At 34.0% G+C, this 71810-nt stretch overlaps 6 protein-coding genes across 6 annotated transcripts; 2 read left to right on the top strand and 4 right to left on the bottom strand.

Annotated features, from left to right (window-relative positions):
- Positions 1-32815: 32815 nt before the first annotated feature.
- LOC107648676 (uncharacterized) lies at positions 32816-37037 on the top strand. The gene is made up of 6 exons (XM_016352487.3): positions 32816-33739; positions 34401-34589; positions 34736-34975; positions 35079-35296; positions 35403-35657; positions 36613-37037. Exons 1-6 carry the CDS (start codon positions 33322-33324, stop codon positions 36868-36870), a joined length of 1578 nt encoding a protein of 525 aa, XP_016207973.1. The 5' UTR covers positions 32816-33321; the 3' UTR covers positions 36871-37037.
- Positions 37038-37319: 282 nt separating this feature from the next.
- LOC107648677 (mitochondrial import inner membrane translocase subunit TIM14-2) lies at positions 37320-38997 on the bottom strand. Its single transcript, XM_088491429.1, has 3 exons — positions 38909-38997; positions 38554-38707; positions 37320-37728 (listed from the first exon to the last, which is right to left on the bottom strand). Exons 1-3 carry the CDS (start codon positions 38991-38993, stop codon positions 37572-37574), a joined length of 396 nt encoding a protein of 131 aa, XP_088347555.1. The 5' UTR covers positions 38994-38997; the 3' UTR covers positions 37320-37571.
- Positions 38998-44424: 5427 nt separating this feature from the next.
- LOC148555067 (uncharacterized) lies at positions 44425-48250 on the bottom strand. The gene is made up of 7 exons (XM_088490592.1): positions 47983-48250; positions 45910-46157; positions 45603-45815; positions 45434-45526; positions 45253-45354; positions 44981-45147; positions 44425-44536 (listed from the first exon to the last, which is right to left on the bottom strand). The coding sequence occupies exons 1-7, from the start codon at positions 48248-48250 to the stop codon at positions 44425-44427; spliced, it is 1203 nt and encodes a 400-aa protein (XP_088346718.1).
- A 166-nt stretch (positions 48251-48416) lies between these two features.
- On the bottom strand, positions 48417-52006 carry LOC148555065 (uncharacterized). The gene is made up of 2 exons (XM_088490591.1): positions 51221-52006; positions 48417-49070 (listed from the first exon to the last, which is right to left on the bottom strand). The coding sequence occupies exons 1-2, from the start codon at positions 52004-52006 to the stop codon at positions 48417-48419; spliced, it is 1440 nt and encodes a 479-aa protein (XP_088346717.1).
- On the bottom strand, positions 49351-52006 carry LOC148555066 (uncharacterized). The gene is made up of 2 exons (XM_088492108.1): positions 49752-52006; positions 49351-49663 (listed from the first exon to the last, which is right to left on the bottom strand). The coding sequence occupies exons 1-2, from the start codon at positions 51173-51175 to the stop codon at positions 49351-49353; spliced, it is 1737 nt and encodes a 578-aa protein (XP_088348234.1). The 5' UTR covers positions 51176-52006.
- Positions 52007-53876: 1870 nt separating this feature from the next.
- Positions 53877-55132, top strand: LOC107646834 (light-inducible protein CPRF3-like). The gene is made up of 6 exons (XM_021105789.2): positions 53877-54022; positions 54139-54209; positions 54297-54511; positions 54656-54733; positions 54849-54971; positions 55082-55132. The coding sequence occupies exons 1-6, from the start codon at positions 53877-53879 to the stop codon at positions 55130-55132; spliced, it is 684 nt and encodes a 227-aa protein (XP_020961448.2).
- The last annotated feature ends 16678 nt before the right edge of the window (positions 55133-71810 follow it).

Below are 71810 nucleotides of genomic sequence, written 5' to 3'. Positions count from 1 at the left end.
AAAGTGAAACTGAATGAAGGGGGCAATTAGGTTTAGCTTTTATCATGTTTTAGTGTAGTTCTCTAGAGAGAGAAGCTCCCCCCTCTCTCTAGAATTAGGGTTAGTTAGTTTAATTTCTTGTAATTTTTACTTTTAATTCTTGTTTTTATTTACTTTTTCTTGTCATTTATTGTTATTGCACCTTTTTCTTCTTCATCTCTTTTGTTATTTCTTTTATTTTGTCATTTTCATGTTATGAACATTTTTTGTTAATTTTAATTTCAATTAATGCAATTTATGTTTTCATATCATTTATTGCTTTCTCTAGTTGTTATTGTTATTTTCTTGCTTTGGTAGCTTTAGAATTTATTTTAATGCAATTTAATATTATTTTATTCCTATGCACACCAAGTGTTTGATAAAATGCTTGGCTTAATTTTTACTTAGTTTTTCTCCACTCTTGGCTTGAATTTGATGACCTTGGTGATCCTTGAGTCATTGATATCCATTCTTGTTTGATATATTAGAGTAGTTAGTTGATTTGGTCTCCTTTGACTCTATGTGACCCCTTAGTGTTGACATAGGACTTAGGGATTGAAATTAACTATACCTATTTGACTTATCTTTGATGTAAGGTTGACTAAGTAGGATTAACTCTTCATAATCATCATATGTTGGTGGTCAATGTCTAGGATAGGTAGCCTTAGCCTTCATTTACTTGCCAAGAGATTTCTTGCATTTTAATCTTCCTTGCTTTGACTTTTAATTGCTTTTGACTTTTATTGCTTTGATATTTAATTTCTTGCATGTTTATTTTTCACACTTTTGGTTGAGAAATTGGATATTTAGGTGGAATTGAGTTGTGGATGTCCATTCCGCATTGTGTGAGAATAGTTAATTGGTTTGGTTTCCATTGATGCTAGTCCTTCACGAAGTAATTAGTGAGTTGACTAGGACTTATGGATTGAGATCAATTATGCTTTTGACTAACTCTCAAGGAGGATTGACTAGTTTGGATTGTTTCCACACAATTGCCATGTTTGTGGTCCACATCTAGGATAGGAAACCTAGATTACCGACTTCGTGCCAAGAGTCCTTTAATTTCCTTCCCTTTACTTCCTTGCATGATCATTTGCTTCCTTGATATTTACATTTCTTGCTCTCTTGCTTTCATTCCCAATTCCCCATGCTCTCTCTCTCATAGCCAATAATTGTACACTTCATTGCAACTCCTAGGGAAGACAACCCGGGAGTTAAATACTCTCGGTTATTTTGTATTAAATTTATTATTTGATTGATGTTCAATTGTTGGGTTTGGACTATACTTGCAACGGACAAATTCTACTTTTAGTGCAAAAATCCAAACCCGTGCAATTGGGCATCTATCAAATTTGGCACCGTTGCCGGGGAGTTGCAATGGTGTAAAGTTGTATATATGTGAATATTGTAAATAGTTTGCTTTTTGGTTGTCTTTTGTTAGGATTGGGATCCCGAAGGACATTGGAGATTCAAGCATTGGTGGGGAATTCAAGCACAAGCCACCATAGCAAGGGCTCTCCCAATTGTCTAACTTAAAGACATTAAATAAAAGTGTTTGGTAACATTGTTCTAAGTCTTCTCTTTTTGTATATATTTTGGTTTAATGCATGTTTGCTTGGTTGGTTAGATTTATTTTGATGTTTGTTAGGTAATTTTAGTGAAATAATGTGTTTTTGGGAGTTTTTTTTTATGATTTGGGACTTGAAAACCTGTTTTGGATGTCATGTTTGATGCCTTAGAGGCAGAATTTTTGTTGCAGGAACAGAGACCTGTGCTTACACACAGCCTTGTGCATCCGCACAGTTCCCCTGTTTTTTCAGTTCCCGTGCGTGCGCACAGCTACATGCGCACGCACACCCTTAAAACACCCCCTCTGTTCCCAGCACGCGCACAGCTTGTGCGTGGGAACACTACCCCCCCCCCCTCTCCTTCTGTGCGCCCGCACACCCTGCGTGCGCCCGCACACCACCCTTTCTTTAAAAAAAAAGCGTTATGTGCGTGCGCACCGCTCTATGCGCACGCACACGTCTTAACACCCCCTCTGCCAGCAACGTTCGCACGCCCTGTGCGTATGAACGCCTCCCATTCTTGCTGGTGTGCGTACGCACACACCGTTGTGTGTGCGCACGGGTCAAGTTCTGGGCGCTAATGAGGAAGGGTGCCCTGTAGCGCCAGCCCCATCCCCTCTCTTCTTTCCTACTTTCTTCTTTTACCACCCTAACTCAACCCAGCCAACCCTTCCTCCGGTGACCACCACCGTCGCCGGCCGACCACCACCGGAACCACCACCACCACCCCTCTCTCTCTCTATTCCTTCTTTTTTCTTCTTCTTCTTCCTTCTTATCTCTTCTTTCTTTCTTCTCTTCTTCGGTGCAACTCCGTCGCCGTGAGCCTCGCAGTGGCTAACACAAGTGCCACTATTGCCTATCCCTTTCTTGTCTATTCTTCATCTTTTCCATTTTCTTGTTTTAATCTTCCTTTTTATGCTTAGTTGCTTGCTTAATTTTTGTTTTTTTTATTTAAGTTTGGCTATTTAGCTTAACTTTTGCTTAATGCTTTATTTATTTGTTGCATTGCAAGTGTTTAAATTCTGACTTGTGGGTTGTTGATGCTTGAATTTTTGCTTGAATTGTTGAATATGTGCACTACACCCTATGTGTTTGACATATTGCCTAAATGAAGTTTTTGTTTAATTCATATGTTGTCATGACCATATGTGTTAGACTATATCCTTTTGTGGCATCTTGAATTGTGCACTTTTACTTTAGTGATTTGAGTTGAGCTACTTAGTCATCATGGTTCTTAAGTGAAAATAATCACATAACAAGGTATTTGTTCCTTGTAAATGCTTTGCATTTTTTTTAGTTTACTTGACTTGATTCTTATCAAGACTTGCCACTTTTTGTAACAAGCACCTTATACATGTGATTATTTCTTTATTCCTAAGGGTGAACAAGTAGTCTCTTTTCATCATTGAATTGGCTATTGTTGATTGTGCCATTTTTATTCACTTTACGCTTTCACTTGCACAATCTCACTATCCAATATATTTTATACTTAATTCACTTTAGTTGTGGTTACCTAGGTTGTTTGTGCCTTAAGTTTTGCTTATTTATTACTTGCAACCTAGGACCACTTAATTGAGGAGCATGCTATCTCTTTTGATTGTGTGGTTCTTGTTTTACCCGATCAATGTGTTGTGTTCTGAATTGTGCGCACATTTAGAATACATGCATTGTATTTTATCATACCACACATCTTACTTTTCCTCAATTGTTGTTTATTTGTATACAAAGCAACCGGAGCCCCCGGAGCCCACTAGCTGAAGGTGGAGCCTCATAGTCCTTCATCCCCCGGATCATGTGCATGCACGGAGGACCGTGCATTATTTAAGTGTAGGGGAGGATCGCCAACTTCAAGGGGGTAAAATTTCTTTTCTTAGACACTTTGCAATACTCTCTTTTTGTTCTTTTCCTTAATTTTTGCAAATTTTTGTTCTTGTTTGTATTTTGTTTGGTTTGTTTGTATATATCTCTTTAATGCTTATAGTAATATGATAGTAAATACTTGCATGTTGCATGTTAGATTGAATAAGTTTGGTAAAACAACAAAGAATTTTCAAGAAATCTCTTTTTGGGCATTCATTGATTAGATTTGAAAACATATTTTTGAACTTGCTTGAAGTGTCTTTTTATGGAATATAGAAAAGAGCTTGAACAAATACTAAGTGAGATCTGAGCTTAAACTGTGTGGTTGCATATTTTCAATCACATTTTTTGTTCTTGTGTGTTATAAACTTCTTTTATGATTGTAATCTTAGATTTGCATTAATCTTTATGTCCTATATTTGTTGTTGTGAATGCATTTAGTATGATTGAGGCCATTCTTGAATTTGAACTCACTTAACCCATATGGACAACCCTTACATCTACCTTTGTAAACTACTTTTGAGCCTTGATAATTCCCTTTTTGTTCTAATTTTAAGCACATCTTTTATCCTAAGCGAAAAACCATTATGACCATAAATTGTATCTTTGATTAGCTTGGGTTGAGAAGTGTGTGTTAGTCAAGTGTGGGGGAATTTGTGGAAAATATTGGTAGAAAGTTAGTTTGGGTTTTCATTAAGAAAATTTTGGAAAAATGGGTAATCACTCATGTATCTATCACTTAAGCCATATGCATCTCTTTTTAATTCTAAAAGAAAGATTTTTGTTCCACATACTTTGTTTATTGATAAAAAAAAAGAAAAAGAAAAGAAAATAAGAATGAAAATAAAGGATGCATATGTGGTTGAATTGGAAAAGGATGCATGAGTGAATGAGAAAAAGAGGATAAATGGGTAGTTTGGTTGTTTTGTTATGTATATAGGATGATATAGGATTAGGTGGGATACTTGAGCTAATCAAAGATCCAATTTAATAGCCCACTTAACCATATTAATCCTACCCCTACATAAGCCCTATTACAACCCTCAAAAGTCCTCATGATATTTGCATTCATTTATCAAGTATTAGTTGATCGTTCGACGACTTGCAAATCTTTGAAAACATGATTAAAGGAGGATTGAGTGATTAGGCCCTACACACTGAGCGATTAGAGTGTAAACACATCCGGTGAGGGTTTCAATTGCTCAATTCTATATTCTCAATCCTTACCTTATATCTTCTTGCAAGTTGTTGAACTTAATTTTGAAAATTTCAAATCAATCTTTGAACATTGATCATATTGCTATATTTTTCTTGTCTTGGCCCCAAGTTCCTACTTTGCATTGATGGAGATTCTTTTGTTTGTTTTTACCAAACTCAATAGGAACTATATATATATATATATATATAGCATTTAGTATAGTTACATGCATATCGGTAGTTGCATTGAATAAATCATTTACCCCTTCATTCATCCCCTTTGGTTGTGTTTAGCATGAGGACATGCTTAGTTTAAGTGTGGGGGAATTGATGAGTCCATATTTTACGATATATTTTGGTTTGATTTGAGTGGATTTCATCACATAAACCTACATCTATTTATCTAAATAGCATGCTTTTGAGATTTCTACCTAAATTGTGCTTGAAAGTGAAAATATACTCTTTTGCACTTAATTTAGTCAATTTTAATTCACTTTAATCCCATTTGGTGCCTCGATGTATTTGTTAAGTCATTTCAGGTTTCCAAGGCAAGTATGGGTTGAAGAAGTAAAGGAAAGAGCATGCAAAAGGGAAGAAACCATGAAGAAATGAACTTTGGAAGTTTCAGCACGCGTGTGTACGCACAAGTATGCGTGCGAACGCACAAGAAGGATTTGCGAGCGACGCGTACGTGTGACCCGAATTACGTCAGCTCATTAATTGCAAATCGCTGGGGGCGATTTTTGGGCCTCCAAAACCCAGTCCAACTCATTTCTGAAGCTATATGAGGCCAAAGTGAAGCTGAATGAAGGGGGCAATTAGGTTTAGCTTTTATCATGTTTTAGTGTAGTTTTCTAGAGAGAGAAGCTCCCCCCTCTCTCTAGAATTAGGGTTAGTTAGTTTAATTTCTTGTAATTTTTACTTTTAATTCTTGTTTTTATTTACTTTTCATTGTCATTTATTGTTATTGCACCTTTTTCTTCTTCATCTCTTTTGTTATTTCCTTTATTTTTTCATTTTCATGTTATGAACACTTTTTGTTAATTTTAATTTCAATTAATACAATTTATGTTTTCATGTCATTTATTCCTTTCTCTAGTTGTTATTGTTATTTTCTTGCTTTGGTAGCTTTAGAAATTATTTTAATGCAATTTAATATTATTTTATTCCTATACACACCAAGTATTTGATAAAATGCTTGGCTTAATTTTTACTTAGTTTTTCTCCACTCTTGACTTGAATTTGATGACTTTGGTGATCCTTGACTCATTGATGTCCATTCTTGTTTGATATATTAGAGTAGTTAGTTGATTTGGTCTCCCTTGACTCTATGTGACCCCTTAGTGTTGACATAGGACTTAGGAATTGAAATTAACTATGCCTATTTGACTTATCTTTGATGTAAGGTTGACTAAGTAGGATTAACTCTTCATAATCATCATATGTTTGTGGTCAATGTCTAGGATAGGTAGCCTTAGCCTTCAATTACTTGCCAAGAGGTTTCTTGCATTTTAATCTTGCTTGCTTTGACTTTTAATCGCTGTTGACTTTTATTGCTTTGATGTTTAATTTCTTGCATGTTTAGTTTTCACACTCTTGGTTGAGAAATTGGATGTTTAGGTGGAATTGAGTTGTGGATGTCCATTCCGCATTGTGTGAGAATAGTTAATTGTTTGGATTCCATTGACACTAGTCCTTCACTAAGTAATTAGTGAGTTGACTAGGACTTATGGATTGAGATCAATTATGCTTTTGACTAATTCTCAAGGAGGATTAACTAGTTTGGATTGTTTCCACACAATTGCCATATTTGTGGTCCACAACTAGGATAGAAAACCTAGATTACTGACTTCTTGCCAAGAGTCCTTTAATTGCCTTCCTTTTACTTCCTTGCAAGATCATTTGCTTCCTTGATATTTATATTTCTTGCTCTCTTGCTTTCATTTCCAATTTCCCATGCTCTCTCTCATAGCCAATAATTGTATACTTCATTGAAACTCCTATGCTATGTTTGGTTGGAAGGAAAGAAATAGAGAGGAAGGAAATAGAAAGAAAAGAAAGGAAAGGAAAGAAATTGAGTGGATTTTTATTTTCTTTAGATGTATTTGGATGAAAGGAAAATAAGAAGGAAAAAATATTATAAAAAGACAATTTTACCCCTATATTAAAAAATATATTGAAAAAGTGAAGGGATAGTATTGGAAGTAGAGAGAGAAACATTAGTTTTCTCTCCATTTTTTTTCCTCTCTAATTTTCCTTCTTAACCAAACAAAGAAAAATAATCATTTTCCTTCCTATTTTCTTTCCTCCCTTTTCTTTCCTTCCATTTTCCTCTCAAACAAACATAGTGCTAGAGAAGACGACCCGGGAGTTAAATACTCTCGATTATTTTGTATTGAATTTATTATCTGATTGATGTTTAATTGTTGTGTTTGGACTATACTTGCAACAGAAAAATTCTACTTTTAGTGCAAAAATCCAAACCCGTGCAATTGGGCATCTATCAGTAGGTAATTTGAGGGGCTTGTGGTTGGTTATGTTGAGGTGCTTGAGCTTGCCTTTGGTGAGGCATCCGATAACTTTGGCCTTGGTTCTGCTGTTGGTATGGAGGGTTTTGTTGATACTGGTTCTGTTGATAGTTGTTCCACCTTTAATTTCCACCATTGTCTCTGCCTCCTTGGTTGTAGTTGTCTCTCCATCCTTGGTTGGAATTTTCTCTCCACCCTTGGTTGTAATTGTCTCTCCATCCTTGGTTGGATTTGTCTTGCCAACCTTGATTGTAGTTACCACATTGGTTATAATCACCGCCTTGTTGATAGTATCCTTGATTCGGACGGTTGTAATAAACGTGAGTAGCCGCCAAGGTGTTGTCCTCTTGGAGTTGTGGACATTCATCAGTGTAGTGAGAATAGCAAGCGCATATTCCACACACTCTCTGAGGGACCAACTGTTGACAATGTTGTTGTGGAGGAGGCTGAGGTTGTTGTTGATTAAGCTGGAGCTGCTTCAGTATATTGGTCATCTCTCCTAGAGTCTTGATGAAAGCAGCGGTCTCACTACTAGAGGAAACTTCCGCAATAGCCTTGGGATGATTATTCCTTTGCCTTGAATTTCGGGTAGACTCAGCTAGATTGGTGATCAGTTGCCATGCTTCTGTCGTTGTCTTGTACTTCGTCAGAGAGCCATTACTCGCAGCATCTAAGATGGTCTTGTCTTGAGGCTTCATGCCTTGGTAGAAATAGCTAATTAACACCAGCTAGTCAATCTTGTGATGGGAACATGAGTCTAGGAGATTCCTGAAGCGTTCCCAATACTCGTAGAGAGTCTCTAATTCACCTTGGATGATGCAGGAAATTTCCTTCCTCAATCTATCTATAACCTCTGCTGGAAAGAACTTGTCCAGGAATTCCCTTCTGAGCAAATCGCAATTAGTAACAACAGCTTCCGATTGAGTGTAGAACCACTCCCTTGCCTTTCCCTCAAGAGAAAATGGGAAGGCATATAACCAAATAGTAGCCTCATCCGCACCATGCCGCCTAGTAGTTGAGCAAGCTGTCTGAAAATCTCTAAGGTGCTTGATAGGCTCTTGAGCAGGTAAGCCATGAAACTTAGGCAGTAAATTAATCAATGTGGTCCTCAGTTCAAAATCCGCAGCCAAATTCAGATGACGCGCTTGATATGGTTGCAGTGTAAAGTCCAGAGCTCCTGCTTCTTGGAGAGTAATCCTTCTGGGCTCCGCCATAGTATCTGCACTTAAATCAACAGAAGAGGCATCAATAGAATCAGTAGAAGAGGGACTAGTTTCTTCCTCAAATGCCACTTCAGACTCAACCTTAGATAAGACTGGTGAATTGGTAGAAATCCCTTCACCACCCTCAGAGGCTAACCGACGCCGAGCTTGCCTAATACGTGAAATAGTCTTTATGATCTCAGGATCAAATGCGGCTAAGCTCGAATCCGGTAATGAACGTGTTATTCAACGAAAGAACCATAGAGCTCATGGTAATAAAATATATTAAGAAAATTTAATAATAAAACTACTACTAATAAACAGAAAACACACCAATAAAAATAAAAATAAAATAAAGAAAATGCAATTTTGTAAATATAAAAATATTTACACCAACCAATAATTTAGCCCACTATTACAACTCCCTGGCAACAGTGCCAAAAATTGATGGGTGGAAAAATGCCGGTTAAGAATTTCTAATAAAAACAGCGTTGTCAGTATAGTCTTAACCGACGAAAATTCCACTATCAATTTAATTTGTGTCGCAATTAAAATTTAATAACTGGGAGTAGAATTCCCAGGTCGTTTCCCAAAGAGTTGACACAAGGTGCAATTTATTGGTCAGGAATTTTCTTAGAAACTTTTGAAGTTTGAGAACGGAAAAATAAATAACTAAAAATCAAAGCAATGAATGATAGCAAGAGGTGTTATGTATTTCAAATAAAAGGCCTTGGCTAAGAGAAGATTAATTGGAGTTTCTATCTTTGTTGACTTTCCCAAGTATAATAGTAAAAGGTCGTTGCTTCCACTCAGTTATCCTCTTGCAGTTGCGAAGGAAGGTTAAGTGTGTAACACTAACTCTGATTCACAAGTCCTAATCCCTTCCTAGGGAAGGATTAGAGTTAGTGAAAAGTGAGTTAGCCAGCAATCCCCAATTATAAATTAATACTTGAGTATTCCAACTCAAGAGTTTCCAATTAATCAACTCCCAAGCCAAGTGAGAGCTTTAAATCATAACATGAATGCCATTTTCCCATAACATGGAATAAGAATAAAAAGGAGACATGGTAATTAAAATAAATTAATAAAAGCAATTTTGGAGCTGATAATTACTTGAAAGAAATCAAACAAGTAATGGAATTAAATATAAAAAAAAGTTCATTGCATTAATAAATTTAAAATTAACAATATCTATATATGACCACGAGCAAATTAAATGGAAAACAAAAGAGTAGAGTAATAGAAAGACAAACTATAACGATGAAAACTTTAATCGAAGGTAGTAGCAGATCTCTCAATATCCAATCCAAAAGCCAAAAACTAAGAATACTAAGAACCCTAGGAGAAGTAGTGTTTTTCTCTAAAATTCAAAACTAAAAAACTAAAAACTAAGTGAAAGTGAATGTGTGTTCTGAGTCTCAGCTTGCCCTCTGGCTCTAGTCTGTTGGGCTGAAAACAGGGTTCAAAATAGCCCAGAAATCGCCCCTAGTATTTTCTGTAATTGCAGCACGTGACGCTCGTCATGCGTACGCGTCAGTCACGCGTATGCATCGCTGGTCTTCTGCGCTTGTCACGCATACGCGTCATCCATGCGTGCGCGTCGATCGTCGCTACTCAGCTCCTTAGTTTCTTGTGTTCCTTCCACTTTTGCATGCTTCCTTTCCATTCTCTAAGCCATTCCTGCCCTATAGAACTTGAAAACACTTAACACACAGATCACGGCATCAAATGGTAACAAAGGAGAATTAAAATTTGACAATTGAGAGGCCTAGGAAGCAAGTTTTCAATAATAACACAAAATTAGGAAGGAAATAAAAAAAATGCAATTTCAATGGATAAGTGTGAGATTAGTTTACACAAACCACTCAATTCAGTCCAAAATACATCATAAAATAATGGTGCATCAACTATTCCTAGTCAAATTGAAAATCATGAGAAAGAGTTTCAAGCAAATTCTGATATTAAATTTTTCAAAGTAATAACAGAATCCAAGACAGAATTAGAATATTTTCCAATACTTTTAACATTTAAAGATAAAGAACGAAACTTAATCTTGAAAAGTAGAAAAAACATGTATCAAAATAAAGAAAATACTTGCATTACTAATCCATAAAATCAAATAGAGCTACTAATCTTTAACGAAATGAGGTTTAGTTACTCATAGTAGAAAAGAAAATTACGTAAAACTAAAGAGTTTTTTGATCCGTAGACTCTTTGATCTCTAGATGTGAACCTTGTTCACTTATTTATAATCGAATTTCCTAACTATTTGAAATTCAAAAACTAATCTTATCTTCTATACATCCAAAGGATAAGATAACTACTTATTTAAATTGAAAACAATAATTCAAATCTATCCTAAACTAAATCCTAAAAACCAAATCTATCGTCCTAGAAGAAGTTAATGCCAACTAATAATTTAAATCTTGAATCTTGGGTTATTTTAGAGCTTTCTAGGAGTGAAGTTGGACTTGGCGCTCGACTCCAGATTTGGGTGTTGGGCTTGAAGAATTGGGCGCACAGCTAGGGTGCAGGGGCACTGGGTGCAAAGTCCTGGCATTGGGCTTCGTGGTTGGACGTCCAGCTTGGAAGTATGCCGCTGGGCGCCAGTACCTTAGAGCTGGCCTTGGAGATTGGACTCCCAGTTTGAAGTAGGGGTGTTGGGCGCCTGTAAGACCCGGAAAATTATAAAAGGATGAATTGGATAATTAATCATTAAATTAAAATAAGTAATTAATTAAATATAGGTCAAAGGGGTTGAAAAATTTAGAATTCATAATTTGAAAATTTAACGATGATACTTAGATTTAGCGGATTTTTTCGAGTGGGAAAATATAATTTTTTGCGAAAATATGCGTAAAAATCTGTACTAGTATTTTAGCCAACTGTACTAGCTTAAATTTGCCTGGTATGGTGACTGAGAAAATTAATTTATGAGTGAACAAGTTAAGAAGTTAACGTTTATAATTGGAGAAATGAAAATAATTAGAAATGAAAACACTAATCTTAAAGGTTTTACCCCAAAATTGGGCTAACGGGCTAAAACAAGTGAATCGGGCCCAAGTCCACATATATAACACTCCAAACAATAGCCATTTCAGCACATTGCATTGAAAGAGTGAGAGGAAAATGGATTGAGAGAGAGAGAAGTGAGAAACCTTAACTCACTATTCATTTCAATCGCTCATAATTTTTTATCCAGAGTTTCGATTGACGAGTTGTTTATAGTCACGTGATGCTCTCGTCGAGCCTTTTGATTCTATCGAAACAAAGTGTTAAGTAATTCAAAATTTCTCGCCCAGTTCTCCCTTCTCTTTGAATTCGCATATCTGGCTTTGGAAAATTAAGTTTTCATGGTTTTGGTGGTTTAGGTGTAATCTGACTTGGGTGATTGGTGAGTTTTACCTCAAGCAATGTTGGACAAGGTAAGAAATCACTAAATCTTTGTGGTTAGTTGAATTTGATAAACTCTAGTGTTGATTTCGGTACAATGTATGAATTTAGATTGAATATATGTTGATTGGTGTTGAGTTGGTGATTTGGAGTGCTTGATATTGGGCTTTGTTGGCTGAACTTGGAAGCTTGTGGAAAAAGGAATCTTTGATAATTTTTAGCTTGAGAGAAATTGGCTAAGGTACGATTTAAGTTTTATTTAAATACCATATAATGTGATATGAAGTCCTAGGCTAGATACCCCTAGGAATATGATTGAATTGCATGATTGGATGAAATTAACATGTTGTAATTGATGAGTTGATGGATTTGATTGGGAGTGATAATTGGTTGTTTATGAGTTATTGATTGAAAATGATGAAATTGATGAGTTGACATATTGATGAGTTGATGAATTGGAATGTGAGGATATGATGTGAAATTATGATTGGGTTGGTAGCTATGAAGCACAGACACTTCGTTGAGTTGTCATGTCCGTGTGTCGGACACATTTTGGACACGACACTCATCAACACTTGTCCAATACTCGTGTCTACCATGTCCAATCGTGTCTTAATAAAAAATTCTTCTCCTGACAAACTTGGACACACCTAAATGCCATCACGTGTCAGCGTGTCCAGCCTTATTCTTAACATGTGTTCTTGAATGAGTTTAGAAGTAATATATATTATTATTTATTAAAACAAAATTATTTTAAATACTTTTATATAGTTAAAAGAAGACATTAAAAATGGTTAAAACATTATTTTATATTTTCATATCAATAAAATATCAAAATTTTATTGTAATTTATCTAAAAAATACTTTATATTTTATATATATGCCTTGTTTCCGTGTCTTATAAGATTTTAAAATTTGTGTGTCTGCGTGTTTCGTGTCGTGTCTCGTGTCCGTGTCAGTGTCCGTGCATCACAGGTTGGTAGTTATTGAATGATGATGGAAATTGTTGGAATGAATGATTAGGTTTGTGATTGAGTTTGAGATTGTAGAATTTGTTGTCAGTGAAATGAGGCTTTGATGATTTTATAATTGGAAGTTAAATTTCTAGGTGATGAATGGTTAGGATGGTAGAGAATGATGATATGTATGTTGAGACTATGTAGGGATTGCTTTAGTATAGTTTTGGTTTGTTTTGGGATAAAGAGTTTATGAAGTTTGAGAAAATTGAAAGATTATATTTTTGGATAAAAATGGATCTTTGACTAACTTCGGCAAGCTGTAACATTGTCCTTGGAGTTGGGAATTCAACGAAACTATATTTTTATGAAAAATTATTCAATAATCTTTCCAATGGTTTAAGAATGGTTGAAAAAAATTTTGTACAAAAAATTGTAAAAGTTTAAAAATTGGGTTAAGAAACTGAATTCTGCAACATATCAGCTACTTGAAAACCTGGTATGCATGTGTACACGAAAACACTCATGCGTACGCGAAGTTCTCTCACGTACGTGACCATGTCGTTTTACACTCATGCGTACGTAAAAAGGGACTTGAGTACGCGACCACCCCTGTTTTTCTGAAAATTGAATTTTTAAGTTCTCAGCCATTCTTTGATACTTCTAAACCTCTATAAACCCTGTTATGAGTCTAGTGTTGGTGTAATAAAAGCTAGAAGAGTTAAGAATGAGAATGTATGGGTTGATTTAGTGAATTAATGAAAGATGTATTAAATGTAATGACAGATGAGTAAGATTGATTATAATGAGAATGATTAAGATGACGAGAAATGAGGATGGTTGATTATGATTAAACATGGTGAGAATGGTTATGATAATGAGAAAAGATGATGATTGATTTTGATTAAGGATGATGAGGATGATCATGATGATGAGGAAAGATGATGATTAATTTAATTGAGAAAGATGGGAATAATTATAATAATAAGAGATGATTATTATTGATTCCGACTATGACTATGAATGAAGTGAAATAATATTGAGAATGAGTTTGATAATAAATGATGGGGAGTAGGGAGCCTGAGTTTGGTAAATTGATGACGGATTGGAGAGGTTGAGAATTCCCTCTGGATTATATGTTATATACGAGAAATGAAGATTATGATGAGATTATGATTGAGAAGTGTGACAGGCACTATATCCCAAGAGTATGGCGAGCACTATATCCCAGAATGAATAGGTGAGTTGAGGTTGAAGATTCCCTCTCTTGTGTTATGATTATAGTTGAGATTGAGAATTGATATAATGAGAACGATGGCTTTGTCCCTCTCACGTATAGGCAAGTTGAGATTGAGGATTCTCTCTCTTGCTGCGAGAGACAAGTTGAGGTCGAGGATTCCCTCTCTTGTTGCGGTGGGCAAGTGAGGTTGAGGATTTTCTCTCTTGTTACATCGGAGAATTTAATGGAGAGGGTTGAGTATTCCCTTTTATTCAATTTTTGGCTGTGGTATGAACGAATGAAGTTGAAGATTTCCTATCGTTACATCATAGTCTCTCTCTAACTGGGAGGTTAAGGATTCCCTCCTGAAAGGTTGAGGATTCCCTTTGTGTTGAGAGACGATATCTGGGTTAGCTACCGGGTGTGTCGGGTTCTTGCTGTATAATCGACAGATGAGCTCATTAGCCATAGAGTAGACATGCATCATTTGCACTTGATTGTTTTATTTGGGTTTGCTATTACTTTTGGTTTGTTAATTTGTGCATATGAAATGACTTTGTGCTAATTACTTTACTTGACTATACTTGTGGTTTATTTATTTGTCTTGCTTGTGTTTGCATATTTGAGAGGTCCCTCATGCTAGTATCAGTTGACGTTGAGGGCTGTGCTTAAAAGTCCACCAGGTGGTGTTTTAGCCAGTGAATAAAAAAATAAAAAATATATATTTTTAAAAAATATAAAATTTTAAAAAACTCATTTTTTTTTTTGCATTTTTAAATTTAAAACTTAAATTTTTTATTTAAAGTAAAAAAATAAAATAAAGTCCAGTAATATGTAGGTAAACAAAAAATTTGAAAATTTATTATTTTTAAATTTTAAAGTAAAAAAAGATTTTTTTTTTTACTAAAACTAGAAAAATAGAAATTCTAAAAACATCTAATAAATAAAAATTAAAAAAGTTTTAATTTTTTAGATTAATTTATTCTTAGTTTGTGAAAAAAATCCACCAAGTGGTGTTTTATCCGGTGAATAAAAAAATTATTTTTAAAAAATATAAAATTTTAAAAAACTCAATTTTTTTATTTTTTCATGTTTTAAGTTTAAAAATTAAAATTTTTATTTAAAGTAAAAAAATAAACTCCAGCAATATCTAGTAAACAAAAATTTTTGAAAATTTATTATTTTTAAATTTTTAAAGTAAAAAAATATTTTTTTTACTAAAATAGAAACTCAAAAATTTTAAAAATATCCAATAAACAAAAAATTTGAAAAGTTTAAATTTTAAAAATTAGTTTATTCTAAATTTGTGAAAGAGTCAAGCAGGTGGTGTATTATCTGGAGAATAAAAAATATATATATTTTAAAAAAATATAGATTGTTAAAACCCTCAATTTTTTATTTTTGAATTTTTAAATTTAAAATTAAAATTTTGATATAAAGTATAAAAATAAAATAAAATCCAACAATATCTAGTATATAAAAATTTTTGAAAATTTATTACTTTTAAATTTTTAAAGAAAAAATAATATTTTTACTTAAACTAGAAAAAAATTCTAAGAATATCCAATAAACAAAAATTTTAAAAGTTTAAATTTTTAAAATTAGTTTATTCTAAATTTGTAGAAAAGTCTAGTACGTAGTGCATTATTCGGTGAATAAAAAAATAAAAAAATATTTTTTAAAAAATATAGAATGTTAAAAAACTCAATTTTTTAATTTTGAATTTTTCAATTTAAAAATTAAACTTTTGATTCAAAGTAGGAAAATAAAATAAAGACCAGCAATATCTAATAAATAAAAATTTTTGAAAATTTATTACTTTTAAATTTTTAAAGTAAAAAAATATTTTTTTACTAAAACTAAAAAAAATAAAAATTTCAAAAGTTTCCAATAAATAAAAAATTAAAAAATTTCAAATTTTAAAAATTAATTTATTCAAAATTTGTGAAAAAGTCCAGCACGTGAATAAAAATATAAAAAAAATATATTTTATAGAATGTTAAAAAACTCAATTTTTTATTTTGAATTTTTCATTTTAAAAATTATACTTTTGATTTAAAATAGAAAAATGAAATAAAGTCATAAATTGTATAGTAAACAAAAAATTTGAAAATTTATTATTTTTAAATTTTAAAGTAAAAAAAAATTTACTAAAACTAGAAAATAAAAATTTCAAAAACATCCAATAAAAAAAACTTAAAAAGTTTAAATTTTAAAATTAGTTTATTCTAAATTTGTAAAAAAGTCCAACAGGTGGTGTATTATCCGGTGAATAAAAAAATAAATAATATATTTTTAAAAAATATAAAATTTCAAAAAACTCAATTTTTTTTTTTGAATTTTTAAATTTAAAAATTATTTTTTATTTAAAGTAGAAAAATAAAATAAGTCCTACAATATATAGTAAACAGAAAATTTGAAAATTTATTATTTTTAAAGTAAAAAAACAATTTTTTTACTAAAACTTAAAAAATAAAAAATCTAAAAATATCCAATAAACAAAAGAATTAAAAATTTTAAATTTTTAAAATTAGTTTATTTTAAATTTCTGAAAAAGTCGAGTAGGTGGTGCATTATCCGATGAATAAAAAAATAAAAAAATAAAATATATATTTTTTAAAAAATTAAAATTTTAAAAAACTCAATTTTTTATTTTTTGCATTTTTAAATTTAATAATTAAATATTTTATTTAAACTATAAAATGATGAAATGATTGAAAAATAGAGATAAATATTGAATGAGATTATTTAAGCTCCCTAGGTAGATGCAGTAGAGTGATTCCACTTGCTCCGGGTGGAGATTTGATGTGTTGAGATAGAATCACTGAGTTGGAACTATCTGAGGGTTGTTGTGGTCAAAGTTAGTGAATTATGGAAATAAAGAGGAAGAGGAATTAGAGTAGAATCCTTTAAGATAGTTGCCTAATCATGGATTAGTGGGAACCTAGGATGAAAAGATTGTTATGTGGAAGTTTAAGATTGTTTAGAGAGTTCCTATTACCTTATATTGTATTTATTTGACATGTTTACCGTATTGGAAACCTATGGGTCGGGAGTTCTCATTCCGTATATATTCTTTATTTTTCAGATGCAGGTCCTGGTGTTTCGTAGTGAGGTGGAATTCGTCTGGAAGACGGAAAAAATTATTTTACCTCTGCTTTGTATTTTGTTTAGAATCTCTCCCCTTAATTTGAAAAACATTAACGATGTATATGTATCTTTATTTTGGAAACCTTGCTTATAGAGGCTTTGATATGTTTGGGAGAGATAGAAAATATTGTTATCAACTTCTTTTAGTATTGTAACCCTAACCAACCTAAATTTTGCAGGTCATGACTAGCAGCTATTATACTTATGCTTATATATATATATTCTATTCTTCCTTTGTATCTTATTTTACCCCGCTTATCCGAACGCTTTTCATCGATACATGTGTGTTACGCTCGCATTTTCTTTTAAATCCTTTCAGGCTTCTCGGTTAATACTTCATTCTAAATTTTGTGTGTGTGTGTGTTACAGCGCTTGTCTTGGGCGCTAGGCTTGGGATTTTGGGCACCCAGCTTGGAGATTGGGCACTGGACTTGACCTCTTGAAGCCTGGTGCCAGCTTCTCTTGAAGTGCACTTATGTTTTCATAATAAATTTCATCCTGATTTTCTTAAAGATGGCATGAAAGCACAATAATTCGAAACAACTCCAAACATATGATTTGTCATAAAAACTTCGCTAAAAACATAAGAACTTTGATTTAATTCTAAGAAATATAATAAAAAAGAAACTTAAAAACAACTAAAAATACCTAGGAATCACAACTCCAAACTTAAACTTTTCTTGTCCTCAAGCAAAAAGAAAAGTAAATAGAGTTTATCTTAATGAAAAGAATTGGAGAGTTTATAAATTCAAGTCCAAATAAAAGTGGGGTTCGTAATGATCTCTGTGATTATAAGCGGGCTTCTCTTATCTTATGAGCCTTGCAAACTTAGGAATCAAGAATCTTCAAGAACTGAATTCCGGATTGTATTATGAAAGTCCTTTTAAAATTGTATGATCCTTGAAGCAGTTTACTTAGCAATTTAACCGAGAAAAGATGTTTGAAGTTCTTGACTTTAGGTGCTTTGTCTCAAGGTAGCTCTTAATGGGTTTACAATCGATAATCTCGGGCTAGATTGCCCAAGTTACCGAGTGATAAAGCACCCTTCAGATCTAATTACCCAAGTCTCTCTTTGACACAGTCACACCACAAGTATATAATTAGGAATTTGTTCATCCAAACATAGATTTTGAGAGCCTCTTTGAACTCTAAATGTTTTGTTTCATGGCAACTCTTTAATGTGGACTTTCAATTGACAATATCGAGCAAGTTGACCCAAGTTATCAGGTGATGAGACATTCCTCGAATTTACTTGTCCAAATCTTTCCTTAAAATAATAAGCATCACCGGCATATAACTGCCTCTAGTCATTGGTGCTCAGAGCCTTATAGCTTTAGAACTTTTTATCTTTCCATACCTTTTTTTATAACTGCTTCAAGGAATTAGACGTTAGAATCTTATAATATTCTCCAAAACTTTATTTCTAGAGATTCTATCTCCCTCTTTCTCAAGATCTGTTCAAATACTTTAGGTCCATGAAATATAATCATACTACTAATAATCACCACGTTTTAATTACACTTCCTTGTTATTCAAATTCTTTTCATTAAAAATCACTCCCGTTATGTCAGTGGATTGGCAGAGAACAAGTACAAGTTATAAGCGCTAAAAAGAACAATGAAAATAAAAAAAGAAACAAGATGTATAAAAAAAATAAAAACAAAGTAAAAGAAAGAAAAGAACACGAAAGAAAACTAACCACCAAAAATAAAGTAAAATTACCAAGTTTATTCATTATTATCATCTTCCTCATCCTCCATATCAACTGTTCCCTTGTTTTCCTACACACACTAAACTTAGAGAATTGTCAGAACTTTAAGTTTAAATGAAGAGGTATGTGTGTCTGCAGAGGGGTTATGATGAGAAAAAATTTAAGGATGGTGGTTAAAACATAGAAAATTATGCATGCAAAATTTTGAAACCAAATTTTTGAATTCAAAATTCTATGATGGAGAATGCCACTAAGGCGCCTGGCTTGCACCTTTGGCGCCAGGCTCAAGAGGAGCTTTAAACATTGACGTTGAGCTCCCAAAGTAAGCGTTGGACGCCAGCCCTTTAATGCCATGAAGGTTCCAGGCTTCATAAGATGGCACTGGGTTCCTGCTCCCCCTGGGAGTTCCCTTTGATTGGGTGCTAGGCTTCTTCACTTGGCGCTGGGTGCCAGTGGTGCGGAATTTTTAGATCCACAAACTAACTGGCAAGTGCACCGGGTCGTACCAAGTAATATCTCAAGTGAGTGAGGGTCGATCCCACGAGAATTAATGGACTAAGCAACTATGGTCAAATGATTCCTTAGTTAGGCAAGCAGAAAGTGATGTTTTGAGTTTCAAAAGCATTAAACAGTAATTCAAAAAGTGAGAAAGCAAACAGTGAGAATGGTGTGAAATCTGTGAGAGAAAACAATTAAGGATTCGGAGATGTTTACTTTTCCGAATTAAGTTTTATTACTAACTATTTTAATCTTGCAAGATTCATTTAATGGCAAACTATCAGTGACTAAACTCTAATGTCTTAGTGATTTAGTCTACTATAACCTAGTTAATCGCCAATGTCTTGGTCACTTAATTTCGATTAGAGGGTTAGGTTCAATTCTAGTTTATGGCCACAAAAACTCTAATTACCTAAAGTTAAGAGGATTATACATTACGTATCCCGATTAGTTCAAGTAATTAACGATTTAGGAGGAATTTACTTTCAAGCTGTTGTTTGTAACACCCTACCACACAGAGTTTTATGCTTCAGTCATCAAACTGAGGTGGCAAGGTATTATGACCTCTAAAGTAAAATCATATATATAATATAGGTGAAATGGAATTTTAAGTAGAAGCCTGTGAATAAAAATTAAGTAAAGTGTTAAATAGAAAATCGCATCACTCGCTTAAGCGATAAATATGAGAGAAGAATTCCAAAGATACATATAGTAAGGCTTCTGACTCAGCTCACGAAACTAGAACCGGCCAAAGAAAATACACACACACACACACACACACATATAAAACCCAAAAGAGTAACCCCAAATATATGACAAAATATCTATTTCTCAAAGTCAACTTCTAGGAGGGACAAAATATAAAATACAAGGGTGAAAAATCTATATCCATATATACAAAGTATAAAACAAATACAGTAATCCCAGGATAACCAACTTCGCTTGCAGAGGAAACTCCAGATGCTCATCGAAGTGATTCTCGACCTGCATCTAAAAACAACAATATCATATGAGGTGAGAACCGGAGGTTCTCAGTATGGTTAAGGTGCCCACATATATAATAAATAAGGTCCCAAGAAAGCCAGAGGCAATCCTAGACTGCCGACACTCAGATTATAAAACTTAAAGGTAATAAATTGAAAACCATAAGTTGGGTAGGTCATCTAAGGTTTAAACTTGATCAAAACCTAATCAAAACCCTCAATCCTCTGCCTTTCCTCTAATCCTCCAACTTCGATACACAGACAAGAAAAACAGACAAGTCAAGCACATAAAGAAAACATATATAACAAGTAGGAAGTTAGCAATTAACATGAATAAGTAATTAAGCAAGCCAAGGAAATGCACACCCAAACGAAATGCATATGATAAATGCCTGTCCTATGGCTGATGATATCATCTGTCGGTTATATAGCCAATCCGACATATCCTGGTAGCTAACCATGGACTGAAACACCCATGCAGAGCAAGTGGGTTTGAGATACAAACCCTTTGCTACTACTCGCTTAACCCAGAACCAGTGGAATAACCACTACTACGGCTACTACTCAAGCGGGTGTTCAAAAGCTCAACCTGGAGCAAGTGGAATAATCCACTACTGCTGTTACTACCCAGGTGTCATAATCACTAACCTGGAGCAAGCAGGACGAACTATCATCCTTGCTACTACCCAGGTATCTCAAACATACATTCATTCATTCCATCTCAGTTCAATCATCAAACATCATATCATTATGATCAAATATTCATCAATTGCATAACACTTTCACACTTCTCAACTATGATTCATCATGTTTTCAAGCTTTCTTCTCTTCCAAGATATCACTCCTTCCTAACTTCACCTGATCACTAAGCATACAACTAAGGTTTAGGGGCTAAAAGAGTGAAAATAGAGGTTTAGAGGTTCGAAATTAGGTTTTAAAACATAAAATTAAGTTTGCTAAAAATAGGTGTCACGCGTACGCATTGCCTTGTCCGCGTACACATACAATGCAGAACAGCAACAATGCTGAATGCTGCAGAATTTCGGCTTTACATATCAAACTTCCGACGCTCATAACCTTCTCGTTTTAAAATATTTTTCACTCATTTTTCAAACGGTGTAAACTTCACGGACCCAATTTTTATATGAAATAAGTTTGAAACAATTTAGGGGTCTGAAAACCAAGTTATGGCCCGCCAAATTTTGGCTAAAATCCAGATTTTCACAAAGTTCCTCAAATCTCTATTTTCACCAAGTTCCTTTCAAAAACTAATAACTCACTCCAATCTCAGCACTGATTGTGTACAAAACAGTCTCATACCTATTCCATCTCTTCCATCACATGCAAATACCCAATTCTTAGCATTTTCGTCATATACAATTTCACAAACCAATGCAACACAATTCACAAGTCATCCTACTATCATTATCATCATTTAATATCATCATCAATTGTCACAAACAACATATTCTCACAGACAACTCAACATTCAACACCTCATAATCCACTTAACCAATTCCATAACGTCTATTCAATAATTATCCTTAACGCATCCCAATCAACAATTTAATTCAACAACCAACAATCAATTCAACTTATCCTATGTGTTAACTAGCTTAAGTTTTCACGACACATTACATATTATATACGAGAAACCAAAATAATACCTTGGCCAATTTTTGCCTAATGCTCAGAACACCATAATTATCACCGTTCTGTAAATATCCAAAGCTCCAAATAGTGCGCCGGATGGAGTTCAATTACCACAGCCTAAATTCAGCTTACCGACACCACCAATTACTTCAAACTTTAAACATCTAATCTAATAATATACAATTTCATCATAATTCAACATAGGGTCTACTAAATTGGAAATTCACCAAGGTTTAGTAGCTTCTTACCTTACCCATGGACTAATAGAACAACACCCAAAAATTTTCGCAAGCTAATTCGATCCTAAAATATCAAAATATCAAAATTCTCAATTCTAAAACTCTTGAATTTCAAAACTGAAGAGGGAGAACCTGGGTGAGAAAAATTAGTTTTCTTACCAAATTAGTTAGTGAACTTTGTAGAGAATTCTGAGACGAACGCGTGGTCGCTGACGGCTCGTCAATTGGAACTCCAAATCAGAAGTTACGTTGGATTGAAGATTTGGGTGAGGGTTTGCATGTTTCTCCCCCTCTCCGTTGCTTTGCAGGGTGTTTCCTTGATTCGGGAAAGAAGAAGAGCTGAGTCTCTTCATATATAAGGGTTGGATTGGGCCTTGGGCCCATTATAGGCCCGGTTTGTTCGGTTCGGCCCGTTTGACCTAATCTTGGGCTAAATTCTTTAAAATTAGTGTCAAAATTCTTATTTTAATTAGTTTTACCTCACTAAATTATAAAATTCCATTTTCTAATTTATTTTATTAATAATTAATTTATTAACTAATTATTCACTAATTACTCAGGATTTACATTGTTTAGGTGAGATATCTCTTCCAAGAGTCATAAGAACGCATATAGAATAAGGGTCATTCTTCCGATCCATCTAGATTCATAAAATGAAGCACAAAAGTAATCCTTGAAATTGAATCAATACATTAATTAAAATAAAAAAGTAATAGTCTCAATCCATAGAAATAAACAGAGCTCCTAACCTTAACCAAGGAGGTTTAGTAGCTCATGCTTCAGAGAAAAAATCAGGGTTCTGAAAAGTGTGAAAGTGTGGAAGTGAGAAGATTCCCCCAAAGGATGAATCTTTTCCCTTTTATATCTAACCTAATTTGATTTGAAACTAAAATAAAATAATAAATTCTAAATCTAAAAAATTTTGTTTGTAAATAAAAATTACAAAATTAAAAGATAAAACAATAATTAAAAGCTAAATCCAACTAAAGATGCTCCAAGAGTGAAGTTTGATCCGGATTGCCTGGCACTAAACGCCAGGCTTGGCATTTAGCACCCAAAAGGGGAAGAACGCTTCTAATCTTGCTGAGTTGCTGGCGCTAAATACCAGCTTGGCGTTTAACGCCCTACTGGGCAGCTCTAAGTCTTCTCTTTTCTTGCTCAAAACACTGCAAAATTGATTCGAATTTCATCTGAAATAATCAAAATACCAAAATAACTCAAAGTAGCATCCAAAGAGTATTTTAACCCTAAAATATACTTAAACTCACTAAGTTCTACTTTAATTTAACTAGAAAATAAGAAGAAAATAAGAGAATGATGCTCACGCATTAGCCAGCTCCCCTGGGAGTGAATTTGCTAGCTAGCGTTGGGTGCCATTTCTCCCAGGAGTTGATTTTCTCTATTTTCTTCACAGATTTTATGATTAACTAAAAAAAACAAGATAGATGAAGGAATTGGTATAGGATACTAATGGGTTAGGTTTCCTCCCAACAAGTGCTCTTTTAACATAATTAGCTTGACAATTGATGCTTCTTAAGATAGGAGTTAGGTCGATTTCTATCAATTTACTTTTTCTCCAAGATATACTTCAATCTTTGTCTGTTAACTACAAACTTTCTTCTAGTATTTTTCTCCAACATAGTGGGACATTTTACTTATTATGAATGGTCCAGACCATATTGTTTTCAATTTTTCGAAAAATAGCTTCAACCGTGAGTTGAATAATAAGACTTTTTGACCCAGTTCAAAGTCTTTTGAGAGGATTTTCTTGTCATGCTACCTCTTTGTTCTTTCTTTGTATAGTTGAGCATTATCATAAGCTTGATCTCAAAATTTATCAAGCTCATCAAGTTGAAGAAGTATCTTCTCACCCACTGATTTGGCATCATAGTTTAAGAACTTGATTGCCCAAAACGCTCTATGCTCCAACCCAACCAATAAATGGCATGCTTTGCCATAAACCAATTGGTATGGTGATATTCCGATTGGGGTTTTAAAAGATATCCGGTAAGCCAAGAGGACATTTCTAATTTTTTTTGGACTAGTCCTTTCTAGAGGAATTGATCAACTTTTCCAAGATTTTTTTCAGTTCTCTGTTGGATACCTCCACTTGTCCATTGGTTTGCGAATGATATGGAGTTACCATCTTATATCTTACCCCACATTTTTTAAGAAGAGCTTCGAGTTGTTTATTATAGAAATGTGTTCCTCCATCACTAATTAGTGTTCTTGGAACCCAAAATCTATTGAAGATTTTCTTTTTTAAAAATCCAATCATCATTCTAGCATCATCAGTAAGTGAGGAAATGGATTTCACCCACTTGGATACATAATCAACGACCACTAATATGTAGAGGTTTGAGTTTGAGGAGGAAAAAGGTTCCATGAATCAACTCCTCATACATCAAACAATGCCACTTCAAGTATAAAATTTTATGGCATCTCATGTCTTCGAGATAGGTTTCCAAATCTCTGGCATCTATTACATTTTTCAACAAAGGATCGGACACTCTTGAAGAGAGTGGGCCAATAAAGGCTACTTTAAAGTACTTTAGCCACCGTCATTTTTCCATTAAAATGGCCACCATAGTCTGAACTGTGGCAGAGTCATAGTACACCTTGGATCTCTTCTTCGAAAATGCACCTCCATATGATGTTGTTAGAATATCGTTTGAATAAATATGGGTTATCCCATATGAAGTAGAAGGAGTCATGAATTAGCTTTCTTCTTTGATTCCAATTAAATTCCTTAGAGATGATTCTTCCAGCCTTATAGTTAGCCATGTCAGCAAACCATGGTATAACTCTAATGGCTAAGAGTTGTTTATATGAGAATTCTTCTTTGAGGAGTATTTGTAGTGCTTAAATTTTTTGAGAATCCTAGATAAGTGGTCTGCTACAGGACTCTCTGTGCTTTCCTATCCCAGATTTCAACATCGAATTCTTGAAATAACAACACCCATCTTATCCATCTTGGTTTGACATTCTATTTAGCAAAAGATACTTAAGAGCAGAATGATTAGTGTAGACTGTTACTTTTGAACCAATTAAATAAGATCTAAATTTATCAAAAGCAAATATTACGGCTAACAACTTTTTTTCAGTTGTTGTGTAATTTTCGTGTGTATTGTTTAAAACACTAATTGTATAATAAATTACATGTAATAACTTGTCTTTTCTTTGCCCCAAGACTGCACTTATGACATAGTCACTAGCATCACACATTAATTCAAATAATGCTAACCAATCAAATGGGTCAATTATTGGTGCACACACAAGCTTGGCTTACAAAAATTTAAAGACATGTAGGAATTCTCTATTGAAAACCAATGAGACTTCTTTGATTAATAAAATACTGAGTAGTTTTGTAATTTTTGAAAAATCTTTTACAAATCTCCTATAAAAGCCAACATATCCCAAAAAACTTCAAATTGTCTTCACATTCACTGGTGGAGGTAAATTTTCAATTACCTCCACTTTAGCTTTATCAAATTTTATGCCCTTAATTGAGATCCGATGTCTAAGAACAATTTCTTCCATGATCATAAAATGACAATTTTTTCAGTTTAAAACTAGGTTTGTTTTCTGGCACTTTTTTAAAACTAGGGATAAGTGGTGTAAACAAGTGTTAAATGTGTCACCAAATATAGAAAAATCATCCAAAAATACTTCTATGAATTTTTCTACCGTATCAGAAAAAATAGAAAGAAGGGCATTACACAACCCGAAGGGCATTCTCCATAAATGAAAAATGGTGGGTGCATTACACAACTCGAAGGCCATTCTCCGATAGGCAAAAGCTCCATAAGAGCATATGAATGCGGTCTTTTCTTGATTAAAGGGGTCAATCACAATTTGGTTGTATCCCGAATACCTATAAAAAAAGCAATAAAATGCATGACCAACAAGCCTTTCCAACATTTGATCAATGAATGGGAGAGAGAAGTGGTTCTTCCTTATTTCCATGTTGAGTCTCTGGTAGTCAATACACATTCTCCCACCAGTGACCGTTCTCACAGAGATCAATTCATTTTTTTCATTAGAGATTACCATCATCCCTCTGGTGCACAAAATTGTGATCTCTGAAACGGCGCCAAAAACTTGGTACGCACGATCTTAATCTCAACTCTTTTCAGAACTCCACACAACTAACCAGCAAGTGCACTGGGTCGTCCAAGTAATAAACCTTACGTGAGTAAGGGTCGATCCCACAGAAATTGTCGGCTTGAAGCAAGCTATGGTCATCTTGTAAATCTCAGTCAGGCAGATTCAAATGGTTATGAGGTTTTGAGAATTAAAATATAATTAAAATATAAAATAAGATCGAAGCACTTATGTAATTCATTGGTGGGATTTCAGATAATCGTATGAAGATGCTTTGTTCCTTCTGAACCTCTGCTTTTCTATTGCCTTCATCCAATCATTCATATTCCTTTCCATGGCAAGCTGTATGTTGGAGATCACCGTTGTCAATGGCTACCGTCCGTCTTCTCAGTGAAAATGGTCCAAATGCGCTGTCACTGCACGGCTAATCATCTGTCGGTTCTCACTCATGTTGGAATAGGATCCATTGATCCTTTTGCGTCTGTCACTACGCCCAACACTCGCGAGTTTGAAGCTCGTCACAGTCATCCCTTCCCAGATCCTGCTCGGAATACCACAGACAAGGTTTAGACATTTCGGATCTCAGGAATGGCCGCCAATAATTCTAGCCTATACCACGAAGACTCTGATCGTGAACCAGGAGGCTAAGAGATACACACTCAAGCTAGCACAGATAGAACGGAAGTGGTTGTCAGGCACGCGTTCATAGGTGAGAATGATGATGAGTGTCACGGATCATCACATTCATCAGGTTGAAGTGCGAGTGAATATCTTAGAACAAGAATAAGCGTGAATTGAATAGAAAAACAATAGTACTTTACATCAATTCATGAGGAATAGCAGAGCTCCACACCTTAATCTATGAGGTGTAGAAACTCCACCGTTGAAAATACATAAGTGAAAGGTCCAGGCATGGCCGTGAGGCCAGCCTCCAAACGTGTACAATATGGCATAAGCTCTAAGGACTAAACATCCAAAGATGTAAAATAAGTCTCTAAAAGTAGTTTTTATACTAAACTAGTAGCTAGGGTTACAGAAAATAAGTAACTAAGTGCAGATAGTGCAGAAATCCACTTTCGGGACCCACTTGGTGTGTGCTTGGGCTGAGCATTGAAACTTTCACGTGTAGAGACTCTTCTTGGAGTTGAACGCCAGCTTTGGTGCCAGTTTGGGTGTTTAACTCCAGCTTGTAACTCAGTTCTGGCGTTTAACGCCAGAATAAGGTAGAAACTGGGCGTTCAAACTCCAGTTTGCGTTATCAAAACTCGGATAAAGTATGGACTATTATATATTGTTGAAAATTTCAGGATGTCTACTTTCCAACGCAATTGAGAGCATGCCAATTGGGTTTCTGTAGCTCCGGAAAATCTATTTCGAGTGCAGGGAGGTCAGAATCCAACAACATTTGTAGTCCTTTCAGCCTCTGAATCAGATTTTTGCTCAGGTCCCTCAATTTCAGCCAGAAAATACCTGAAATCACAGAAAAACACACAAACTCATAGTAAAGTCTAGAAATGTGAATTTTTCTTGAAAACTAATAAAAATATACTAAAAAGTAGCTAGATTCTACTAAAAACTACCTAAAAATAATGCCAAAAAGCGTATAAATTATCCGCTCATCACCCTCCCTTCTTTGAAACCACTTGTACTAGACTTACCCATGGGCTGTTGGAGATGTGATATATGATTTTTGCATCCCATAGCTTCATTACCTCTTTGTGAACAACCTCCTTCATTGTTGGATTGAGCATTCTTTGTGCTTGCACCACAGGTTTGGAATCTTCTTCAAGTAATATCTTGTGCACGCACATGGTGGGGCTTATGTCCTTCAGATCGTTGATTGTCCACCCAATAGTAGTCTTATGTTCTCTTAATATTTACAACAGTGTCACTTCTTCCTCTTTATTCAGTGAAGCATTTATTATCACGGGGTAAGTGTCCTTATCACCAAGGAATACATATTTGAGAGTGGTTGGTAGAGATTTTAACTCTAACTTTAGTGGTCTCTTTTCTCTTGGTGTTATTCGAGAGTATCCTTTCTGTTGAACAAGTGTCTGCTAGCTTCTCTTTTTTGTCACCATTTGAGTGTTATGGAGCATTCTTTAGGGTTCTTTTACTAAGGGCTTCTTGAATCAATTCATCAATCAAGTCACCTTTCATGCTTCTATCCAGCTCACTAAGGTATATACCCCTTACATTGATTGTCTCGCATTTTTCTATAGGATTTAACATTGTCTTACTTGAAAAAAGAATTTTTTTTTTTTGCTTTTCTGTCAAATGCTTGGAGATATGCTCCACTTACACTTCTAAATTTTTGATGGAAATTTTATGGTTTTTGAAGTTTATTCTTGTTTTTTGCCTAAAATTTTGGGTTTATTTAACAAACTCAACAGTGGATTGAGACAATCTCTCCACAACAAGCTCAAGAAAATTGACTTGTAGTTCGGCTTCAAGAGGACAGCAAGAATCGAATTGTTTTGGTTGATTTAAAGGTTGTTTATAAGCTTGTTCTTGATAAAAAAAAAATTGATAAGATTTGGTGGTTGAAAAGTTAAGGTGAACTCTGTGAAAATCGATAACCAAGAAGTTCAAAAATTGATTGAAAATCAAATAAAAAATTTGAAAAAAAATTAAAAGAAGGTTCGATTTTTAAAGAGGAGGTGTGATCACCAACACAGTTTATTTTTTAGAATAAGATTGTATTTTGATAAAAGATCGTAGTTAAAAATAGTAATTTTATAAGTTTATGCGTATTTTGGGTAATAAGCAAAAGTTTAAGAGTAAAATGGATATTTTATAAAATTATTGGATTAAAAGAAAAATATTTTAAAGTTTAAGGTTAAAATATAATTCTTAAAAGTCAAATCAGAAAACTTTAGTTAACAAGTTTTAAATAATAGTAAAGCAATAATGATATTATTCTTTTATTATTTATAATAATTTTCTTATATTAGTATAATATATTAGTATTCTAATTAAAAAAATATTATTTTATATCTATTTATAATATTATAAGAAGATAAAATAGTTATACCCCTTAAAAATTTTAGAAAGACAAAATTAATTTAAGAATCTTTGATTCTTTGTTCATAAGACACTCTGGGAATGGCGAGAGAAGAGTGCGGAGATAATTTATATTGTTGAAATGTAAGAAAGTAAAAGAGAGTGATAAGATAGAAAAGAAGAAAGAAAAGAAAAAATAAGAAAAGAAAAACACTAAAGGGATCTCCGTCACAGTAGAGTAAAGAACAAAGACTAAAAGAATCTAAAGAACTTCTCCCACAGGAGAGCAGAAAATAAAAAAGAAAATAATATATTAACTAAAGGGATGTCTGTCACACAAGAGCATATTTCTGCTACAGGAGAGCAGATGCCAAAGATGAAAAAAAAAACTATAAAAGACCGCTTTCCACATGAGAGCAGATGAAGCATGATTGTTGTTTGAGCCTTAGTGCCAAATGTATAATGGGGACGCCTACACATTATGAACTGTTTTTCGGATGTAAGCATATTACAACACATTTAAAAGTCACATTGTATGCGGTCTGGCCATAAGACATATATACACACTGTATGCATATGGAAAGTCATATCTGGGACTTTTGTCCGGGTAATGTCGGGAGCGGGTAGGCAACCGACACATGAGCTCATGGCTTGCGTAGGGCTAGACATGCATCATACTTGTTTGCGCGTATTCCTCTGTGATGTATTTTCTGTGTATATGTGTAAGTGTTCTGTATATACTTTATGATTGTTGGACTTCTGTGTTCTATATTTGTTAAGTTAAATGTATTCTATTACTTGTTGCAGTTGGCTAACAATAGTAAAATGAACTTAATTTCTAACCCCAACCCTACTAAGAACTCCCTAATTCTTACCACCTCTTTCCAACTTTTTTAGTTACAGGTGTGAAGGCTTTTTGAAACTGTAGAAGCTTAGAAGAGTTTGTTTGCAAGTTAAGTTGTTAAAATTTATTTTTTCCTCGTCTTGTTAGTTGAAGCTTTTATTTCAGACGGTTAGACTTGTATATGTTGTTTATTGATTAACTATAATGTATTACTAGTAATTATATGATTATTATTGATTGAAAGTCTTTTTCAAACAGTTATTAATGAATAAAAATAAAATTTATTAGCTTTCATCTGATAAAATTGGAACGTGATAATATCGTAAAGGCTTAATATTAAATAGATAATAAAAAAATAGGTCAATAACACCTTACTTTTAATATGATCATGACATGTTAGAAATTGGGTCGTTACATATATAACCACCAAGGACAAAACGGTAATTTTATCCCACATATAATGACACGCACGGTTACCAAAATAACCGAAATGACACTCGAACGATTACGAAAAGACGTAACGTTCATATTTGAATCACCTCGTGTACTCGACTTATTTTTCAAGGCATATTGTAAACCCAACTTGAATGAAAGAAAGTTACAAGAGATCAGGACCGACTTAAAATTGATTGAGTTAGACCTAAAGAAGTTTGGTCTCAAGAGTTTGTTCTCAAGTAAGAACACTGTTTATACCCTAGCCTACAACTAACCCTATGATATCTCGTATTAATCTAGAAACGAGATCTCAAGAACCTCCCTAATAAAAGGGAATAATTATCCACCATCAAAGGTGAAACCACTTTATAAAGTGGTTATCTACTCACCACTTACAACTATAAATATCCTGACATGTTAGGCATTCTTCAAACTCTATTCTGCATAAAAAATTTGCCTAAAATTTTGCTAACTTAAGTATCGAAATCTCTTGAAGGTAGGGGTGGCAAGCGAGGAAGCCCGCCCCGCCCCGCCCCGCCTAGTGAGGCAGTCCCAAAATCCCAGCCCGCCCCGCCTAATGGCGGGCTGGCGGGCCGGCGGGCTAAGCCCGCCAAATATCTTTTTTTTTTACTTTTAACTATTAAATAATATATATAAAAGTATAAAAAAATCTCTTCTATTTTTTACTTTTAACTATTATAATTTCTAAAAGTATAAATAAATTATAATTTTTATATTCACAAACATTAAAGTCTTTGTAATTATAAATATTGTTCCCAAAGCAAAATAAACATAATCCAAAACATAATTATAAATAGTCTCTAAAACAAAATAAACATAATCCAAAACACTCAATTTTCATCTTCATTTTCTTGTAAGTTGGGTTGGGAAAAGTTGGGTTTTGGCAAAAAAAATTGTAAAAATACCCCTTGATAAAAAAAATACTAAGCCCGTCGGGGAAGCCCGCCCCGCCCCACCAAAGCCCGCGATTTAAGCGGTGCGGGTTAGTCAGGCTTTTACTATTTGGCGGTCCTAATTTCCTAGCCTAGCCCGTCTTTTTTGGCGGGTTACGCGGGCCGGGTCGGGTCGGCGGATTTAAGCCCGTTTGCCACCCCTACTTGCAGGTACCACTTTCTACCTTCATCAAGATATCAGACGGCGATACTTCAACGTCAAAAAATATCAAATGCTACTCCAAAAGGAGTTTGAATCTTATATTCAAACCCAAATCACAGTATTAAAAAACCCTTGAAACACTATTATTTTAGTAACTACTTTTTTCTAATAATGGCTTATTTTAAAAAGAAACAATTACAGTTATTTTTAAGGAAAGATGCTCAACAATTAACATGCATTATATTGCAATTACGTAAAAAAAAAAGTTTATTTCAAAAAGTGGTTCAATTAAATTTATCCAAATTAGAATATTAATGTGTTTCAAGCACTCTAAATATTCATTCCTCACTGCTACTATATTGGGCTACGGAGTCCAATTATTAAACCCAAATGCTAAGCCATCTTCCAGAAGAAGAAAGTACCAAGTTTTCTAATATTGCCTGGATCTTCTGTTTGCAAAGCCCAATAACCAAAGCTAGGGCTACCCAAAAGAAAAAACGGTATGGGCTTACTGCATTTGTTATTCACTTGAAAAAAATGAAAGGCCGTTTACCGAAAAAACTGAAAGGTTGAGGATGGAAGGAAAATAATCAAAATAATGATGTATCTACACTTGAAATTTTTTCTTTAAAAAATTTAAAATATCTATTAAATTTTAAAATGAAAAAATGAAATAGATAAAAAAACTAAAAATAATAAAAAATAAATAAATTTTAATAGCAATTATCTAATAATAAAAATAATGGGAGATGAGCACATGAGAAGATTGACGAGAAAGAAAAGATCCCGATGACATTGAATTGATCCAGGCAACTCATCACATGTGATGCTGAAATGCTGATTATCTGACACTGCCACCGACAACTGTCCCCACTAAACAATTGGCCCGCCCCCAGCTGCCCACCAAATCTCCTTCCCTCCCTCCTTTCCACTTCCTAGTACAATACATTTGCTCCCTCTGAATTATTTAATGAGATTTTGTTAATTCAAATATAATAAACCTCTCTCCTTTTTCTATGAACTAAAAAAGTTTACATAAATCAAAATTTGAGACAAATACCTTTAATGGAAAGACTAAACAAAATTGTTGCTGCTTACAAAATTCCTTGTCATCTGTAATGGAATAGTGGAATAGGTCACCCTTTTATTATTCTATTTTTCCTTGACCGTCTTAGTTGACTCTCTCTTGCTTGGCAAACCAAACAGTAACCAATTTACCATAGTAGCAGTAGAAAATCAAGGAAAATGCTAACACTTCGCATAGGCCTTGTGATTTTCACTGGGGCACATGTCTCACCACTGTCAGAATAACACAGAGTTACCACTACCCACTCCACATTCCATTCCATACTTACTTTTTGCATTTTCCTTCTTTCTTTATTTGGTTTGTTAGACTTGGTACTACTATTCCTATCTCCCTCTTCTTTTTAATCTTTTCCTTTTGTTTTTATTCAACACTTCGCTTCCAGATCACGCATCCGAGAGAGAGAGAGAGAGAGAGAGAGAGTAGCAGTTAATCGAATGATTCGTGTTCTATCACCATCATTATCTCCACTGCAATTCATTTTGTGATGTCATAAACCGTTTCACGAGTTATGAAACTCTGCTTCCAGTGAGTGAGTGTGAGTGGGAAATAAATAATTAATGGCGGAAATGAGAGTGACGAATTCGTGGAGCGATGAGCTAGCGAGTCTCATGGACGACGATCCGGTCGGTTTCTCGTCTTCCACGACGTTTGAGGTGAGGAGATCGGTGTACGCGCCGCCTCCGCCGAGCGTGGAGGAGCCAGTGGTGGTGGCGGAGGGGGAGGAGAGCTTGAAGGAGCAGGCGATGGGGTTCTTGATGGCATGGTGTGAGATACTGATGGAGTTAGGTAGGGGATGCAGGGACATACTGCGGCAGAACTTTCTCAACGAAGATTCCTTCCTTTTCAGAAACTTCGCACTGCCTTGCGCTAAGGTATCAAAGAGGTTGAGTTTCCTCAACGATTTCTTGCCCGAGGATCGCGATCCCTTCCATGCCTGGTCCATCGTCGTCTTCGTTTTTGTTCTTGCCCTCGCAGGTTCGTTTCTTATTCTAATTCCATCTCATATATTTCTATTGGATTTCCACGGTTCTGATGAATTTGTTTCCGAGAACAATTTATAGTTTATACATATTAGTCTTCGATCACCATCACTGTCTTGAACATGTTAAAAAAAAAAAAAATTAGTGCGGCCACTATTTACTAATTGTGAGGATAAATATTCTTTTGTTATTAAAAAATAATGACATACTCCGAAATAGTCATTCTAAATACCCTTCTAATTTTTAAATAATTTTTAATTACTTTTTAAGTTTTTATATTATTCATTTCATGGTGTATTTGACTTTTACTTTATTAGGAATTAGAAGGATGATCGGAATGATATAATTGTCTCCCTAGCGGGACTCTTAGTAAAATTGTTCAGTGTTGTTAGTTATCAGTTACAACGCCATGCATCATAGTTTGAAACTTGTTGCAATGGGATCATTGGTTACTTCTGGAAAGGAATCAAAGGATCGTTGACTATCCATGCCTCAGTGAACTTGCGTGTTCGCCTATAATTGATTTTCTATATCTATGCCATTGCAGTCAATCAATCCTCGTGTACATTCTATTCTATCAGATTTTGGAACAAGTTCTGTAATTTATTAAATTAATCTCTTACAGGATTTACTAACTTTATGCAAGTTATTTGCAGCTATAAGTGTAGATCCCAATCATGATGCTCTAACCGAGGTGATGAAGGTTCGCACACACCCTCCCAGTGCTAGACGCATATTACTTCCAGACGGTAGAAACATGTCTTATTATGAGCAAGGTGTTTCAGCTGGCAGAGCTAGATTTTCTCTTGTTGCTCCACATTCTTTACTTTCATCTCGATTAGCAGGTATAAGAAGTAATTTAGTTTTTCTTAATAATCAGAGAAAAGGGCTTCAATTGTATTTCATGCATCTTCTTATCAACAGCATACACTGCCAATTAGAGTTCTAATCTTTTGTTATGTTCTATTGTCTTGCTCCCTACCTATGCAAGGTATACCTGGGGTTAAAGCATCATTGCTTGAAGATTACGGTGTCCGTTTGGTCACATATGATCTTCCTGGTTTTGGGGAAAGTGACCCTCATCCCACCAGAAGTCTCAATTCATCAGCCACTGACATGTTACATTTAGCCAATGCTGCCAATGTTACTGATAAGTTCTGGGTGCTATGTCATTCAAGCGGATGTGTTCATGCCTGGGCATCACTCAGATATATTCCTGACAGAATCGCAGGTTGTTAGCCTTGATAAAGTGTATAGTGTCTGGTCACCTTTATAGTGCTCCTCATACATTTGTCATCTAATAATGTGATTTATGGTCTTACCTGAGATTGCAGGTGCAGTGATGCTAGCTCCTATGATTAATCCATATGAACCTGGCATGGTTAAAGACGAGATGAAAAGAACTTGGGTGAAGTGGCTGCCAAAGAGGAAATTTATGTATATATTGGCTCATAGGTTTCCGAAACTTCTCTCTTTTTTCTACAAGAAGAACTTCTTGCCGGAAAATCATGATCAAATTGATAAGCAGCTATATTATTCATTAGGAAAGAAGGTGATTGTGTGATAACATTAGATCATGATCAAATATTATTGAGCATTGACTTTAAGCTGCAGTGTAATGAAATGGATTTCTGTCATGATCTTTTTCATATGTTCAGGATGAGATTTTGATTGAAGAACCAGAATTTGAAGAATTTTGGCAGCGTGATGTGGAGGAGTCGGTTCGTCAGGGAAGTGTGCAGCCATTTATAGAGGAAGTTATTCTTCAGGTATCGAAATGGGGTTTTGGCATAGAAGAACTTCGTGTGCAGAGGAAGTGTCAAACAAGAAGTTTACTTCTTTGGTTGAAGTCCATGTACAGTCAGGCAGAATGTGAGTTAGAAGGATTTCCTGGCCTTATACACATATGGCAGGTTTGATACTCACAAGTCATAACCTTCATTGGCTATTGCTGCTATCATGTTCTACATTTCTGTTATATATCAGGAACTTGATCTTCTTATCAGTAAACTATGGTATTCAACGTTATTTCATTATGCATGACCAGTACCTCAAAATTGAGTTTTGATCAACCAAGTCTTTTGGTGGTCAAAATAAGTGTCTTTTTAGCTATAAATATGTTGCTCAGGATTATTTAATGATGCTTTCGATACTTATTTTATTCCAACTTTACTTTTATATTTATTATTCCGATAAAAAATAATAATCATAATTTAATGGAAAGAGACATCAGAGGATACTATAAGCTTGTTTGTGTGTCATTAAGTTGTTGAAAAAAATCTAAAAAATCTTTTTTCAATGATTTTTTTTATTTTTTTAGCGTATTTGTTAAATTTTTAATAGTAAAAGTAAAACTATTAGAAAAAAACATTTTGTTTATTAGTTATAATTTCTTCCTTTTTTAAAAGCTCTTTTTTATTTAAAAAAAAAGATGTTTTTGTGTAAAAAATAAATAAAAAAATATTTTTATATTGTTATATCCAAACATAAATAAAATAATTTTTTTATGCAAAATATCTAAACATAAAATTATTTTTATTTTTCTAAATTTTTTTTTAAAAAAACCTCAAAAAAAAATTATTCTTTTAGAAGTTCATCCAAACAAATCCTATAATTAACATAAAATAATTTTTTTATCCTGCTATTAAGCCAATTTAATGACTTATAAATTCTTTTACTACAGTCTTAGAACTTAGATGACACTTGTTCATGGATTAACTAATCTGTACTACAGAACAGACTCATAAACGCCCTCCTTTCTTTCGTTTCTTCTGTTTTTTTTTTTTTCATTGTTTTTCTTGTCTTAACTTTCTTACAGTTGAACTTGTTACATGTGGGTCTGACGTTTCCTTCTTGAATTTTGAACAGGGAATGGATGATAGAGTGGTCCCACCATCAATGATGGAATACATAGGACGGGTATTACCAGAGGCAATAATCCACAAGCTACAAAATGAGGGCCACTTTTCCTATTTCTTTTTCTGTGATGAGTGTCATAGTAAGATATTTTCCACTGTGTTTGGAACCCCTCAAGGTCCTATACAAGAACCACAAGAGGAAATTGCATACGAGGAAAATACAGAAGATCTTATCCAACAACGTACTTCTGATTCTGATACGGCATGACACGAAACTGCTGATATACACCACTAGTTAGTTGCATGTAAATAATAAACACAGGCAGCTCCTATTCACCATGGAGCTTGAAAGGAGAATATTTGTTACGATTCTTAAATTTTGGAATCATAAGATGACAAGAACTTCAAAATCAAGTCATAAGAACTTTTGTAGAATTATTACCTACGTTGTTTTACCTAACCTCTCCCCTTTTCCACAAGCATTATTATGGCATGATGTTCTTCACCGGAATGGAGTTCTATTTTCTTCCATTTGCCTGATTGGAGCTGTTTTAAATTGTTATCTTAAAAAAAATTGTTTAATCATGCCATTAAAGCTTTGAAAGGCATTTTTGGAAATATTAAGAGCCTTATTTAACATAGTTATTAAGAGCCTTATTTAACATAGTATATTACGGATTTTATCTACAAAGAATGAGGAAAAACATGGATATCATAGACAAGTAAGGTATTAAACATCATAGAAAAGAAGTGCATTGTTTTTAATCCTCTGAAGTCTAAACATAGCCAAGCTATAACACAGGCTCCTCTTATGGACTAATTTTTTTGCAGGTTAAAATTTTATCACTAGGTAATCACTAATCTACTTGGAAGACTCGAATAATTATAATCGATATATAATTGTAGTAAGGAGCGTTGTCGATACTGGGGTCAAGAGCAGAAAGAAGGAAAAGATTACACTCTTTAGCTTCAAAATGCTGACCCACCACCCTTGATCTTTCCAAGCATGACCTCTTTTGCTTCATTGATTTTGGATGCTAGGTAATGGCTTCCACCTGCATCCGGATGGTTTGCAATCATCACCCTCCTATGTGCTTCTTTAATCTTATCTGTCGGAGTTCGATCTCTGCCATTATCAAATTTTGGAACAGCATGAGAAAAATTATACCAAAATGCATGAAGATTGTTAAGTACATAGATAAAAAAATGCTGTGGTTCACTTTGTTGATCCAAGTTATCATGAAGACTTTAAGTTTTAACTCTGCTCTCTCCACTCTTGTCCAGGTTTGGGACATAATATGTAAGGATTTGCAACAAACCACGGCATAGGCAGAGGTCTGTTGAGTTGATTCCTGAACTAATCAATCAAAATTAGGAATACTCATGAATTCATGAGAGCTGACATTGCCAAAGACAATGACCCACACTTAGCAACATAAAATAGCTTATATGAACTTAATGCAACCACCGTCAAGGGAGCAGCGCATTCAGTGAATGGACGCTATCTAACATTATATAAACGGCTGCAGCTGTCCCTAATTTTGAATCATCAGCCAAAAATCCAAAACTGCTAACACTGACATTTTGTTTAACAGAATTTAGCACTCATTGCCGTAGACTCTGTTATTCATGGAAAACACTTATCAGCAGGGTCACAGAGATATAGTTGTGGGACTAAATCCAAGGGCCTAATGTGATAGATGAGGCTTTTCCAAAGTCTTAATTTGCAGGTAATATTCACCGAAAATTACATTAACAATCCATCTTCCAATTCCATTGTTGCAATTAGGTAGAAAGTCCAATATTTTGCATTCATCAAGAAATGAATTCTAACCAAAATTTCTAATCCTTTAGGTCCTTTTCTAACTTAAATTATCATTGCAGAAGCAGGATACTTGACAATGATAATCAACTCTTTGTTTGAACAAAAATGGTTGTGTATTATTATTACCTAACCCCAAGCACCAGAGCAGCTTCCCTTCTATTCATAGTAGCTTGGAAACCGCCTTCGTAAAATCTACGCACTCGAGGTGGCCTCGCCTTGAATGCTTGCCAGGCATGGATACCATATCTACCAACAGTTGCAGCAGCTGCCACAGCAAGGCCTGCCAGAAAAGGTGTAGCCTTCTCCAAAATTTAATGAATTCAGTAAACTAGAACATTTTTTAACATACAACTTTTGTTCAACAACCATAAACCCTTTATCAATCAAACATGGCAGAGAAATTGTGCAACATTTGTGAAATCATGGCTTTGCTTTTTATAAACTGAAAAGCGAAATGAGAGAGAGAGAGAGAGAAACTAACCATTCCGAAAACTGTTAAACCCTTCTGCAACGGAAACTGGCTTGTGTTTGCGTTTCCTTTCGCTTCGTTTTTTATTGTTTCGCATTTTCTTTCTTTGGCAATACGTAAAAAGAAAATAATCTTCAAAGTTGTTTTGTTTAAATATGGACATTTGAAGTGTATTATATTATTAAAAAAATATTCAACACGTCTTCTTATATGTTCAATACACCCCCCACTTGTCACCAAAAAAAAAAAAAAAAATACACCCCCCACTTATTATAACACGCCTCTGTTTATTGACTTCTTTTTTGTAAAATTTATCCATTTATAATTACATTCAATAATTTTATTTCTAACAAAATTATCAATATTTTTTTTATATAAAAAAAATTAGTCTTACTTTTATACTGGAAGAATGACTGTATTTTAATTTTTATTTTTAAATACAATTTCAACAGTAAATTACACTTACATCCGGGTAGTTACGTAATATTAAATTAGATACGATATTTTCCGTAGAAATATACATTAATCTCTTCAAAATTGAACTTAATTAACCTTTAACACAAATATATTTGATTTAAAAATAAATGAATACCCAATTCGGTTTCTGATAATTATTTTGAAGGATTACGAGGTTTTCAAACAAAAAATATTCTTTTTGATCTTTGATATTTAATTTTGTGAGATTAGTTAGTTTTTGTATCAATAATTTTTCTTCAAAATATATTTAGGTAACACGTTAATTACTAATATATCTAGCATTTAATTTTTATAAGTAAAAATAATTTAAAAATTACTAATATTTCTTAATTTTATATAATAAATTTAGTTAGTGTATTTAAAAAAGTAATAGAAAAATAAAAATAAAAACTAAACAGTTTTTATAATTATCATTAAAAGACAACGAAACTTCTAATAAAAAAGAATTTGTTAATCTTAATTGGTTTTTAACGGATAAATCAACAGTTTAACATATCATGTAAATTTATTCTGTTAATATCAAATATTGACAAAAAGACTAATTAGTTTCATAAAAATAAATATCAAGAATAAAAAAAATTTATTAAAAATCTGGTTGTATTTTAAAATAATAGTTAGGATTGTTTAAATTTTTTTTTTTCTTAAAAAAAAGAGCTCTATGTATGATATTTCACTTACCTTTGCAAAAGCCCGATAGAATGTTTTCATAATCAAAGGAAAACAAAAATTTAGTATTTGAAGTGAAATGCTTATTATAATTCATGAAAGAAAAAGGCGGTTATCCATGTAAAGAAGGCTAGTTGTCTTCACTTTAAATAGGTTCAGTGATTTAGACGTGTCATGTTGCAGTTTAGGAAAAAAAAAATTTTAAAGGACAATTTGGATATAAAATTTATGAATTTTTATGATTTTTTTAAGTTTCTTTTTACAAAAATAAAAAAAATAAAAATAATTTTATATTTAGATATTTTATTTAAAAATATTTTTTAATTAATAATTATATTTAAATATAATAATATATAAATATTTTTATTTATTTATTATGTTAAAAATATTTTTTAAGTAAAAAATTTTTTAAAAAAATATAAATTATAATTTTTATAAATAAATATATTTTTTATTTTTTTAGTATGTTATTCTTATTATTAAAATTTTGTCAAATACACTAAATAATTAAAAAAAATGATATTCAAATAAATATATAATATAAAAAAAATTAAACTCATCTTTAAACACTCCTTATTACGTATAGAATATTATTTAAAAAAATTTTAAATTTTTTATTTATTATAGTTTATATCAATATTTTATATTTAAGATTTAGAAGGTAGGATTTAGAGTTTAAAATTTAGGATTCAGAATTTAAAATTTAAAATTTATTATTTAAATTTAAAATTTAAAAAATACTATACTTTTCTTCTTTTAAAACACATTAATATTCTAGTTTGGATAAATCTAATTGAACCACTTTTTGAAATCAACTTTTTTTTTTTTACGTAACTGCAATATATGTGTAATTATTTTTATGTGATTTTTTTAAAATAAATCATTATTAGAAAAAAATAGTTATCAAAATAATAGTGTTTCGAGAGTTATTTGAAATTGGGATTTGAGTTTGAATGTAAGGCCCAAATTCTTTTTGGGGTAGCGTTTGACATTTTTTAGTGTTGAGGTGTTGCCATTCAACATCTTGATGAAAGTAGGAAGTGATACCTGCAAGAAACTTCGATACTTAAAGTTAGGAAAGTTTTAGGCAAATTTTTTATGTAAATTAGAGTTCAAAAAATACCTAACAGTGTAAAGATATTTATAGTTGTAAGTGGTGAGTAGATAACCACTTTATAAAGTTGATGTTGGATAATTATTCCCTTTTATTAGGGAGGTTCTTGAGATCTTCTTTTTATATTAATAGGAGATATTATAGGAGTTAGTTACTTATTTAAATAAGCAGGGCTAAGCCCATGTTGACGTGTCCGACGTCCACGAAGTTGGGTAGGTAGTAATGTAGATCTGAACACTAATATTAGCAGAGTGTTGGTTGAACTTCATTCATTTTGGGCCTGGCTTAGTTGTGGGCTAGAGTATGAACAATGTCCTTACTAGAGGTTGAGTTTCTTTAGGTCGGGCTCAAGCATTTTTAAGTCGGTCTTGATCTCTTGTAACTTTCATTCATTCATGTCAGGTTTATGATCTGCCTTGGAAAATAAGTCGGGTACTCGAGGTGATTCAAATCTGAACGTTACGTCTTTTCGTCACCGTTCGCGCGTCGTTTTAGTTACCTTGGTAACCGTGTGTGTCATTAAATGGGGGATAAAATTATTGTTTTGTCCCTAGTGGTTATATATGTAACGACCCAACTTTTACCACGTCATGATCATATAAAAAATAAGGTGTTACTGACCTATTTTTTATTATTATCTATTTAATATTAAACATTTACAACATTAACACATTCCTAGTTTTATCATATGAAAGCTAGTAAATTTTGTTTTTATTCTTTAATAACCATTCGACAAAAACTTCCAATCAATAATAAGCACATAATTACTAGTAATACATTATAGTTAATCAATGAACAACATATACAAGCCTAACCCTCTGAAATAAAAGCTTCAACTAACAAGGCGAGGAAAAATAAATTCTAGTAATAACTCATCAACTCGTAAATAAACTCTTCTATGTTTCTACAATTTCACAATAAGCCTTCACACCTGTAGCTGATTGGGTTGGAAAGAGAGAGTAAGAACTGGAGAGTCCTTAGCAAGGTCGAGATTAGAAGTTAAGTTCATTTTACTATTATTAGCTAATAGCAACAAGCAACAGAATACATTCAACTTAACAAATAAAGAACACAAAAGTCCAACAATCGTAAAGCACATACAGAGCACCCACACATATACACAGAAAACACATCACAGAGGAATATGCGCAAACAAGTATGATACATGTCTAGCCCTACCCAGGTCTTGAGCTCATGTGTCAGTTGCCTATCCGCTCCTGACATTACCCAAGCACAAGTTCCAGATATAGCTTTCCATATGCATACAGTGTACATATAAGTCTTATGGCTAGGCCGCATACAATGTGGCTTTTAAATGTGTTGCAATATGCTTACATCTAAAAAACAGTTCATAATGTGTAGGCATTCCTACTATATATTTGACACTAAGGCCCAAACAACAATCATGTTTCATCTGCTCTCATGTGACAGACAGTTTTTTAGATTTCTTTTTCATTTTTGGCCTCTTCTCTCCTGTGGCAGAGATTTACTCTCGTGTAACAGACATCCATTTAGTTAATATATTCTTTTCTTTTCTGTTTCCTGTTCTGCTATGGCAGAAATTCTTTAGATTCTTTTAATATTTGTTCTCTATTCTACTGTGGCAGAGATTCCTTTAATCTTTTTCCTTTTTTAATCTTTTCTTTTCTTTCTTCTTTTCTATCTTATCATCCTCTTTTACTTTCTTACATTTTAACAATATAAATTATATCTGCACTCTTCTCTTGTCTTTCTCTAAATATCTTATAAACAAAAAATTAAAGATTCTTAACTTAAGTTTATCTTTTTAAAACTTTTAAAGATTATAGTTATTTTATCCTCTTGTAATATTATAAATAGATATAAAATATTTTTTTTTAAATTAGAATACTAATATAACAAAACTATTAATAATAATAAAAGAATAAATCATGATTACTTTACTATTATTTAAAACTTGTTAACTAAAGTGTTATGCTTAGATTTTAAGAATTAATTAATCTTAAATTTTTAAATATTTTTACTTTTAACTCAACATTTTTATAAATTACTAAAATAATCTTATACATTTTAATATTTTTAAAAATATCCTTGAACTTTATAAAATATCCGTTTTATCCTTGAACTTCTATTTATTACCCAAAATACGCATAAACATATAAAATTACTATTTTTAACTACGATCTTTTTATCAAAATACAATCTTATTCTAAAAAATAAACTATGTTGGTAATCACACCTCCACCTTAAAAACTGAACCTTCTTTTATTTTTTTTTTCAAATTTTCAATTTGATTTTTAATCAATTTTCGAGCTTTTCGGTTATCGATTTTTCACATAATTCACCTTAACCTTTCAACCACCAAATCTTATCAATTTTTCATAAAAAATAAGCTGATAAACAGCCCTTAAATCAACCAAAATAGTTTGGTTCTTGCTGTCCTCTTGAAGCTGAACCACAAGTCAATAAATCAACAAAAGTTTACCAAAATTCAAGCACAAAATCATTCAAAATCAAACCTCAAACATCAATTTATCAATCACACATCAATAACACATTTAATTATTATAAATTTATCAAACCCTAACTTCATACGACATCTACAAAATCGAAACACTAAGAAAGCTTTCTGAACGAGAAATCAAAGAAAAAAATGTTAAACACTACAAAAAACACGCTAATTTGCGGGGGTTTTTTTTCTAATTTGCGGCGGTTTTTAACCCCCGCAAATTGCGTTACAGCGGTTTAATAAACTCCTGCAGTTACGTGTACTGCAATATTTTACGGGGGTTTTTGCCCCCCGCTGTTTGCGGGGGTTTCAACTAAATCGCGTCAGTTTCCGAAGACTTCCAACAGTTTTTGTTGCAGCATTTTTTATTCATGTTGTGGGGGTTTTAAACCCCCGCAAATATGGTAAACTTAAAACAAAGGTTTTTTTTTGTTGTTGTTAACTCCCACAATTTGAAATGTAATGCTAAAATATTTTCACTATGATATATATAGTTTTTTCTTATTTTATATAATATTTATTAGAATGCAAAATTTAATAAGAATAAAATTCTTTAAATTATAAATCTAAATATAACCCATTAAGATAAATAATAACTTTTTTATATTATAATAAAATGCATAATATCTGAATCATCACTGTCTTTATATATCTAATCCTAAAAATTAAATAAGCTAAAATAATATAAACTCACAACTACCACTAATGAGTTCTCTACTTGAATAAGTTTGTTTAATAAAAAAATGCAACATAATACCCTAACAAAGGTGCAACAATAAACAACTAATCAATCCTTAAAGCAATACTAAACAATGTCTTCATGATTTTCATTGCTTCCTCCTGATGATGTTCTTCCTGTTGTCGGTGTAATAGTTTCGTTCTCAACATTATTAGCCTAAAATAAAATAAAAATAGAAATGTCAACATAAAAATTGCCACATCTATGACACTATAACGACAATTCAAAGACAAAAAATGTTAAAAAGGCATTAACCTTTTCTTGTGTGAAAAATTTGAACAACAAATTAGTAAGAGTAGGCATGTAAAAGTTAGAATATACGAGACTAATACCATGCTATAACATTAGCATAATATAACGGTTATCATTTATCATAATTTTTAAAAAAAATTAGTCCAACATAGATTTGACAAGAGATGGCAATTTACCTGAGTTTCATGGTCAAATATACTAGTAAGTTCAACAGGAATTCTTCCTTCTTTAGCAAGAAAATAAGCCTTGAATGCAGCTAATGTCCCATCAAATTTAGACTCCAAACGCTTAAAATCAGCTTGGGAGTAATTGGTAGTAGATGACATTGAAGTTGAAGAATTAGCTAACTGGCTAGGATGATTGCCATTTCTGAAAGTATTAGTAGGTGTTGCTCCCATTCCCATGCATCGCACCCTACCAGAATGCTCCTCCCCAAACACTTTGCCAATAGCATCATTTGTAGATGGTCCAGATTCATCTTTGTCATTTTGAGTCATAAGTACTTCAATTTGTTCCTGCATTTGAGATTTAAGCAACAAAAATATAACACAATAACATTAAGGTTTGGCAGATTTTGAAGTAACACTTTGTACTAAAATAGACCAAAAAGTACAACTTACTGCTATATCCCTTGCTTCATCAGTCACAAACGACCCATCTCTCTTCTTATGAGTTTCTATGTACATTTCTCCACGGCTAATTTTTCGACCAGTTTCTAAAAACTATACAAAAGAATATATAAAAAAAGTTAAAGAGCATATCATAATTTAGTAAAAACAAAAAATGATTGATGGTTCATACTATTTCATGTCTTTTCCTTGAGATGGGTTTCGAGCCACCAGTATGGGGAATTGTTTGCTTTTTGCGAGCTTCCTTATTTCTCCTACACATCTCCTATAAAAAAAGAAAAATGAAGATTAGAAAAGTGATTACGTATTAATATTATATTTTGAAAATTTTAGCATGTTACCATTGTAGAAGGTAGAAACCGATACTGAACAAAGGATGCCCATTGATCTCTGTCGATGCCGACTGGGACATTATCAATGAGTGCTTGTCTACTCATGCATGGATCATAGAACTCTTTCCATAACTTAATTCTATGTTGTGACCACTTTTTTGCAAGGCTCAATTTGCAATATCGCTTTGCAATGCCCTCAGAAATTTTGAAATGAAATTTTGGCTATAAAAAAGAATCATACATAAATAACAAGATATCATTAACAATAGAAAATTTTAATAGGAACTTAGTAAAACTAAATATTTCAAATATATACCTTCAGCAAGTTACTAAAACACTCTTCAAATCTAGATCGAGGTATGCCTAAAGGTCCTGACCACTTTGAGAAATTGATTGGAAATAACTTACAATCAACTGCCAATGTTCCTAGATATCCAGCAAGCAAACCTTGGGCTTCTCCAATAGCTTGTTGATCTTCAAAGTTCACAACAACTTGCTCATCTCTAGATAAGTTATCCATTTCTTTAACTTTTAGCCTTCTAGTCTTAATAGTTCCATCTGTGCCTTTATTTCCAAAGTTTTAAACTAAATCAAAGTATTTAAACACGTATTTGCATATAAAATTAATTATATGTAAGTACATATTTACTTTTAAAAATTAAATTTTTAAACATTTTACAATTAAAAGATTTTAAATTTTAAACAATTATGAAGAATTCACATGTAACACAAAGGACAACACAAATCCCAGAATAAAATTTCACTCCTAGACACTAGGATAAAAAAAGAAACAGATCACTTGAGTAAAAGAAGACTAAGTTTGCAACAGAACATTTGTTAGGTACCCCTAAAAAAAATAAAAACGAACTCTCCAAGAATCAAGAATATTTCGCAGTTCATACAAGTACACCTTAAGAAAAAATGAAAATATTCAAATTTATCAACAACTCGTGTAAATCATATGGGCACCACTGTTCAACTGTGGATTAGATACTAAAAATAAACAAATTGAAAACTATATATCACTGAATAAAAATACATAAATAAATTATTTAAAAAAATCATCTTTACATCAAGGAAAAAATGGAGCCATGGACAACGACAAATGCAACTCATCAGAATCTAGAAAACCCTCAATCAAAATCTCAATTAATAAAGAATAAAGGCAAAACTTGATAAATAAGAAAACAAGGAATCTGATCTATGTACACCACCAGTTTTAAAAGAGACAAGAATGTTAGAAAGCACGGTGCATCTAGATATAATCACAGAAAGAAGAATACTATGAAAAGAAAAGAAACAAACATTCAGAATCCAAATTCAAAATTGCAGATCAATGAAACAAATTGAGCCACTGACGATTGATCCCACTAGGTAGTAGAGCAACACTACATTCGCATTCCACAAAAGGAAACAAAACGACTCTGTGGGTGGCAGCGATGATAAACTATATTATAGAGGAAAAAGGAGCAAAATGGGAATTACATCCTAATATCGAAATGGCGCTCCTTCTCCTTCGGTGTATCGAAATGGTAAGTACATATATATAGTGTGGACCGAAAAACATAAAAGATTTAGCAGTGGAATACAATCTTGTATTAAGTTAGTCTTACTTACGAATGGCAAAATTGGATTGAGATATCACTTAATTAAGAATGCAATTTAGCCACCTTAATTATTGGATATGATCATTATATTATTTAAATTATAAAGTAACTAACGAACAAGTTAATTAAATGGACATCTAATTGAGAGAGAGAACAAGTTAATTAAATGGACATCTAATTGAGAAAGAGAGAGAGAGACAGAGAACAATTTGCAATGTTGACCAGACAAACACTCATTATTTTTCTACGGAGTTTTCATTATTACTACAAGGAGAAGATAAATAAATAACAGTTTGGACAAAAAGAAAAGAAATTTGAAAGGGAAAATATCATGATGATTTGATGATAAATAATGTGATTTCACAAAAGCCAGAACCATGCATATGGATATCACTTTGTCATCTAGTAATATTATAGGAGTAGTACTATTGCGTATTTTCATTTTATGCCTCGGGAGTTGGGTGAAAATTATAAGATTTTTATTAAAAATATTTTGGGCAACATTTCCGTACAATTGAAGTCTTTATCATATGCCTCAAAATAAGTAAACTTTAATATTATTCAACCATAGCCACATAGAAAGCTAAATAATCAGCATTGGACCTGTAAAAATTGGCATAGTGCATGTTCAGCTATCAATGCATCACTTTTCTACTTTCATACAAGAGATTCCACAAAAAAATATATTATATATAAAGATTAAAATATAAAAATTTGCATTTATATAGAAAGCACTTATTTAGCAACTCAGCTTGAGAAATTAAGTTTATTATGCACCATACCTACTGTCTCCACGGTCCAATATTCAGAAGATTGACGTCCACCAAAGGGCCTAACATGTTCTTGGGATCCTTGGTTAGGCAGTGAATGATCCATATTACTATCCGGATTGCTTTGTATTGCTGAATCAAGATTAGGTGGTGAATCATGATTAGGTGGTGAGATATCCGTAGGTGAATTGTGAAATACCTCGTCGTTAGACTGATCAAAACCATTTTCAGGTAGAGGAGCTGATCTCAGGGGATTAGTAAACCGTTTACACTTCGGCATTGCTGTAAATGAATTTAACAACAAATAGTTAGAGAAAATAACTCAAAAAGCATGTTATATTTCACACAAAATTAGGCCAGAGATAAAATTTATGAACAAGCCAACGGATTAACCATAACCTTAAAATTAACAAATATATAAATAAGCTTTAACCTTAGATTTCTCATTATGAGTCAACTACGTCATCGATCAAGTGGTTTGTTGCCAATTGAATGTATTCATCACTGTTACCAAAATATTGATCAAGAGCTTGCTCTTGATGTGGCTCGTCCTCATCTGCAGCCTCTTCAATTTCATCACCCATTTCATACAAATCTCTTGGTTTTAAATGAACAACAATACTCCATCCTTTGTTAACGACATCATCTACATAATATACCATTGATGCTTGTGACGCTAGAATATAAGGCTCATCTTCTTCATGTTCACCGGTATGAATTGGTCTTTCAAAGTTAACACAATGAAAATGCCATTGATCTCTTCTATATCCTCTATGTCGAGTGGAATCAGCCCATTTACATTTGAAGAGAACAACAGTGAATCGCCCATAATAGCTAACCTCAATTATATCCTCCAACTTGCCATAATAGGGTACATCACCTTGTCTTAAATTTTTGTCAACTCGACTTGCAACACATGGTGTGCTAGAGGTTAAATATACTCCACTATTCTGTGTCCTCAAACCTTCTTCACGAGCAACAGTTCGAAATGTGCAACCATTTATTTTATAAGCACTATATCTCGTTGCATTTGATAAGGGGCCTCGTGCTAAAAATTTAATGTCAGTAGACAACTGTTCTATGGTATCCGGGTTCATTATCTGAAATTGGGATAAGTTATGAGGGTTAAAACGTTTAGATTTTAACACCTTTTCCATTTCATAAACTCTAATAATTAAGTAACTTACTCGTTTTTCAAACCACGAAACAAATTCCTTAAATACTCTCTTCTCTATGTCTGTGGGATTCGGTCTCCTTCCCTTTGAGCTTCTTCTTATGTATTCTCTAAATTCACTGCATTAGGAATTAATTTGGATTCAGAGTACGTCACTCATGAATATAGATTTTGAATATATTACTGCAAATAACCTCTATCTTTACTTACTTCACATAATCCTTGACGGCTTGACAATTTAGTAACACATATCTATGGGCTTGTAGCTTTTGCTTTTCATTCAACGTAAAAATTGTACCAGAACTCCCTGCTTTACCCACCGGCGGAAAGAGACAAGATTCTGAGCATCCCTTGTCAAGCGGGTCATCACATACACGTCTAGCTCTATTGAACCTTGTCTCAATATCTTCAAAATAGCGAGAACAAAAAGTGAGACATTCCTCAGCTAAATATCCTTCGGCTATAGATGCTTCTGCTTGTGCTCTATTCCGCACATGGGATTTTAGATGGCCTAACTCCCTAAAATAATATAAAAAAATCAAGTAAAAATGACATGACTAGAGATGCAATTCTAACGATCTTTAGTTCATCATACAAAATATTTTACCTCTCAATTGGATACATGTATCGATAATGCACTGGACCTTCGAGCTTTGCTTCATCTACTAGATGGACTGTCAAGTGAACCATGACGGTAAAGAATGATGGAGGGAATAACATTTCCAACTGGCAAAGGACGACCACTATGCGTTGTTGGAGCTTGTCAAGTTCAGAGTTACTTAAGCTTTTCCCACAAAGGATCTTAAAGAATGAGCCAAACTCAGCCAATACTGCGGTAACATGATCTGGCAGCAAATGACGAACTGCTATTGGTAACAATTCCTCCAAAAGAATATGACAGTCATGACTTTTTAATCCAAAAATTTTTTTCTGTCCTTCATCCACACATCTCGAAATATTACTTGAGTATCCATCTGGTAGCACAACATTCTTCAATGCCGAAAGAAATAGCTTCTTGGTGTCACGTGTTAGTGAAAATAAAGATAAATGATATGATCCATTGTCACTTGGCCAGAGATCACGCCTTATGCCCATTTCTTTCAAATCTTTCCGTGCCTTGAGATTGTCCTTTGATTTTGCTTTGTCATTAAGCAAAGTGTACAAAATGTTATCACACACATTCTTCTCAATGTGCATAAAGTCCAGATTGTGACGCAACAAATTGGTTTTCCAGTACGGAAGATCAAAGAAAATGCTTCGCTTGTTCCACTGCTTAACTTCTCGTCGAGGTCTTTTCCCACCATTACGAGATTCTTCTCGTTGCTGATCTCGTGTTTCAACATCCTGTTGTTGTTCAAGAATGTCAGAACCTAATAACTTCTTAGGTGGACCACGCTCCTCTGTGCTTCCGTCAAAACGAACACGATTCAGTCTAAATCTATGATTTCTTCCCAAAAAACGTCTATGACCCATGAAGCACCATTTAGAACTATGACGGAGATAACAAGGAAAAGAATCAAAGTTACAAGTGGGACAAGCTAAACCAGTGTGTGTGTTCCAACCAGATAGCATACCTAACCCAGGAAAATCACTTATTGTCCACATAAGAGCTGCATGCATTCTAAATGTGTTTCCGGATGATGAGTCAAATGTCTCCACACCATCAATCCATAAATCTTTCAATTCATTTATAAGGGGCTGCAAGTACACATCTATCTTATTTCCTGGGGACTTCTTTCCTGGAATAACCATTGATAAGATGAAAGAAGTGTGATTCATACACATCCAAGGTGGAAGATTGTATGGAATCAAGAACACAGGCCAAACGCTATTAGTAGAACTCAAGGCTCCGAATGGATTAAAACCATCAGTTGCAAGACCTAGGCGAACATTTCGTGGCTCTTCGGCAAATAGTGTGTGCATCGCATTAAAATTCTTCCATGCTTCATCGTCCCTTGGATGTCTCAGTAATCCATCTCTTGCAGGTGCAGAATTATGCCATTGCATGTGCTCAGCCGTCTTGCTACACATATATAACCTTTTCAACCTTGGCTTCAGTGGAAAGTATCACAAAACTTTTGCAGCTTGCTTTTTCTTTTTTTTCTTAGGGATCCATCTAGATATACCGCAATACTTGCATGTATCTTGTATGTTATCTGGAGTGTCATCTAGATATAACATACAGTCATTTGGGCAAGCATCAATCTTAGTATATTCTAGGCCGAGTTTGCAAATTACTTGCTTGGCCTTATAAAAACTAGAAGGCAGTTGTATTCCATCGAAAGTATCTCTCAACAAAGTCAATATCATAGTCATGGCCTTATCGCTTATTCTACACAAGACCTTTATGTGATACAATTTGATTATAAACTCCAACTTTGTGCATTTACTGCCTTCGTGCAACTTTTCATTTCCGTCTTTTATAAATTCATTGAACTCACTACCATCATCAAAGGAGCCCTCATGTAATCTTCCATCTGCGATGTCTTCATCTCCATCGGGTATAACTGCATCATTCAATCCCATTATACCTTCATCCCCATGGTGGCCGAATACATCATGCAGCAATGTATTTAGCGGATTCTCTTGAGATGGTGGCGCTTGCACTTCTATACTACTTGGCTCAACAGGTTGTATCTCACCATGACGATTCCAGATCACATAGTTTCTGGGAAATGGCTTTAAGAGCAGGTGATCCTGAACTGTGTCTCTTTTATGCCATTTTCCAAATGCACATCGTGGACATGGACAACATATTCTATCCGAAATGGCCGCTCTCGCAAAAGCAAAATCAAGGAATCCAATTATGCCATCCATGTATTCCTTTGTTGTTCGAGGTTTTTCAATCCAAGTTCTATCCATTTGTAACTAATTTATTCAACCAAAAAATAAACAAAGTTGTAACATAGAGAAGGAATAGGTAATTTATTTTTGTAAAGTAATTAATACATTAAATCTCGTCATCGTAATCATTATAATAAGTTGTTTACTTTTTTTATGCTATTTTATGTCACATTGATTTTTTTTAATTTTTCACACAGAAATACTAAATTATTCTTTAAGTATTGGTGTCGTTTTATTGGTGTAGTGTGATAGAAAATTTTAACAAGTTACAACTATTTAAGTTTTAATCTTCTAAACTAAATTCTAAGCAAATATAGTTTTTCATAACACCTTTAAGGATTTGAATAATTATTTTATATGTAATTAATTGGCTATTATTTTATACTTGGTTAGTTTTTTAATTAAATTTTTAGTCATAGATATATTCAATATTCAATAAAATAAATATTATAAAATTTTATGACAAGCATTCTAACTATAAAAAGTTAAGTTATAATTAAGTTATTGTATATTTTAAACGATTCAAGACTCGAAAAATACCATTCTAAAATGAGTTATATTTTATACATTTTGTTTTCCTGTGAATATTATTATGTGGCTTTTATGTTAAAGTTTATGCTGTTCAAAAATATTTTTGAAGCTCAGTCATTGCTAATCAACTAAATAAATGGAAAACTAGAAAAAGAAAACAATCACTACAACATAAAAAGGAGAATAGATATTTCAAAAATAAAATCCCAAAAATGATATACATAGAATTGCAAAACTATAACTATTTTATTCAGAATAAAGAACATGTAATTACTTTATTGAGGCAGAGAATTACCTTGTAAAAGGAATCAACTGAATGGTGTGGATTAGATCCGAATGTATCAGTGATATAGGAGCAACAAGTATGCCAAATCAACTACTCAGATACTGCAAAAATAATTTTCGAACAAAAAATGATAAAAATAGTTTAGTATGAACATCAACAAATGAAAACTTTAATTTTAAATAACAAAATGCAACAGAAGGCACAATTATCACAAATCAAAATGTTCTCTTTATTTTAACTTCAACTATAAAAGAGAGGTTGAACTCAATTTAAATACAAATTAAAGTTGTGACAGCGAGACAAAAGTTACATCTTAGGCATCACAGGAGAAAATCAATATCAATGGTAGTTATTATTATCGATAAAATATGCTTATTAGTTAAGTAAAAAAGACTGTACCTTAAGCATGTAACTAATATTTTGTTTTTAATTAGTAGGACATGATAATATGATTCTTACCACTAATAATAATAATTGTAAGTGGTTGTGGCACTGACTCGTATATATAGATGGCAAGGTATTCTATGCAGCTTTTAAGAAGAGTTCCATTATATGGACTTGTCAAAATAATTTAAAACTGACTATCTCTATTTTTTATATTCACAATTTAACTCTCTACATTTTTTTATTCTATAAAAAAATTTAGCATCTAATTTTCCCTAATCTATTCCCACAAATCAAATCTGCAACACCAAATTCTATCTCACAGGTCATGGCAAAACTCATCTGTGTAAGAAAAATCATTTCTACCAGTCTAGAACATCATGATAAGTCTAGAGGAGGAAAAAGGAAAAAAAAAAACATAATTTTTAAAAATTGAAAGCTTTAAATTCCTGAAGATTAGATTTGCTTCAAATTTTCTCATAAGATTTTAACTAGGAACTGAGGAAGGTCAAAGTTAATGAAGCATGAAGCATTCTCTGTTTCAAATGAACTTGGAATCACTAAATATAATTTCATCTTTCAAGAAGCCAAATATCAAATTGGGAAAATTCAATAACACTAACAAATTTCTAAGCTCAATTATATGCTATCAAATTGTTACCTTTGCATAGAAGCACAGCTGCAACTATGAACGCCAATAGCAGCAGCAATGGAATGCGAATAGCAGCAGCAACACAAATCCAAACCCGAATGCGAACACGAATAGCAGCAGCAACACGAATGCGAGTAGCAGGGGCACAACCGCGATTAGCAGTAGCAATCAATCAATATGTGTGATCAATTTCAGGAGTTGTCTACACACAAAGCAAGAGCCAATAATTAATATTAGAAACTACTCATTATCTAACATAATTGTTATGACTTTTGATAAGCTATAATTGAAAATTAGTTTAAAATTTTTAACAAGAAGGGAAGCTTTGACAAACAAGAAAGGAAGCTTTGACAAAATGCTTGCTGATGGTATGTTGCATTCTTCTGCATGTTTTCCTATCTTTAATTTTTACATGGTTACTCAAGCAATTTTGTCTTAATTGTGAACTTTTTCAGGAGCCAATGCACAGAACAATGCCATAACTCAATCTTCTGGAAAGGCTGCTGTGTCAATGGCTGCAACTAATCTTAATATTGGAATGGACTTGTGGAATGCATCTTCTGCAGAAGCTGATGCTCCAAAACTGAGAAACAATCAACCTGCCCCAGGAGCTGTCAACCCTCCTACTATAATGGGATGTGAAGTTGCACTTGGTGAACAGTGGATACAAGTATGATTTACACATTATCTTCTTGAACTTCAGGCCATATATTCATTGTTTTAAAAAACGTTTCCTTTTTATCTTGTGCATCTCTTAGTTGTTTCCTTTACCTTGCAGAGCCTTAGCTTTCCTTTCCTATTTCGGTTTTTTTAGGACGAACGTGACCTGAAGAGACAGAAAAGAAAACAGTCTAACAGAGAATCAGCTAGGAGGTCAAGACTACGCAAGCAGGTACTTTACAGTTATCTTCATGCAAGCAATGGTTAAGGGTTATCAATAATATTTCAGTGTTTCCAATGCTACAAATTGACATCCTTCAATGTTTTTCATTTGTTGTATCCACCAGGCTGAGTGCGAGGACTTGCAAAAGAAGGTGGAACTGGGAAACGAGAGCCAGACTCTGAGAGAAGAACTTCAGAGAGTATCAGAAGAATGCGAGAAGCTTACAGCTGAAAATAATTCCATCAAGGTAAATTACACCTCCAAATTTTATTGAACTGAATTAGCATTGACCAGGTTATGGTCTTAAAACCTTAGATTATGTCCTCTAACAATACTTTTGCTGTCAACAGTCAACAGGAAAAGTTGGAAAGGTTATGTGGACCAGAAGCAGTTGCCAGCCTCGAATAAATCACCTTTTTGTTATCTTCATTATAAGGAAACCCCAAGGTTTGATCAATTCCCAGAGCTAGAAGAGACAGACTTGCAGCTGCAATTCTATCACTGCCGGTTCTATTAATTAATTGAGCATAGGATATAGTATAATTTTTCTTCTTTGTTCACTAATTTTATTATACCATTAATTAAGCCTCAATTGTAATTCTCCTGATGTTGTATTATACACGTCATTTCTGACTGAAACTATTTTCTTTTTCTCTTGAATGATGTTCAAGGCTTTTCCAATGTTATTGTGTCTTAATTAAGTGATAGCAACAATGTCCATTACTAATCACATTATAAGAATTCCAATTATATATATATACTACATGTATTAATTTTACCCTGTTCTAGTATTATTAATAATTATACTATGAGTCAAGTTATGTCCTTATATGTTAATAAAGTTGCAAAGAAAAACTAGTTACGTCCTTATTAATAGTTATAGTATTATTAATAGTTATTGGCTCAGGCAGCTGGTTCTTCTTAGTAAACTCCCTCTCATTTGGATTATATATATATATATATATATATTATGAAAGTGATGCAGAAAAAGCACTTTTTGAAGGAGTATACATTATCATAAATATATTCTATAGCTGTTTTTTTAAATTTGAAACTAGCTAATAATTAATTAGCTATCCAAAGTGCACAGGTTTTATTTCTTCTGATCATTATTGTTGTACACAAATAATCTTAAAAAACAAATTAAACATATAGGTAGAACTTACTTTTTCTTGTCCAATGTAGAGATGTCTGTCCTTGTATATTTCTCAATGATGATCTGCAACATATAATACATCAAAAGTCAGAAGAAAAAAAAAAAAAGGAATGAACTACAAGAAAAACCAGTAGTCATTACTAAGAAAAAATTAGAAATTCATAAAACGGTAACCATAAGAAACAATTTTCAACCAATAGTGGTAACTGATTTTGTGTTACTATCAACAATATGAAACTAAAAGCCAAATGTGAAAATGTGAAATGGAAAAATTTGCAGAAATATAGTTAAGGAGCTCGATCTGGAAAATCGATTAAGATGCTTGTAGATTCCTTTTTTCATTCCTTTTCAACAATCAAAAGCCAACAAAAAATCAGCAATGCACTATGATAATAATAATAACAATAATGTGCCCATTACATGCAAATAGAAGACAAAAAAATTGGAATATCAATTACCCACTGAAATGGAATTAAAAATTATAGAAACACAATTAAAGTTAAATTTAGAGCCATAAATTCATGATATTGTCATACAAAGCACTAATCAGAAAGGGGATAAATAGTTTATAAACCCTAATTAGTTCATATACATACCTTTTTTATGGAAGAACAGCTGCAACTAAGAACATGAACATCAGCAGCAATGGAACACGAACATCAGTAGCAACACAAACGCAAACACCAATAGTAGCAGGAACCGGAACGCCAACAGCAGCAGCAATCGGAACGCTAATAGCAGCAAGATTACGAACGGCAGTTGCAATGGCACAACCGCGTATAGCAGCAGCAATCAATGAAGAAATGTGAACAATGAAGAATGAAGCAGTTACTATATCAGGAGAGTGGGAACAGAAAAGGGTGTTAGCGAGGTGGGAAAATGGATTTCGCGGGAAGAAAGAGCTTTTTGCATTGCCAAATTGTTTGGGGAATTGATTTAGTTTTGGGGGAGTTTCAAAAATCCTACTATTCAAAATAAAAACTGCTGTAAATAAAACTCTTAACAAAATGAAAGATAACTTTTTGTTTTAAAAATTAAATTTGTAGGATTGTTTTAAAACTTCCGTTAATAAACTCCTACAATATAGCTTTTTTTCTGTAGTGAAAATTGGCTACTTCACCTCCGAGGATCACTCGGCCGAACGTTGCATGGATGGACAGTAGCTCCACGCTTTGCTCCTCCTAATAAAAAGTGGTAAAGTTGTGAAGAGGAAGAAGAGACGAACACTTTAATCGATTTAAATTTTTAACGACAGTTACAGAGCTCAAGAAATCAAACTCGAAATGTTACAATTCCATGGAGTTCTTGTTCCCTTTCACTCGTGGTCTCTCTCTCTTTCTTTCTTCTTGGCTTCGGTCAAATGAAGAGAAGATAAGAGTGGTTAATCAATGATGGTGGTGATGTGTCTTAAGAAGGGTTGGGTGTCACGTTCTCAAGTTGTTGAGTCAGTGATTCAAGTTACAATTATCTTAAAAGGATAATTAAGAAAGATACATATTTTAAAATACAAGTAATAATATATATGAAGATAAATATATATGAGTTACTAATCTAAATGATATTACTAACATAATGATTATAAAAATAAAAGATATATGATGAAGTATTAGCAAAGCTAATTCCATCAAAGAGTACTGATATTTACTCATACCGTCGATTTTGAACTTAAAATATTAATTACCTAAATTAAATTATAAAATATTTATTATTAATAGATTGTTAAAATTATAATTTCAATTATATAAAATATCTTATTTTAGCAAAATTATATAATAATCTTAATTAATCCAAACTCAAGTCTTCTTCACTGTGATTCCATTTTTATTGATCAAGTCTTCTTCCAAGATTTCTCTAGGAATTCATCTTCGAGTCTTCATTCGTGTTACTTAAGACATTTGGGATTGTTTGTTTGCATTGCTGTTGCGTGCATTTTCCTTCCCTTCTGGTCATCATCAAGGTGGATTTTTCTTTCTTTTAATTTTTGCCACTGTCATAATGGGATGACGCTTCTTGGTGGATGATGTTTTATGTAACACCCTAATATACAGATCCTTATGCTCAAGTCATAAGTCAACGATATTACGGTGGTACAACTCAAGGTGGAATAATAGTAAGTATATATATGTGTGTGTGTGTGTTTAAATGAAAGAATTAGTAAACGAGAAGCCTGAAAAGGAATAAAATAAAATTGTGAATGAATAACACTCTCGTATATACGTAATAGACGAAAGGTAAAACACGTTCGGAAGGTGATAAGAATAAGATAAGGATAAGATGCATACATATATATATATATATATGTATATATATATATATATATATATATATATATGTATATATATATATATATATATATATATATATATATATGTATAACATAAGTAAATAGACACTAATCGTGACCTGCGAAGCTTCTAGGGTACAGAAAGTAAAACCAGTTTGACAACAGTATTTCCTGTCTCTCTCAAAGATACATCATCGCCTTTATATGCAAGTTGCAAATTGAACATCTACATACATCATATTGAGGGATTTTCAAAATAAAAAGGAGAGATTCTAAAAGTACAAAATAGAATCAAATAAACTTCGCCGCCCTCTAGACGAATCCAACTCATTGCTGAGCACCAGGACGCGACCTGCATCTGAAAAATAGAGAATATATACGGAATGAGAACCCCCGACTCATGGGTTTCTAATACGGTAAAAGTGCCAAATAAATACAATGTACTATAATATAAATTGACTAAGCATCTTAAACTTCTTACCTCGTCATATTTGATGAGCGGATATTTTATACGCTTTTTGGCATCATTTTCATATAGTTTTTGTTATGTTTTGTTTAAGTTTCATTATGTTTTCATAGGTTTTAGTGAAAAATTCACATTTTTAGATTCTACTTTGAGCTTTTGTGTTTTATGATGATTTCATGTAAATTCTAGCTGAAATTGAGGAGCTTTGGAAAAGTCTGAGTCAGAGACAGAGAAAGGACTGCAGATGCTGTCGGATTCTGACCTCCGTGCACTTGAAGGAGCATTTTTAGAGCTACAAAATTTCAAATGACGCGCTCTCAATGGCATTGGAAAGCTAACATTCAGGACTTTCCAACAATATATAATAGTCTATACTTTGTTCTGGAAACAAAGGTCCAAAACTGGCGTTCAACGCCAGCACTTCACTCTCTTCCTGGCGTTGGACGCCCAAAAGGGAGCACCTGGCGTCCAACACCCAAAAAGGAGTCCAAAGCTGGCGTTCAATGCCCAAGAAGGGTACTAGCTCATGGAGTCACACTTAGCTCAGTCCAAACACTCACCAAGTGGGCCCCAGAAGTGGATTTTTGCACTACAAGATTAGTTTATCTTATTTTTGTAATTCTTGGTTATTAGATTAGTATATATAGGAGGAGATCACCCTTGTGTAGGATCATCTTCCCCCACTCTTTCCCATTCGAACCTTTTACTTTTATTTTATGTACAACATGAGTCACTAACCTCCTAAGGTTAAGGTTAGGAGCTCTGCTGATTCTTATGAATTAATAATATCACTATTCTACTTCAACCTATGCTTGATTCTATTCCAAGATGTATCTTCGTTCTTCAACCTTATGAATTGAATGACCCATGACAATCATCCTCATTCTAGATGGGTTCTTTTGAGTCCTTGATGGGATAGTACTGAACCACAAGCTTGATTATACTCTCTTAGACGGCTAATCCACGGCTTCGTTGGGGACTTCTCGAGACATCAGTTCAGCCAAGGTACGGGGTGATTAGGGCCTTTGTGGTATAGGCTAGAATCAAAAGAGCAGTGTTCTCTGATCCAGAAGATCCAACCTTGTCTGTGGTGTTTTGAGTAGGATCACCAAGGGAATAGACTGCTAGAGCTTCTCCCCCGTTCAGATTGGATGACCGCTAACCCGGTGTTTGACCTAAAGTAGAGGAGATTAATGACCGCTGAACCGACGTTAATCATATACAGCCTGCCATGGAAAGAATCAATCAGAAGTTAGAGTAGATGGTGAGAAAAGTTGATCCAGAAGGAAGAAGCATCTCCAAAGCTTCAACCGTTCTATCATCACTGATTTCACACCTATCTAGTAACGTTTTATTTATTTATTCTGTTTTATGCATTTTTCCACAAACATCATATTTTCTATCCGTCTGACTAAGATATACAAGGTATCCATTGCTTGTTCAAACCAATAATCTCCGCGGGATCGACCCTCACTCACCTGAGGTATTACTTGGACGATCCGATGCACTTGTCGGTCTATCTGTGCGAATATTACGGAGCCAGTTTCGCGCACCAATATCCATACTAAGTTCTCACGAATTCATAACTTGGCAACTATCATAGGGGATTCTAATTCTAACCCAATATCCTTCATACTCCACTACCTTCCAACCGAATCATCCCTCAAGCAATTCAACTTTTATACAAACACAAACAATACAGACAAGTAATACACAAGTAAGGCAAGTAAGTCAATTAGCAAATAATTATGAAACATGTATAATTTGGCAAACCAAAGCAATTAAACAAATCCAAACAATTCAAACATATGCATATGATGTATGCCTTCCCTATGGCTAATGAGTCTTATCTGTCGGTTATAAAGTCAACCCGACATGTCCGGTAGCTAACCCTGGACAGAACACCAAATACGGAGCAAGTGGGACAATGCTACAATCCTCGCATCTTACCCGCGTACCCGGAACAGGGGAAAACCTCAACACTGCCTCTTACCCAAGCGGTGTTACAATTCTTGACTCGGAGCAAGCGGCAATAGAACACAACCCTTGCATCTTACCCGAAGCCTCGAACTCTCCCGGAGCAAGTGGATAACACCATCACATCTTACCCGGCTTATTGACTCTTACTCGGAGCAAGTGGATAACACCACTGCATCTTACCCGGAGTCTCGAATTTTCCCGAAGCAAGTGGATAACACCACTGCATCTTACCCGAAGTCTCATTCAAAAATTCATTCTCATTATCATTATAATTCATTCTTATTCATTCAACTTCATAATCAAATTCAACTCTCATCATTCTCTTTTCTTATCTCATTCTCGGAGCAAGAGGACAATGTCACTGCCTCTTACCTGGGGTCTCAATTTATACCCGGAGTGAGTGGACAATACCACCACCTTTTTTCCAGTCACATATATTTCATTATCATTCAATTCATTCAAATATCATCCTTCAGTATCAATCCTTATTATCCTTCATTTAAAATTCAATCATCATCAATCCCTTTCTCATTTAATTTGCCATTCATCATTTTTTCAATCCAAACTCCTTCATCCTCATCTCATAATCTCACCACCATTCTCATTATTATCATTACAATACTCCATCAAACCATTCAAGTCATTCCAACCACCGGAACTTCCCAATCCTATAGTCACTGGCCCTAATCTCATAACAAAGATTATCCATATAAGTCCACCCAATACACTCTCCCTTAATCCAAAGCCTAAATACTAGCTAAGGGGTCTTAAACAAGTGTCACGGGAGTTTACAAGCTTGCCAAAAAAGTAAAACGAGTAAAAATAGAGTTTTCTATTGAAAAATAGGGTCTCTGTGTGCGTACAGATTGTGTGCATACGCACGCAACAGAAAGATTTTTTAGCCTGTGTGTACGCATGATGTTGTGCGTATGCACATCTTGAAACACCCACTCTATTCTGTGCGTACACATAGAAGTGTGCATGGGCACACATGATAGATTTTCAAATTTTTTGCAACATCACATAAATCATATTTTTAAACTTCCAACACCCATAACTTCCTCTACAAAATTCTAAATTCAATCATCTTTATACCATTTTAAAGCTCTCTTAATTATCTTTAATTTAAGCTAAAGTTCACTTAAATCCAAGCTTCGAGGGCCAATTATGACCCGCAGAAGTTGGTTAAAAATAGGTTTTTACCATACTCATCAAAATCCTCAAGTCTCAAAAGTTCTAAATCCAAATCAAATGCAACCATACCAAATTCAACCATTATTTTCAACCATCCAACACCTAATAATTAAATTCCCAATTTATCAACCCATTCAACGGTTCCTACTCATAAAATCACAAATTTCACCTATTACCAATACAATAATTAATCACACAAACTTCACATATTTCAACTCAATTTCATCAACCTTACACCTTAAATCCTCAATTTTCCCTATTCCATCAACTCCTTTAATTTTCAATACATTCATTATTAAAATTTCATTCCATATCACACATCATCACACAAACCAAACATCACTTACCTTTCTTACCCTTTTCTGGCCTTTGGCCCAATTTCACGGCCTCCGCCCCAACATTTATTAATTCAATATATATACATATTACTCATAAATTCACAATCATTATCCAATCTCAAAATCATCTATACCAACACCAATTCTATAAATACCATATCAATTCCCTCCATACTAATATCAATCTCATCCATACATTCACTACACATATCAACACATTCCAATATACTATTCAAGCTTATTCCTAGAGGCATCTAACCTAGGAATTCACATCACACAACACTGTATTTAAATGAAACTTAAACGGTACCTTAATGATAGTGGTTCATACCCAACACATCACAACTCAAGCTTCCAAGGTCCTCAATCAACACCAATAAGCTTTTGGCCACCAATAACTTTTCCAAGTGCTCCAAATTCACCCAACAACACTAACATAACCAATTTCACATATACATTAATCTAGGATTCACAAAATTGATAAACCACAAGGGTTGGAGGGTTCTTTACCTTAACCTATGGAATTTGTTGATGAGACACATCGCTCATACTAGAGCTGATAAAGGAATAAAAGATAAATAAAAAGATAAGGATTCAAACTGAATGAAAAAATATATGTTGAAATTGAAATAGAAATAAAAAGGATACATTGAAATTGAGTACAAAGAGAATCACTCTACTTTCTACCCAATTTCTTGACGCATCAAGAAAGGGACTCCTCAACCTAATTTGTCAACGCCATAGTTTGGGAATTGAATCGAAGGGATTCCTCAACCTTCTATCCAATTCCCTGATGCAACAAGAGAGGGACTCCTCATTCTCAGTTGTCCAAACCATGGTTTCATCATGAAACCAAAAAAATGTTTTCAAACCTCTAAATAATTCTATACTATGACTACAATAGCTAAGGAGGTATTTATAACCTCTTATTAGGTTAAAACAAAGAATACCCTAAAGCCCATAAACATAAGGCCCAATCTAGTAATTAAATAAATAAAATCAAAATACATTAAATTAAACCATTCTAAAAATATAAACTAATATCTTCTAATAATACTTGAACTTTTCATATCACGAACATTTGAAGCACGTATCATTCTCCTCCTCTTCAAAAAAGATTCGTCCTTGAATCTTGTAGGTAGAAAAATAGTATATGAAAAGGATAATAATTACGAGGAAGATAATTTTTTTTCTTTTCTTTTTGTATATTGATGAGCGGATAATTTATACCCTTTTTGGCATTATTTTTAGGTAGTTTTTAGTATGCTTTAGTTACTTTTTATTATATTTTTATTAGTTTTTATGCAAAAATCACATTTCTAGACTTTACTATGAGTTTGTGTATTTTTCTGTAATTTCAGGTATTTTCTGATTGAAATTGAGGGACCTGCGCAAAATCTGATTCAGAGGCTGAGAAAGGACTGCAGATGCTGTTGGATTCTGACCCTCCTGCACTCAAAATAGGTTTTCTGGAGCTACAAAAGCCCAATTGGCGCGCTCTCAATTGCATTGGAAAGTAGACATCTTGAGCTTTCCAGAAATATATAATAGTCCATACTTTGCTCGAGATTTTATGGCCCAAACTGGTGTTAAACGCCAGCCAGAGACCCTTTTCTGGAGTAAAACGCCAGAACTGGCACCAAAACTAGAGTTAAACGCCCAAACTGGCACCCAAGCTGGCGTTTAACTCCAAGAATGGCCTATGCACATGAAATCTTCAATACTCAGCCTTAGCACATACCAAGTGGGCTCCGGAAGTAGATTTCTACACTATTTGCACTTAATTACTCATTTTCTGTAAACCTAAATTACTAGTTTGGTATAAAAACTACTTTTAGAGATTTATTTTGTAACTCATGACATTTTACATCTCATATTGTATCTTCTACGGCATGAGTCTCTAAACCCCATAGGTGGGGGTGAGGAGCTCTGCTGTGTTTCAATGGATTAATGCAATTACTATTGTTTTCTATTCAATCACGCTTGATTCTATTCTAAGATACTCACTCGCACTTCAATATAGAGAATATGATGATCCGTGACACTCATGAATATTCTCAATTCTATGAACGCGTGCCTGACAACCACTCCCGGTCTATCTGAGCTCAACGTAGTCATTGGGTGACAGCTTGAGTGCGTATCTCTTGGGTCTCTGATCCATGGACCGAGTCCGTGAGATTAGAACCTTCGTGGTAGAGGCTAGAACCAATTGGCAGCATTTCTGGGATCCAGAAAGTCTAAACCTTGTCTGTGGTATTCCGAGTAGGATCTGGGAAGGGATGACTTTGATGAGCTTCAAACTCGCGAATGTTGGGCGCAGTGACAGTGTGCAAAAGGATAGAGAGATCCTATTCCGACGCTAGTGAGAACCGACAGATGATTGGCCATGCGGTAGCTGTACCTAGTATTTTTCATCCGAGACGAGAAATCCGACAGTTGATTAGCCGTGCAGACATCGTACCTGGTATTTTTCATCCGAGAGGATCATACATCTTGCCATTGAAGGAAGCCATACGTGTTTGGAGAAGAAGACAGTAGGAAAGCAGAGATTCAGACAACAGAGCATCTCCGGAACCTCAACCTGTTCCTCATTACTAAATCACAAGTACCATTTATTTCATGTTATTTACTTTTCATAAACAAAATCATTTTTATCATTAATCTCCTGACTAAGATTTACAAGATAACCATAGCTTGCTTCAAGCCGACAATCTCCGTGGGATCGATCCTTACTCACGTAAGGTATTACTTGGACGACCCAGTGCACTTGCTAGTTAGTTGTGCGGTGTTGTAAAAAGTGTGAATCACAATTTCGTGCACCAATTTTTTGGCGCCGTTGTCGGGAATTGTTCGAGTTTGGACAACTGACGGTTCATCTTGTTGCTTAGATTAGGAAAAAAAATTATCTTTTTGGTTTAAAGTCACTAAAATTGCGTCTTCTATTAATGTTTTGGTTAAAATTTTAAAATCCTTGTTTTTTTTTTAGATAATTTTTGAAAACTTTTAATAAATAGATAAAACCAATAAACTAATAATTGAGTCTTCTGTTTGAGTTTAGTTTCATGTTTTAAGTTTGGTGTTAATTGCATGTTTTTAATTTTAATCATATTTTTAATTACATGTTCTTAGCTCTTGATAGTTTTCCTTATTTGATCTTTAAATTTTCTTGTTTGGTATCTGTTGTTATTTATCTTATACATTTTCGAATTATTAGTGCTAGAGTATAAGAATTTTTAAGTTTTGTGTCCTTTGAGTTTTTATTTTCTTAAAAGTTTTTTAAATTTGTTCTTGGTGTTCATCTTGATCTTCAAAGTGTTCTTGGTGTTCATCTTGACATTCAAAGTTTTCTTGTTTGTTTTCTTTGTTTTGATCTAAAAATTCTAAGTTTGGTGTCATTTTATTGTTTTTCTCTTTCCTCATTAAATTAAAAAAAAAAAAAATATCTTTTCCTTTAATTGCTCATTAAATTTCGAATTCCTTAGGTTGACTTAGTCAAAATTTTTAAAATTTGGTAGTTTCTTGTTAGTCAAGTTAAAATTTCAATTTAAAAAATTACCTTTTTAATTCTTTTTCAAAAGAAATTCTTTTTCAAATTTCTTTCTATATTTTTTGAAAATCTTTTATAAAATTTTTCAAAATCTTTTTCTTTTTTTTTTATATAATTTTCGAATTACTTGTCCTATTTTATTAGTTTGATTGAAAAATTTTAAATTTGGTGTTTTCTTGTGAAGAAAGTTTCAACCTTTAAAATTTTAAAATCATATCTTTTTCAAATTTATTTATTTATTTATTTATTTATTTTCTTACAAGTATCTTTAATTTTAAGACATATATTTTTCAAAACTTGCTAACCATTTTCTCTTTCTTCATTTGTCGAAAATCCTCACCCATAATACTTCAAATCTTTTTAATTAATTAATTAATTATTTTAGTATTCGAATTTCTTTTATTTCTTTTTCTTTTAGTTTTTGAAACATATATTCTATTTTCCAATTATTTTATTTTATTTTCCTTTGAATTCGGTTTATCATTAATTAAATAAAATAAAAACAAAAATATTTTTTTTTTACAATCCACATTATCTCCCTTTCTTCATCATGGACCTAAGTGGAAATGAACAGTCCAAAAGGACTCTGGGGTCGTATGCTAACCCCACTACTGCTTCATATGGAAGTAGCATCTGCATACCCCCCATTAGAGCCAGCAATTTTGAGCTAAACCCTCAGCTCATTATGATGGTGCAGCAAAACTGCCAGTATTCCGGTCTTCCACAAGAAGAACCTACTGAGTTTCTGGCACAATTCTTACAAATTACTGACACATTACATGATAAGGAAGTAGATCAGGATGTCTACAGATTATTTTTGTTTCCATTTGCTGTAAAAGATCTAGCTAAGAGGTGGTTAAATAACCAACCCACAGCAAGCATAAGAACATGGAAACAGTTATCAGACAAATTCCTAAATCAATATTTCCCTCAAAAAAGGATGACACAACTAAGGCTAGACATCCAAGGCTTTAAACAAGAGGATAATGAATCTATTTATAATGCCTGGGAGAGGTACAGAGAGATGCTAAGGAAATGCCCCTCTGAAATATTTTCAGAATGGGTGCAGTTAGACATCTTCTACTACGGGCTTACAGAAAAAGTCCAGATGTCTCTAGACCACTCAGCTGGTGGATCTATACACATGAGAAAGATAATTGAAGAGGCTCAAGAGCTCATTGACACAGTTGCTAGAAATCAGCATCTGTACTTAAGTAGTGAGTCCTCCATGAAAGAAGAGGCTAAAGCACTATCTACTGAACTTAGTCCTCCAGAACAAGTTGTTGAATTCAATCAGCAATTGCTTCTTATAAAAAAATAGTTAGTAGAATTTAAAGAGATGTTACAAGACACTAAAAATGCCAACAAGAATATGGAGGCACAATTGAACCAGACAAGACAGCAGTTATCTAAACAGATAACAGAAGAGTGCCAAGCTGTTCAGTTAAGGAGTGGGAAGACATTGAATGTCTCAACTCAAGGTAGCAGAAAGCCAAGAAAGGAACAACTGACAGAGGATGACAAAGCCACTGCCCAAAATCCCTCTGAGGACGGCAAGAGCCCAAAGAGGAATGATTCTGGCGTTCAAACGCCAGAAAAGGGTGAAAAATTGGCATTAAACGCCCAAAGGATGACCAATTCTGGCGTCCAAACACCAGAAAAAGGGTGGCAACCTGGCGTTAAACGCCCATACTGCACCCAATTCTGGCGTTCAAACGCTAATAGGGGATCAGACACCTGCAAGTGCTGATAACAACCCCCTTAAGCAGGCTTCTCCAACCACTTCTGTAGGAAATAAACCTGCAGCAACTAAGGTTGAAGAATATAAAGCCAAGATGCCTTATCCTCAGAAACTCTGCTAAGCGAAACAGGATAAACAATTTGCCCACTTTACAGACTATCTCAGGACTCTTGAAATAAAGATTCCATTTACAGAAGCACTTGAGCAAATACCCTCTTATGCTAAGTACATGAAAGAGATCTTGAGTCATAAGAAGGATTGGAGAGAAACTGAAAAAGTCTTCCTCACTGAAGAATGCACTGCAGTCATTCTGAAAAGCTTACCAGAGAAGGTTAAAGATCATGGAAGCTTCATGATACCTTGCACATTAGAGGATGCTTGTACCAAGACAGTTCTATGTGATCTTGGGACAAGTATCAACCTAATACCTACATCCACTATCAAAAAACTTGGTTTGACTGATGAAGTTAAACCAACCCGGATATGCCTCCAACTTGCTGATGGCTCCATTAAAATTTCATCAGGCATAATTGAAGACATGATTGTCAAGGTTGGGCCATTTGCATTTCCCACTGACTTTGTAGTGCTGGAAATAGAGGAGCACAAGAGTGCAACTCTCATTCTAGGAAGACCTTTCCTAGCAACTGGACGAACCCTCATTGATGTCCAAAAAGGGGGAGATAACCCTGAGAGTCAATGAGAATGAGTTTAAGTTGAATGCTGTCAAAGCTATGCAGCATCCAGACACATCAAAAGACTGCATGAGCGCTGATATCATTGACTCCCTGGTGGAAGAGGTCAATATGACTGAGAGTCTCGAATAAGAGCTAGAGGACATTTTTAAAGATGTTTAGCCTGATCTGGAGGAACTAGAGAAAATAGAAGAACCTCTGAAAACTCCTCAGGAAGAGGAAAAGCCTCCTAAACCCGAGCTCAAACCACTACCACCATCCCTAAATATGAATTTCTGGGAGAAGATGACACTTTTCATGTGATCATAAGCTCTACTTTAGAACCACAGGAAGAGAAAACACTAATTCAGGTGCTAAGGACACACAAGACAGCTCTTGGGTGGTCCATAAGTGATCTTAAGGGCATTAGCCCAGCCAGATGCATGCACAAGATCCTATTGGAGGATGATGCTAAGCCAGTGGTTCAACCACAGAGGCGGCTGAATCTAGCCATGAAGGAGGTGGTGCAGAAAGAGGTCACTAAGTTACTAGAGGCTGGGATTATTTATCCCATTTCTGATAGCCACTGGGTGAGCCCTGTCCAAGTTGTCCCCAAGAAGGGAGGCATGACTGTGGTTCATAATGAAAAGAATGAACTGGTTTCTACAAGAACAGTTACAGGGTAGCGTATGTGTATTGACTACAGAAGGCTCAATACAGCCACCAGAAAGGATCATTTTCCTTTACCATTCATAGACTAGATGCTAGAGAGACTAGCACGCCATAAATACTACTGCTTTTTGGATGGCTATTCAGGTTATAACCAAATTGCAGTAGATCCTCAGGACCAAGAGAAAACAGCATTCACATGTCCATCTGGAGTGTTTGCCTGCAGAAGGATGCCATTTGGTCTGTGCAATGCACCTGCAACCTTTCAGAGGTGCATGCTCTCTATCTTCTCTGATATGGTAGAAAAATTTCTGGAAGTCTTCATGGATGACTTCTCAGTATTTGGAGACTCATTCAGCTCCTGTCTTAACCATCTAGCACTTGTTCTGAAAAGATGCCAAGAGACTAACCTGGTTTTAAACTGGGAGAAATGTCACTTTATGGTGACTGAAGGAATTGTCCTTGGGCACAAAATTTTGAACAAGGAAATAGAGGTGGATCAAGCTAAGGTAGAGGTAATTGAAAAATTACCACCACCTGCCAATGTTAAGGCAATCAGAAGCTTTCTGGGGCATGCAGGATTCTATAGGAGGTTTATAAAGAATTTTTCAAAAATTGCAAAACTTCTGAGCAATCTGCTGGCTGCTGACACGCCATTTGTCTTTGACACAGAGTGTCTGCAGGCGTTTGAGACTCTGAAAGCTAAGCTGGTCACAGCATCAGTCATTTTTGCACCAGACTGGACATTACCATTCGAACTAATGTGTGATGCTAGTGAGCATGCCATAGGTGCAGTATTAGGACAGAGGCATAACAAGCTTCTGCATGTCATTTAGTATGCTAGTCGTGTTTTAAATGACGCGCAGAAGAATTACACAACCACAGAAAAGGAGTTGCTTGCAGTGGTTTATGCCATTGACAAGTTCAGATCCTATTTAGTAGGATCAAAAGTGATTGTGTACACTGACCATGCTACTCTAAAATATCTCCTCACAAAGCAGGATTCAAAGCCCAGATTCATAAGATGGGTGTTGCTTCTACAAGAGTTTGATATAGAAATAAGAGACAGAAAAGGGACTGAGAACCAAGTAGCTGATCACTTGTCCCGGATAGAACCAGTAGCAGGAGCGTCCCTCCCTCCTACTGAGATCTCTGAAACCTTTCTGGATGAGCAACTCTTTGCCATTCAGGAAGTACCATGGTTTGCAGATATTACAAACTATAAAGCTGTGAGATTCATACCCAAGGAGTACAGTAAGCATCAAACGAAAAAATTAGTTTCTGATGCAAAGTACTACCTGTGGGATGAACCATATCTCTTTAAGAGATGTGCAAATGAAATGATCCGTAGGTGTGTGTCTAGAGAAGAGGCACAGAAGATCCTATGGCATTGCCATGGATCACAATATGGAGGACATTTTGGAGGTGAGCAAACAACCACAAAGGTCCTCCAATGTGGCTTCTACTGGCCTACTCTCTATAGAGACTCCCGAGAGTTTGTACGTAACTCTGACAGTTGGCAGAGAGCTGGTAATCTGCCTCACGATTATGCCATGCCTCAGCAAGAGATCTTAGAGATTGAGTTGTTTGATGTATGGGGTATTGACTTCATGGGGCTTTTCCCACCATCATATTCAAACACTTATATTCTGGTGGCAGTAGACTATGTATCTAAATGGGTAGAGGCAATTGCAACACCCACTAATAATACTCAGACAGTGATGAAGTTCCTCCAGAAGCATATCTTCAGTAGGTTCGGTGTCCCTAGGATACTGATCAGTGATGGAGGCACTCATTTTTGCAATAAACAGCTTGACTCTGCTCTGGTCCGATATGGAATTAACCACAATGTGGCGACTCCATATCATCCACAGACAAATGGGCAGGCTGAAGTCTCAAATAGAGAACTAAAATGAATCCTGGAATGGACTGTAAGTACCCGTAGAAGAGATTGGGCAAGAAGTCTGGATGATACTCTGTGGGCATACAGAACAGCATTCAAGACCCCTATAGGGACCTCTCCATACCAGCTTGTGTATGGAAAAGCCTGCCATCTGCTAGTGGAACTGGAACACAAAGCCTACTGGGCAACCAGATTCCTCAACCTTGATGCTATGGTAGCTGGAGAGAAAAGATTACTCCAGTTGAATGAGCTAGAGGAGTTCAGACTCAATGCTTTCAAAAATGCAAAAATTTACAAAGAGAATGCAAAAAGATGGCATGAAAAAAAGTTGTCATCTAGAGTCTTTGAGCCAGGGCAGAAGGTTCTGCTGTTTAACTCTAGACTCAGATTGTTCCCTGGGAAATTAAAATCCCGGTGGAAAGGACCATACGTGATTACAAATGTGTCACCATATGGATATGTGGAGCTTCAGGATATTGACTCTGACAAAAAGTTCATTATTAATGGACAGAGAGTCAAACATTATCTTGAAGGCAATGTTGAGCAAGAGTGCTCAAAACTGAGACTAAATTAAAAGCTCAGCTAAAGACAGTAAAGAAGCACTTGCTGGGAGGCAACCCAGCCATTATAAAAAATTAGATGTTTATAACAGTTATATAAGTCCATTTAATTATTCATGTTTGTTAATGCTTTTTCAGTGAATAAGTCAAGGAAATAAAGGTTCAGAACATAAAATAGAGGAATCACAGAGAAAAAGAGCTCACTGGTGTTAAAATGCCAGTAAAGAGGCAATTTGGGTGTTAAACGCCAGAATGGCTACCATTCTGGGCGTTTAATGCCAGTAAAGGTATCATTCTGGGTGTTAAATGCCAGAATAGGCAGCATTCTGAGTGTTCAGAAAAACGCCTAGTAAAGAAGGATTTCTGGCATTTAACGCCAGCCAGGGTACCTGGTTGGGCGTTAAATGCCTAAAATGGTCACCAGATGGGCGTTAAACGCCAGAATGGCTATCATTCTGGGCGTTTAACGCCAGAACAGCAAGGGGGAGGTAATTTCGTTTCTAATTCAAATTTTTTTCGAATTTTCATGTTTTAATTCATAATTTTCTGTATCAAAATAATACAAACATTCATTTTT

This window comes from Arachis ipaensis, chromosome B6 (assembly GCF_059453495.1).
Source record: "Arachis ipaensis isolate K30076 ecotype BB chromosome B6, ASM5945349v1, whole genome shotgun sequence".
NCBI classification, from domain to species: Eukaryota; Viridiplantae; Streptophyta; class Magnoliopsida; order Fabales; family Fabaceae; genus Arachis; species Arachis ipaensis.
The sequence above is the reverse complement of the archived record's forward strand: the minus strand, read 5'-3'. Positions and strand labels throughout refer to the sequence as shown.

Excerpts from the sequence above, each read along its gene's own strand:
- LOC107646834 (XM_021105789.2), top strand. The coding sequence starts at position 53,877 with ATGAACGCCAATAGCAGCAGCAATGGAATGCGAATAGCAGCAGCAACA. Across the intron at positions 54,512-54,655 it reads TTGGTGAACAGTGGATACAA|GACGAACGTGACCTGAAGAG; the intron begins GTATGATTTACA and ends CGGTTTTTTTAG. Across the intron at positions 54,734-54,848 it reads GGTCAAGACTACGCAAGCAG|GCTGAGTGCGAGGACTTGCA; the intron begins GTACTTTACAGT and ends TGTATCCACCAG.
- LOC107648677 (XM_088491429.1), bottom strand. The coding sequence starts at position 38,993 with ATGCGAAACAATAAAAAACGAAGCGAAAGGAAACGCAAACACAAGCCA. Across the intron at positions 38,708-38,908 it reads GTTTAACAGTTTTCGGAATG|GCCTTGCTGTGGCAGCTGCT; the intron begins GTTAGTTTCTCT and ends CTTTTCTGGCAG. Across the intron at positions 37,729-38,553 it reads GCTCTGGTGCTTGGGGTTAG|AGATCGAACTCCGACAGATA; the intron begins GTAATAATAATA and ends TGATAATGGCAG.
- LOC107648676 (XM_016352487.3), top strand. The coding sequence starts at position 33,322 with ATGGCGGAAATGAGAGTGACGAATTCGTGGAGCGATGAGCTAGCGAGT. Across the intron at positions 34,590-34,735 it reads ACTTTCATCTCGATTAGCAG|GTATACCTGGGGTTAAAGCA; the intron begins GTATAAGAAGTA and ends TACCTATGCAAG. Across the intron at positions 34,976-35,078 it reads TATTCCTGACAGAATCGCAG|GTGCAGTGATGCTAGCTCCT; the intron begins GTTGTTAGCCTT and ends CTGAGATTGCAG.
- LOC148555066 (XM_088492108.1), bottom strand. The coding sequence starts at position 51,175 with ATGTGTAGCAAGACGGCTGAGCACATGCAATGGCATAATTCTGCACCT. Across the intron at positions 49,664-49,751 it reads TACATGTATCCAATTGAGAG|GGAGTTAGGCCATCTAAAAT; the intron begins GTAAAATATTTT and ends ATATTATTTTAG.
- LOC148555067 (XM_088490592.1), bottom strand. The coding sequence starts at position 48,250 with ATGCCGAAGTGTAAACGGTTTACTAATCCCCTGAGATCAGCTCCTCTA. Across the intron at positions 46,158-47,982 it reads TTGGACCGTGGAGACAGTAG|GCACAGATGGAACTATTAAG; the intron begins GTATGGTGCATA and ends TTGGAAATAAAG. Across the intron at positions 45,148-45,252 it reads ATGAAGCAAGGGATATAGCA|GAACAAATTGAAGTACTTAT; the intron begins GTAAGTTGTACT and ends TCTCAAATGCAG.
- LOC148555065 (XM_088490591.1), bottom strand. The coding sequence starts at position 52,006 with ATGGATAGAACTTGGATTGAAAAACCTCGAACAACAAAGGAATACATG. Across the intron at positions 49,071-51,220 it reads AGAAAAAGCAAGCTGCAAAA|ATAATGAACCCGGATACCAT; the intron begins GTTTTGTGATAC and ends TCCCAATTTCAG.